Consider the following 72,089-nt stretch of genomic DNA (forward strand, 5'->3'; position numbering starts at 1 on the left):
CGTGCTCATGGATTGGAAGAATCAACATAGTTAAAATGGCCATATTACCCAAAGCAATATACAGATTCAATGCAATCCCCATCAAAATCCCAATGGCATATTTTAAAGAAATAGAACAAAAAATCAGATTTGTTTGGAACCACAAAAGACCCCAAATAGCCAAAGCAATCTTAAGAAAAAAGAACAATAATGGAGGTATCACACTTCCTGACTTTGGCTTGTACTACAGGGCCACAATAATCAAAACAGCATGGTATTGGCAGAAAAACAGACACATAGACCAATGGAATAGAATTGAGAACCCAGAAATAAAACCACATAAATATGGACAGATAATTTTTGACAAAGAAGCTAAAACATACAATGGAGCAAAGACAGCCTCTTCAATAAATGGTGCTGGGAGAATTGGATAGCCACGTGCAAAAGAATGAAACTGGACTGCTATTTGTCACCATGTACCAAAGTTAATTCAAAATGGATCAAAGACTTAAGCATAAGACCTGACACAATAAACTGCATAGAAGAAAACATAGGTACTAAACTTATGGACCTTGGGTTCAAAGAGCATTTTATGAACTTGACTCCAAAGGCAATGGAAGTAAAAGCTAAAATAAACGAATGGGACTATATGAAACTTAAAAGCTTCTGCACAGCAAAAGAAACCATTGACAAAATAAAGAGGCCACCAACTGAATGGGAGAAGATTTTTGCAAACAGTGCCTCCGATAAGGGGCTAGTATCCAGAATATACAAGGAACTCATGCAACTCAACAACCAAAAAAATAAACAACCCAATTGAAAAATGGGCAGAGGACCTGAAGAGACATTTCTCCAAAGAGGACATACAAATGGCAAATAGACATATGAAACAATGCTCAACATCACTAATCATCAGAGAAATGCAAATCAAAACCACAATGAGGTATCACCTCACCCCAGTCAGAATGGCTATCATCAACAAGACAAATAGTAACAAATGTTGGAGAGGCTGTGGAGAAAAAGGAACCCTCATACACTGTTGGTGGGAATGCAGACTGGTGCAGCCGTTATGGAAGGCAGTGTGGAGGTTCCTCAAAGAATTACGAATAGAATTGCCATATGACCCAGCAATCCCTCTCCTGGGTATCTACCCAAAAATCTGAAAACATTTAGAGATAAAGACACGTGTGCTCCAATGTTCATTGCAGCTTTGTTTACGGTGGCCAAGACATGGAAACAACCAAAATGTCCTTCGATAGATGAATGGATAAAGAAGTTGTGGTATATATACACAATGGAATACTATTCGCAGTGAGAAAAGATGATATAGGAACATTTGTGACAACATGGATGGATCTTGAGAGAGTAATGCTGAGCGAAACAAGTCAGACAGAAAAGCAGAGAACCATGTGATTTCACTGATATGTGGTATATAAACCAAAAACAACAAAAGAACAAGACAAACAAATGAGAAACAGAAACTCATAGACACGGACAATAGTTTAGTGGTTGCCAGAGGGTAAGGAGGGTGGGGGTGGAGATGAGGGTAAGTGGGATCGAATATATGGTGATGGAAGGAGAACTGACTCTGGGTGATGAACACACAATGGGATTTATAGATGATGTAATACAGAATTGTACACCTGAAATCTATGTAATTTTACTAACAATTGTCACCCCAATAAATTTAATTTAAAAAAAAAAAAAAAAGAAAGAAAAGTATGGGATAAATTGTTCTTTTCCTGCTTTAAATCCTACACAAAAAAAAGAGGTTTAGTCAAACCTAGAATGTGTTACTATAAGACATAAAAATCCAAAGTTGTATAGAAAGTACACATAAAACTACAGTATTTTTACTTTCTTCTGGGTCCCAGGATGGTATTTAGTTAGCAAACAAATATATATATATATATATATATATATATATATATATATATAGAGAGAGAGAGAGAGAGAGAGAGAGAGAGAGAGAGAGAATGAGATGTGACTTAGCACCAGTTTTATTGTACCAAAAAAAGAGCACATGCTGTTTTCGGCAATTCATTTTTTATGTCTGGTTACTGAGCAGCAAATTGTTTCCATGCTTAACATCTCTACAAAAAAAGATTGTCAAATGACAGAAGAAAATGACGTTTTTATTTCAAAACAAGTATAGCTGCTTTCATTACAAACCCATGATGTTCTTTGTTTCAATGGCATGAAACATAAAAAAATAAGGAGGCAGGGTCTCATTGGAAGAGAATGATACCTAGTTGCCTGAAAGTTGTCTGACAAATTACAAGCTCTTGGTAGTTTGCTGCTCTGGACAACAGTACTTTGAACATTGATAGCCACTGCTAGTCCTCAGAAGAGAAAAGGCACTTACCCCATGAGCAATTTTTCAGATTTGACAAGCCAAACTTAGTTTCCATGGCAGAGTCACTGGCTTGAAAGTGGAATTGAAGACAGGAGAGCCAAGAAATAATTTGTTGGTTATTATCTTATAAATAATAAACAATCTGCTACGTTACGTTCATTTCTTAACTTTTGCATGTACTAACATACCTCTACTAAATGTGATTAGAAGAGATCAATGAGACAATATGTGGTTCTCACTTTAGATAAATTAGATTTTTTAGCCTCTTCAGATAACAGGTTGCTCAAGAGGCTGGTTATGAGCATACATCATGCCTTTTCATTCTGGGCAACCACACTAGCTGGCATCCTACCTTGTCTGTACCAGCTGACTGGTACTTTTCTATCAAGTTAGGATTATTGGAAATGAATCATGTCACATGGAAATGTTGCCTTCCACTACTTCTGTGGATTAAAATCACCTTTTCCTACTGCAGGTAGTCTAATCCCATTAATGTCTTCAATTGCCAAGTCAGGTATAGCTTTGTTGGGGAAAAAAGTTCACCTACTGCCCCTGAGGTCAATATACAATATAAGGCAGAATTAATCAGCCAAGCTTTCAATAGAAGATGCACTGCATTAAGATGTAAGTGTTTATGAATCTATAAAATATCCCAGTTTAAAAACATATTCAATAAGTCCAAAACCAGTAGGTAAAAAGATAAATTGTTTATGTCAAGAGTTTACAAATTCTGCATACATATGACATTCCCCAGCTAGTAAACTATGGGTGTTGCCTTTGACTCTTCCTAACTCCACGGCATTATTGAGGATTGAGGAGGCACTTGTTAATGTTTAATAAAAGTTAGTTTGGGGATAGTCAGTGGCTTTTCATAAACTAATGTCACCCAACCCTGAGTGAAAGGATTACATAACCTGAAATGGAATACTGTCATGTCCTCTCTTGCCAAGTGCCATTATTGGTGCCCCAGTATCTCTCAATATTTCCTTTTGCAAATCCCACTGGTTGCATCACTTCATTCCTGTTGCTTTTCTAGGCTGGAATGACATGGGGTTCTTCAAAAACAACTCTGCTAATGGTCCACTGTGTGTTTAAGCCTTGATAATCTGAGCCCCTTCTAGATTCTTCTTCCAAGACTTTGTTTCTAAAAGGACAACTCTTTGAGTACTATGAACATATTAATAAGATTAATTTCCTTCTGATGGGTGCTCATGAAACCTTCAAAAGTCATGAAGAAGTCTATTATATGTTCTAGCTGTTGTCTCTTTTTTTATCTATAGGTATTTCCAGATGAAAATTTAGGAAAGTTTGTTGTACCTGGTGTTCTGAGCAAATCAAAGAACATGTAAAAAGATCCTTATCTATTCATTGTTGTCCACTTTGAAGATAAATTACACTAAATGACGAACTTATGACAGCTAAAGGGCCAAAGAGGGCTATCTCAACACCTCTCGATGTTAATTTGCTCCTTTGTTGTGCCAAATTAAAGTTGCAGTTGAACTATAGAAACACCTGTCCTTGGATCAAGAAGTTTTGCGATTACATTGTTTTACCAAGCTTCAGAAAGTGGATGTTTTATATTTCCAAAGCTCGCCAACACACCTGCAGTGATTTTGACCTATGCTTTATACTTTGGCAAGAGAAACAAGGTTTTTTATTTGACTTTGCTCAAGCTTTTAAATGTTGATCTCTTGCTCTTGTCACTGTTAACGACATAGCTGTATTTGGCTTTAAATGCTTTTTTTTTTTTATTAAATTTATTGGGGTGAAAAAGGAACCCTCATACACTGTTGGTGGGAATGCAGACTGGTGCAGCCGTTATGGAAGGCAGTGTGGAGGTTCCTCAAAAAATTACGAATAGAATTGCCATATGACCCAGCAATCCCTCTCCTGGGTATCTACCCAAAAAATCTGAAAACATTTAGAGATAAAGACACGTGTGCTCCAATGTTCATTGCAGCTTTGTTTAAATGCTATTTTTGAAAATTGTTTATTGTAAATAAGGATGTTACTGATCTAAGAGAACTTCAAAACATTTAAAAATGTAAAGAAGTAGTGTAGCTCTGTCCTAAATAGCTTCCATAGTCAGTGAGCTCCTGACTGTTATGTGTAATACAATTATCAGAAGTCAGCATGAAATCTGTAGAATCCTCACGTCTTTTAAGCCTTCTTGCATCCTGATTATATTCTGACTTCCACAGAGTCTCTCTTCTTTGGGGAAAATGCCCCAAATAGAAAGCATTAGCACATCTTGATGATGTTATTGGCATATGAGAGGACCTATAGTTCACTTTCTGGTCAAATATATTATCACTAATCCTCCTCCTCTTTCTTGTGATATGGTCTAATACGTCATTAGAACTGGATTTGTGGTAGTAGCCTTCATCAAACAAGTATTTGGGGGCTAGCATTTCCCTCTTTTTTCTGTTCCTCTTCTCATCTCTCACGGAATTTTTACCTTTAAGCCATGAACATCTCAAATCATACTTGGACCTCTTTCCTGGTTTCCTAAGCTGGTATTTAGAATATTTCTCCTTCCTATCATGTTTCCACTTTGAATACAAGTTCTGCTGACTTGACCTAATTTCTTGATTGCAAATGATGATTTCATCAGCATCAAGAGATCCTTTTTCTGGGGAGCTTTCGTATGGGGCCATAGATTTCTCTTTCTCCTCTTGGTTTATGCTAAGGGTTTCACTGAAGCATTCTGAATCACTACTAATGTCCTCTAAAAAATCTGTCAACTCCAAATCTAAGCCTGCTGACCTGTTGGGTGAGGAAACTTGGCTCTGACTTCTGGATTTGGAATCTTTGACCTGGTAAGCATGGGTCTTTTCCAACAGATAGCCCTTTCCAGGAGTTGGGGTCAGCTGATCACCAGCTTCATTGGCTGTGCCCTTGCAATGATATTTAAACTCCTTCATACATTCTTTGGTATAAGTCACTTTTCCTCTCTTTTGTGATCTATGCACAGGATGCTGAGTACAAATCTTTGCCCAGTAATCATCTTCTTGAACTTGTTCTCTCCTTTCCAGGTTTTGCATTTGGCTCAACCTGGTTGAGTGACACTTACGCTTTCTCAAATTGATTTGAAATCCATTTCCCTTGGCATGGACAGACCTCTGCCACTGACATGTGCTTCTTGTGTGACTTGGTTCTAGGCAGACAGAGGCATATTTTGGAGTCTTATAGTAGTAATAGTTTAATAGGTAGTCAATAAATTCATCTGTTTCATAGATCTTCTGTTTCCTGCCATAGTCTCTCTCAGATAATTTGGAAGGATAGGATTTATTAGAACTGAGATCATCCTTTTTCTCAAGAAGCTGACCTTGAATTAATGTAATTAGCAAGGAATCCTGGTCAGAGACAAAACTGTGACTATATCCATCAGTTAATAATTTTCTAGTTTTCTCTTTTCTAGCTGAATATCTTTTTTGTTTTTGCTGATGGTAGTTGGGAGGTTTACATAAGTGAGCCCTACTTCGTTTCTTCATTTTTTGTTTTTGTTTATTGTCTGAATTGACAACCTGATGTTTTGGCATTTCCTCCTGATTTTGAAGATACTGAGTATTTAACTCTTTTTTCTTCAGAGTTTCCAATGTGTTCCCCAGATCATGATTAGCTTCAGGGCCTGCAACATCTACCTCCTGTGTGGATTCCTTCAAAGAAAAAGGTTAAAATTTTTACATGAAAAACCAAACAGATTAAAAATTTCAAAGAAAATTTGGATTTATGACACTGCTGTGAAGAGGTTTCTAATAACACCTAGAATAGATGCAAATTAGGAACAACATTGCACTGAGGAAACAGGAGGTATAAAATTAAATGTGTCAGTCTAATATGAGCTGCTTTTACTATGTCTATGCCCATCCTTATGTTTGAAGGCACCACAGTTTATACACCTTCAAAGCACATGACCCTTTTTTCATTTGTTCAGAAACTGGGGATATGAATAGGAATAAAAAATGCTCTAAAGCCCTCCCAGAACATACTACAACAAGGAAAGACTGGTGGGTGAAATGTGTGTCTACAAGAGAGTCAACTGGCTTAAAAGATAACCTGCCTTTCTGTTTTCATTCCAGCTTCTGTGGATTGCAGGTGAGAGTGTCTCTGCTTGCCCTCTGTCAGAAGCAACACGTTAAGTAGAAAATGTGGCCATGACAACGGTTCTATATGTGGTGCTATCTGCTTTGCACAACCATGGGGCAGGTGAAAGGTGCTGCCTACAGTCCCACTCTGCTCAGAGAGTTTGTATGCCACTGACAACTGGCATAAATCAGAGTACAGTGTTTACTCATTACCTGGGATTAGGATGTGGGGACTGCATAATCAGTATAAGGTATCAACGGGACCAAGAATTAGGCATCACACACATTTAAAGAGATAAATTCTTTAAAAGGAATCACCCTCGGTGGTCATTAAAGTAAACTAAAAATGATCCAGCTAGCCTTATTGTAGGTGGAAATGTGATGCTTTTCTGATCCTCATTTCACTATATTTATTTGTCTACACTAATGAGAAAATGACTGAGACTACAAATAAACATTAAGTCAGCTCTATGTAATACTCATACCATTTATTCTTTGTATTAAAAAATACTGAATACGGATTTGTATATGAATAGTTTGAGAGCCTTTCTGACCTTCACTCCAGGACATCTGCTGAGTCTGGTTATCTTTAGAAGGTCAGTAAGTGTGTGGGGGGGACTTCTAAAACTGGAACTTTCCAAACACCTACACCATCCATTTCCCCCCTGGCATTTTCTGTTACATGCATTAGGAACTTAGAAAAGTAGATACACTAGCTAAACTGCCCTGGATAAAACCGTCATGAAGTTTAGCAACACCAAGTGTACACTAGATGGCAAGGGTGAGAGAAAACTCAAGAGAATTTGGGTACCCCTTTTGTGAACCCATAATTGGGGTTATTGGAGATTAGCCTATTGAATATAAACCCTAATGAATGTGTCTTCCATGGAGTTGATTTTATATAGGCGACTACTTAAATTGAAGGCTTTTATCTCAGAAAGGTCAGTACCTACCAAAACTGAAAAATGAACAAATGGGAAAGAGCCTTACTGTAATTTTCCTCAGGAGCACCTGTAGCAACCGAAAGGCCTCCACACGCCTCTGAACCAGCAGGAACTTTCTCTCCGCCCACTCCTCCGAAGAGTTGGGCTCCTGAGGCGCCTCTACTTTGGCTCTGTCCAGCCTCCTTCGTCGGTGTCTGTCCCTTTCCTTCAGGGCTCGCCTCCTGACCCTGGCCTTCCTTCTCTTTTCCTGGGTTTTCCTCTCCTCTTTCCTTTTTCTGGACAATGATTAAAGGTGAACCTTTCAGAAGGTATTTATTAGGCATTTGTTCTTCTCCCCACTCTTTAACCACTGCCAGGCAGAGGGGGAGGGGCAGGGGTATGACATGGACAAACAACGGATCATTTAGGTTTCCATGACTGTCACTGCTAACCCCAGGGCCTGACAGAGACAACTGATGATAAAAGAAATTGTGCCACATCCATCAAAGGGGAAAGACACATAACTGAGTTGGTCAATTAGAAGCATGTACAGGAGACCTTATACAGAGAGTATGAAAAAAAGACTACAGAATTCAAAGGAGGAGGCCTCTAGCCCTCACTTTCTCAAATCACAAGCAGGGACTACTGGATCAACTTTCACGGTGATGATTTCATTTTTCTTGAGATCAAAACCTTCCATGAGTTGGTTTCACATAGACAAATAAAGGTAAGTCAAGGCACTAGAAAATTTTAAGGGTGAAAACTAGTTCTTGGTACATATTACTTAACACAGTACACTATCATACTCGCTTAGAAGAATAGGGGCTTTTTTTAACCAGTTTGCTGAAAATCCAAACTGTTTTGGTTAGGCCCTTGTAGAAACATGGGGAAGGGAGAAAACAGGACAATTACCTGAGTGAGGACTTAGCCAAAAGCTGGAGGATTACCTAAACTGCATGTTCAGTCTAGAAATGTGGGGGAAATAGTTACATTGACTGGGCTCAACTTCTGGCCAAGTTTCACAAGCGTAACCTCAAGTTACTCCTATCACCTTGCCAGCCAAAAAAGTGAGAGGCACAGGAAGGGAACTCTTTATCTCCCTTTTTGAATGGCTATAATTTACATGAAAGACTGTAAGAATAAACATACAAGGGGAAGGTCCAGGAGGTAAAATGGTTTTCAGAGCCCTGTAGTTCTGGCCCATTTGTACCCTCGTGGAAAACCTTTGACAATCCAATAGCCTTTCCTAGTCTCAAGCACCTAAATTGGGAAACAATGATAAGCTCAAAGACATAAACGTGGACACTCTCTAAATTCAAAAAAAGAACTTAGGCCAATGAGAAAAATAGTCCCAACTAATCCATGCCTTCTTGCCTGTGGGTTGGTTTGAATATTAACCATTCTATGGAAGAAAGCCTTTTCCAGACCTGAAATGATTTAATTTTACATTTCAGATTGGCAGGCTAGGTGACATTTGGTAAATTTTAAGTAAATTGGTATTTTTTTAATTTAGTAAGCCAGAATTTTCACTATAAAAGTTTCTGGTCCTTTTTTTATATTATTATTCATTTCTTCCCACATAGCTTAATCTGGCTAGTCCCATTATTTCTCATTACTTATTCTCCCTCACAAGAACACTTTCTTTTAAAGTCTCTTGCTTCCAACTGCTTTTGTCATTTTGGTTTTGTAACAGCACAGCTGAAAGACTGGAAGCTTCTATGGAGTTCTCCAATCTGAACTAATTCCTGCCCCCTCCCCACCTCAATGTTTTCTGTCAAGTTTAGCCATTCACCCAAATGGATAAATCCATAAATCAAAAGTAAAAAGCCTCTTCGTTAAAGTTGGACTCCTTACCTTTCAGCCTCTTCCTCTTCTCTCTTCTTTTCTTTTTTCCTTTCTTCTTCCAGCTCTTGTAATTTTAGCCTTTCTTGATCTCTCCTCTTTATAGCTCCTTCACTGAAGTGTTTGGTTGTATCAAACATAACCTGCCCGCAAACAATTCAAAGTTTCATTAGAAAAGTTTGCCAGCTGGCTGGGTATGTCCCAGGCCAGAGAGATAAAACTAATATGGACATATAAATTCAAAACCAAAAGAATTAAAAATGTTCTCTCTGTGTCCTAGTACCCATACTGTACTACTGCTTCTCACTAACCTTCCAAACAGTTCTGTGGGCTCCAGAATTTTCTTTGGCAGAACCTTGAGGAGCTCACTTTATAGTCATAGGTGACATCACAAAGCCATGATGGGCACAGGCTCTTATGGGCACAAGCTGGGCAGTGGTATATGGGTCGTCATTATAGTATTTGTTATATCTCTTGTCTGACTCAATAGCTCATAATTTTAAAATGTCCATTTTAACATAAGTAGCTTCCCACGTAACATATACACATACACAATCATACACAGGAAGCTACTTAAACTGAAAGTCCAAATTCATGCTAAAGACTGATTTAGAGTAAAAGGAGGATTTAGCAGTATCTTTTCCTCTGCTGGATTAAGACTTCAAGAAGGAGATGACTAAGCATTCAGATATCAATGAGGTGACATGACTGGACAGCCAGGCTGATTTTGAAAACAGAGGATCCAAGTTTGTTGGGATTATGTTTTAGCAATTTACCTGACAAACATCCTGAAAATACAAGTTGTGATTCCAATAATAAAGAGGGAATAAACTGTTCTCCTTGCAATTTCAAACTGTATGTATTCTTCTCTCTCTCAGCAACTTCCCAAGTACAAAAGCATCTAAGATACTTTCACAAGGGCCGTGAAGCATCCTTTAATACCCTCAAGAAGTTAGGGCTGAGCCCCAGATTATAACAACCATCACTTTAAAACCACACCTGGCATCATGCCTGATTGCAGAAGAATGCCAAAGTCAGGATTATTTTTCTTCCTAAACATCCATTTATTAATGACAACACAAATATTTACATTAGCTATTGATCAGAGCCTAGTGGAGTCTATGGAAATTTATTCTAGGTGCTTCCTTCTAGCTTTTACTTAGGACGACCTGAACAGTGGGAAATAAAAGAAACTCTCACTACTTCTTACCTTAATATTACATGCTAGAGCTTTCCCATCCTCCCCTTTAAGCATCAGCTTCATCCCTCGAAGGGACTCCATGGCTTTTATGAAGTCAGTTGACTCCTGGTACTGTATAAAAGCCTCAAATGTCTGCAAGCCGAAGCTAAAACCCCCAAAGCTCCCACCAGTCATCGCCTCTCTGTAGGGGTCAAGCATAGGGATATCTACATTCTTGATCTTCCCAAAACATTCAAAAACCACCCGAAGAATCTCTTCACATGGCTTCTCCCCACTGGAACCTTTAGGTGCAAACCACTTGCAAGGCAAGCCTTCAAAATATATGGAATCCAGGCTCTTATCATGGTCCTGCTCATCAGCCCCATCACTTGATGGGGTCTCCTGTTCCTTGGAGAAGTGCTCCCACTCTCCTTGGGCATCTGAAGCCATTACTTTTAAGTCTGTTTTCAAACCATTCAGCTTGATGATCTTTCCATGTAACTTTGCCTTCAGGATCTGAATCAAACTTCGCGTTTCAGCCTCCCCCTCAAATCGGATGAAGTCCTTCGTACTCTTGGAAAGCCGAACTGTGGTGAACTGATCAGGGCAAATCAGGTTCTTCAGCTGGTCAAGAACTTCCCAGTTGGAGAAAGGCCTCATAGGTTCTGTACTCTCTGGGAGTAATACACTGATCATCAGTTTTGCTATGGGCTTCAGGTAGAGGTGTTGAGCTGCACAGAGCTCTGTTGCCTCAGAGTTATCATACACCACGGTTACCATCATTGTATCCTCAGGAAACCTTGGAGTGCAAAAGAGAACATTTTCATACAAATGGAGCAAAACATAGATATTGATTTTGAATGGCACTAGCATTTGCTGGACTTAGGTCAAATTGAGAGGGGAAAGGATACTACAGGGAGAATTAAGACAATAGCTTATATTTGTTTAATGTGTTTTAGGTTTCAAAGTTTCCATACACTGTGTCTCAGTTTCTTTAACTGTAAAATAGAAATAGTAGGGTTTCAGGGAGGATGAAATGAGTCAGTACATGTAAAATCCTTAGAATAGTGCCTGGCACACAGGAATTTCTCAATAAACATAGCCTATAATTATTATTTATACCAATTTATCTCATTTGATTCATGAAGCAACCTGTGAGTAGGTATTTTCATGCTTATTTTATTGATGGGGAAATTCAGATGGATTCAGGAAAATTAAACAAGTTGCCACATATTGGGACCCCAAGATTCCAAATCTCCAATCTATTGTATAACTGATCTCAAATACAAAGTCCCATAAAAACCTGCTGGGGGTGGCACAGAAACAGGGCAAGGGTAAAATACATGTAGCACATTTGTGAACATGCTCCCATCTGATAGTTCTAACCCATGCACCTGATTTAGCATCCTTTTGAACAAAGGTTGGTTTCTAAGTCTTACATGGACATATTTACTCTTATTCATCTAGTGTATTGACTTTAACTAAATTGAACTTTAAGTCCAAGTGAAGAGGAGACAATCTCTTCTAAAAGAGACAAAGTGAATTTGTACTCTACTTTTGGACTAGAAAAACCCCAAAACATGAGTGTTTCCTGGCATTTCATATTAACAAACTCTTTTAAGTTGTCCTAAGGTGAGTGAGATCACTAATACTTGGAATTAGGGATTTCTGCTCCTATTTGCTGACTTGAAGTAGCACTTCCCAATAAAAGAGTTTACTTTTTCTAAAAGTGAATGTATTCAGAATCTACATCACCTGAATTTCACATTAATGTCAACATAGGGGAGATTTATGCCCAAATATATATGGCCAGATAATGGAAATTCTAACACAATATTTACTATTAAATCTTGGTTAACATTATAGGTATATATTTCTTTAATAACTGTCCCTGAAGGACAACCCAAGTCCTTTAGGAGAAAAAGTTTGTATAAACTTTTTTAAAAGGCCACCAAAAGCAGAATCTAAGATATTAGGTTCTAGAAATCCTTAAGATAGCAACACTGAACTGAGATGACATGAGCATATGTTTTCTTTCTCCAAAAACATTATCTAAATAGCAAAATGGAGAAAAAAAATCCAGTAAGTTTGCTGCAATTTGCAACATAAGTAAGACTCAACACTAAGCTCCTTTAGGAGAAAAATTCATTTGAAATTCAATTAAGATATATTGAACCCCAAAATTTATCTATAGTCAAGAGGTATTTATTTATACAACCTAATTTAAAGCAATGATTTTAAAAAATATTACAGAAAAAGTACACACAAAATAATTAATCACTTCAAAGTAATCAGGTTTATCATGCTCTCCATTAATTCCAGTGATACTGCCTTTGTTTTAAACATTTTAGAATGCTTCTCCTGGATAGATTTCAAAGTCTGGGTTACATTCTTTTAAATAACCTTGATGAAGGCCAGTTTCAAAATTCTTTAATCCTGAATTTGATATTTAGAAATCATCTAGGATGAAGAATATTGGATAAAATAGATGACTACAAAGACTAAATCTCTTAATTGACTTAGTATAACCTCTCATAGGAGGATATTCCAAGAAAGGCTCTAATTATTTTTTTTCTTTTTATTAGTTTCAGGTATACAAAGCCGACATAATAGTTAGACATTTATACCCCTCACAAAGTGATAACCCCCGTCTAATTAATTTTTTTTAATTTTTATTTTATTAAATTTATTGGGGTGACAATTGTTAGTAAAATTACATAGATTTCAGGTGTACAATTCTGTATTACATCATTTATAAATCCCATTGTGTGTTCATCACCCAGAGTCAGTTCTCCTTCCATCACCATATATTCGATCCCCCTTACCTTCATCTCCCACCCCCCACCCCCCACCCCCCTTACCCTCTGGCAACCACTAAACTATTGTCTGTGTCTATGAGTTTCTGTTTCTCATTTGTTTGTCTTGTTCTTTTGCTGTTTTTGGTTTATATACCATATATCAGTGAAATCACATGGTTCTCTGCTTTTTCTGTCTGACTTATTTCGCTCAGCATTAATGCTAATTAATTTTTTAATCAGTGGGTACATTGTTGGAATGGGTACAGAGCTTTGAAAGATGACAACTTGAAGGCAACATTCATTTCAATGTTATGGTACAACAGTTGCAAAAATGATCCCAATTTTCCACTCCTCCCTGTACCTACAGCCTTTGTAATGTGACTTTCAGTTATCTCTGTCAAGAGATACAATATATTTATTCCCCAGTCCTGAATGTGAGCTGGTTGGTTGGTTTTTTCATTTTTGCCAACAGAAGGTGACAGCAGTGACCAAATGCCAAATCAAAGCCTAGGTATCAAGTGGCCCTTACTCTCCTGCAATCCTGCCATGCCATGGGGACAAACCTGGGTTAGCCTGTTGGAGGCTGAGAGGCCACATGAAGAGCCCACTTGTGACAGATGGCCATCCCAGACCAGCCAGCCCCCAGCGAACAAATCGTGTCACCAGTGACACATGAGCAAGCCAAGTCAAGATCAGCTGGAGCCCTCACAGATCAGGAGAATAGTCCTGAGAACCTACAGATTTCTGACAACAAATAAATGCTTATTGCTTAAGTCACTAAGTTTGGGGATGGTTTGTCATACAACAATAGCTAACTGATGATACAAACATCTAAATGTTAATTCGTTTCAAGATATATAATTCAGGTACTTGAGATCAAAATGGCGGCGTGAGATGAGCCTCAGATAATCTCCCCTGGAATTTACAATAAATCAAACAACTGTAACTCCACAAAGGACTCCCTGAACAGCAGACAGGCAAGACGAAGAGTCTCACTACTGAATTCACCTAAAGGTGGGCAAATTGCATGAGGAGGGGAGGAGGGAAGGGAGAAGTGTGGAGACAGAGACGCGTGGCGCAGGATGCAGACCTAGCTCAGTGCTCCGAGCTCAATGCATTCCGGAATTACCACAGCTGCAGGAGAGGGAAGAACTCAGACTGCTAGGACTCTGCTTATGGCTCACAGGACTGAGGGGACAGCATGTAACAGAGATGAACCCAACGCTCACGGCAGAGACCTCGGAGAAAAGACTGAAGGAAGAAGGCTGAAAACGGTGGTTTAAGCCCTCACTGCCACAGAGAACCAAAGTCTTAAGCACTGAGACTAGCCACCGCCTCCCTACGCTCCCAGAGCTCACCCCACCTCCACTTGTTCAGTGCTAGAAGTGGAGCAATAGCAGTGTCAGATCAAAAGAACAGAATATTTGTACTTCTGAGAATGGTAGTCCGCAGACGCATATTCACAGCCCAACTAATTCCGGCAAAGGGGAGGGAGCAGGACTGGCAGTGGTGGTGGTTGCTGCCATTGCTCTGGGCCACCGCTCACAACCCAACCCGCCCCTGTGCCCACCTATCTGGGCGGATCCCTGCAGGAGTAAACAGAACTGCTGAAACGCATGGACTCTGAATCTCGTGCAGGAAGAGCGAGCTTTGGAACTTCAAAAGATCTCCACATACACACACAGATGCGGCGCCCCATGACCAAGGCAAACTGTTAACAGAGGAGAAACCCATCTTCCAGGGAATACCCCCACTGTGAGAGAAGCTGGAATAGTGCAGAGAAAACATAACACTACAGTGTGAGAGAGAAAAAAGGGCTGCAGTCGGAGAGAAAATAAAACATTCTACCAACAAGTACTGGAAAACAAAAGAAAGACCTCTTCCTATCAACCAGTTGCAGAACCCACTCCTACAGATGTCTAGGAATAGAAATCATAAATCAGTAATTGCCATGAATAACCAAGCCGACAAGACAGCTCAGAGAAAATGAAAAGTGTCTAGAAAATGAACTTTAAGATATGAAACTATGCGACATTGAAGATAGAAACCTGGAAATGACACAAATTGAAGAAGAAAGAGACTTGAGACTTAAAAGAAATGAAAGAACTCTACAAGAACTTTCTGACTCCATCAGAAAGAGCAATATAAGAATAATGGCCATACCAGAAGGAGAAGACAGAGAGAAGGGAACAGAGAATATATTCAAACAAATTGTCGATGAGAACTTCCCAAATTTGTGGACAGAACTGGACCCTCGAATCCAAGAAGCAAATAGAACACCTAGTTACCTCAATCCCAACAGGCCTTCTCCAAGGCACATTGTATTGAAGCTGTCTAAAATCAACGACAAAGAAAGAATCCTCAAGGCAGCCAGGGAAAAGAAGACGGTAACTTACAAAGGAAAGCCCATTAGATTATCATCAGATTTTTCAGCAGAAACTCTATAAGCCAGGAGGGAGTGGAACCAAATATTCAAACTATTGAAAGAGAGAAATCATGAGCCAAGAATAATATATCCAGCAAAGATATCCTTTAGATATGAAGGAGGAATAAAGACCTTTCCAGACATACAGAAGCTGAGGGAATTTTCTAATACACGACCTGCACTACAAGAAATACTAAAGGAGGCTATTCGACCACCATCAACAGGGACAATTTGTGGCAACCAAAACTCAAAAAGGGGAGAGTAAAGGCCTGAACCGAATATGGGAATGGAGAAAGTAAGCGTGCTGAAGAAAATGGAATACTCTAAATATCAAACTTTCTTTTACATAAACTTAAGGGTAACCACTCAAAATAAATCCAGAATTGAAATACATACTGAAATAAAAAAAGAAACAGAGGGAAACATCATAGAATACCACCACACAGAAATAATAGACAACAACAAAAAGGCAAAGAAACAATGGAGACACAACCTTACCAGAAAACTAAGGATAGAATGACAGGAAATCCTCACATATCAATAATCACCCTAAATGTAAATGGACTAAACTCACCAATAAAAGGCACAGAGTAGCAGATTGGATCAAAAAACTAAACCCAACCATATGCTGTCTCCAAGAGACACATCTCAGCTACAAGGACAAGCATAGACTCAAAGTGAAAGGGTGGAAATTGACACTCCAAGCAAATGGTACCCAGAGAAAATCAGGTGTAGCCATAATGATATCAGATGAAACAGACTTCAAGGTGAAAAAGATAACAAGAGACAAAGATGGACATTTCATAATGGTGAAGGAGACTGTACAACAAGAAGACATAACAGTCATCAATATTTATGCCCCCAATCAGGGAGCACCAAATACACCAAGCAACTACTAACAGAACTAAAGGGAGAAATTGACCAAAACACAATTATACTAGGGGACTTAAATACATCATTGACAGCTATGGATAGATCATCCAAACAGAAAATAAATAACGAAATAGTAGCCCTAAATGACACATTAGATGAAATGGACATGATTGACATATATAGAGCACTTCATCCTAAAACATGAGACTATACATTCTTTTCTAGTGTACATGGAACATTCTCAAGGATAGACCATATATTGGGACATAAAATCAGTCTCAACAAAATTAAGAAGATTGAAATCATACCATGCATATTCTCTGATCACAGGGCTTGAAATTGGATATCAACTGTAAAAAGACAGCGGGGGAAAAACACAAATACATGGAGACTAAACAACATACTTTTAAAGAAGGACTGGGTCAAAGAAGAAATTAGAGGAGAGACCAAAAGATACATAGAAACAAATGACAATGAAAATACATCCTACCAAAATTTTTGGGATGCAGCGAAAGCAGTTTTAAGAGGGAAATTTATCTAATTACAGGCCTATCTCAAGAAACAAGAAAACTCCCAAATAAATAACCTCATGTTACACCTTAAAGAACTAGGAAAAGAAGAACAAGTAAAACCCAAGGTCAGCAGAAGAAAGGAAATAACAAAAATTAGAGCAGAACTAAATGAAATAGAGAACAAAAAGACAATAGAAAAATTACTGTGACAAAGAGCTGGTTCTTTGAAAAGATTAACAAAATTGACAAACCCTTGGCTAGACTTACTAAGATAAAAGAGAGAAGACACTGATTAACAAAATCAGAAACGTAAAAGGGAAGTTATCACGGACACCACAGAAATACAAAGGATCATCCAAGAATACTATGAAGGACTATATGCCACCAAATTCAACAACCTAGAAGAAATGGACAAGTTCTTAGAAACATATAGCCTTCCAAGGCTGAACCATGAAGAACTGGAAAATCTAAACAGACCGATCACCAGTAACTAAATTGAATCAGTCATCCAAAACCTTCCCAAAAGCAAAAGTCCGGGACCAGATGGCTTCACTAGTGAATTCTACCAAACCTTCAAAGAGGATCTAATACCAATTCTGCACAAACTCTTCCAAAATATTGAAGAAGAGACAGTACTCCCTAACTCATTTTATGAGGCCAACATTACCCTGATACCAAAACCTGGTAAGGACAGCACAAAAAAGAGAACTACAGACCAATATCTCTAATGAATACCGATGCAAAAATCCTAAATAAAATTCTAGCAAATCGAATACAACAATGCATTAAAAAGATTATTCATCACAACCAAGTGGAGCTCATCCCGGGGCACAAGGATGGTTCAACATACGCAAATCCATCAATGTGATACATCACATAAACAAAATAAAGGACAAAAATCATATGATTACATCAATTGATGCAGAAAAAGCATTTGACAAGATACAACATCCATTTATGATTAAAACACTTAATAAAATGGGTATAGAAGGAAAATACCTTAACATAATAAAGGCCATATATGACAAGCCCTCTGCTAATCTCATAATTAATGGAGAAAAACTGAAGCCCTTTGCTCTACGTTCAGGAACACGACAGGATGTCCCCTATCACCTCTGCTTTTCAACATAGTGTTAAAGTCCTTGCCAGAGCAATCAGGCAAGAGAAAGAAATAAAAGGCATCCAAATTGGGAATGAAGAAGTTAAATTATCACTCTTGCAGATGACATGATGCTATATATAGAAAACCCTAAAGACTCCACCAAAAAGCTATTAGAAACAATCAACTAATACAGTAAAGTTGCCGGCTACAAAATCAACGCACAAAAGTCCATTGCCTTCCTATATACTAACAATGAAATCTCAGAAAAAGAAATACAAAAAACAATTCCTTTTGCAATTGCAGCAAAAAGAATAAAATACCTAGGAATAAACTTAACCAAGGATGTGAAAGACCTATATGCTGAAAAGTATAAGACATTTTTGAAAGAAATTGAAGAAGACACAAAGAAATGGAAAGACATTCCGTGCTCATGGATTGGAAGAATCAACATAGTTAAAATGGCCATATTACCCAAAGCAATATACAGATTCAATGCAATCCCCATCAAAATCCCAATGGCATATTTTAAAGAAATAGAACAAAAATCATCAGATTTGTTTGGAACCACAAAAGACCCTGAATAGCCAAAGCAATCTTAAGAAAAAGAACAATAATGGAGGTATCACACTTCCTGACTTTGGCTTGTACTACAGGGCTACAATAATCAAAACAGCATGGTATTGGCAGAAAACAGACACATAGACCAATGGAATAGAATTGAGAACCCAGAAATAAAACCACATAAATATGGACAGATAATTTTGACAAAGAAGCTAAAACATACAATGGAGCAAAGACAGCCTCTTCAATAAATGGTGCTGGGAGAATTGGATAGCCACGTGCAAAAGAATGAAACTGGACTGCTATTTGTCACCATGTACCAAAGTTAATTCAAAATGGATCAAAGACTTAAGCATAAGACCTGACACAATAAACTGCATAGAAGAAAACATAGGTACTAAACTTATGGACCTTGGGTTCAAAGAGCATTTTATGAACTTGACTCCAAAGGCAATGGAAGTAAAAGCTAAAATAAACGAATGGGACTATATGAAACTTAAAAGCTTCTGCACAGCAAAAGAAACCATTGACAAAATAAAGAGGCCACCAACTGAATGGGAGAAGATTTTTGCAAACAGCGCCTCCGATAAGGGGCTAGTATCCAGAATATACAAGGAACTCATGCAACTCAACAACAAAAAAACAAACAACCCAATTGAAAAATGGGCAGAGGACTTGAAGAGACATTTCTCCAAAGAGGACATACAAATGGCAAATAGACATATGAAAAAGTGCTCAACATCACTAATCATCAGAGAAATGCAAATCAAAACCACAATGAGATATCACCTCACCCCAGTCAGAATGGCTATCATCAACAAGACAAATAGTAACAAATGTTGGAGAGGCTGTGGAGAAAAAGGAACCCTCATACACTGTTGGTGGGAATGCAGACTGGTGCAGCCGTTATGGAAGGCAGTGTGGAGGTTTCTCAAAGAATTACGAATAGAATTGCCATATGACCCAGCAATCCTCTTCTGGGTATCTACCCAAAAATCTGAAAACATTTAGAGATAAAGACACGTGCTCCAATGTTCATTGCAGCTTTGTTTACGGTGGCCAAGACATGGAAACAACCAAAATGTCCTTCGATAGATGAATGGATAAAGAAGTTGTGGTATATATACACAATGGAATACTATTCGGCAGTAAGAAAAGATGATATAGGAACATTTGTGACAACATGGATGGATCTTGAGAGAGTAATGCTGAGCGAAACAAGTCAGACAGAAAAGCAGAGAACCATGTGATTTCACTGATATGTGGTATATAAACCAAAACAACAAAAGAACAAGACAAACAAATGAGAAACAGAAACTCATAGACACAGACAATAGTTTAGTGGTTGCCAGAGGGTAACGGGGGCGGGGGGTGGGGGGTGGGAGGTGAGGGTAAGGGGGATCGAATATATGGTGATGGAAGGAGAACTGAATCTGGGTGGTGAACACACAATGGGATTTATAGATGATGTAATACAGAATTGTACACCTGAAATCTATGTAATTTTACTAACAATTGACACCCCAATAAATTTAATTTAAAAAAAAAAAAGATATGAAACTATGCGAGTTAAACGACAGAGAATTCAAGATTGCAGTTCTGAAAAAACACAATGAGATGCAAGAAAACACAGAAAGACAGCTTAATGAACTCAAAAACACAATCAAAGAACAAAATGAACATTTTACTAAAGACATTGAAATTTTTAAAAAGAAACAAATGGAATTTCTGGAGATTAAGAACTCAATAGAAGAAATCAAGAATGAAATAACCAGCTTAGGTAGTAGAGTTGACCAGATGGAGGAAAGACTCAGTGACATCGAAGACAGAAACCTGGAAATGACACGAATGGAAGAAGAAAGAGACTTGAGACTTAAAAGAACTGAAAGAATTCTACAAGAACTTTCTGACTCCATCAGAAAGAGCAATATAAGAATAATGAGCATACCAGAAGGGGAAGAAAGGGAGATGGGAACAGAGAGTATATGCAAACATATAGTCGATGAGAACGTTCCAAACTTGTGGAAAGAACTGGAAGCTCGAATCCAAGAAACAAATAGAACACCTGATTACCTCAACCCCAACAGGCCTTCTCCAAGGCACATTGTATTGAAGCTCTCAAAAATCAATGACAAAGAAAGAATCCTCAAGGCAGCCAGGGAAAAGAAGATGGTAACTTACAAAGGAAAGCCCATTAGATTATAATCAGATTTTTCAGCAGAAACTCTACAAGCCAGGAGGGAGTGGAAACAAATATTCAAACTATTGAAAGAGAGAAATCATGAGCCAAGAATAATATATCCAGCAAAGATATCCTTTAGATATGAAGGAGGAATAAAGACCTTTCCAGACATACAGAAGCTGAGGGAATTTTCTAATACACGACCTGCACTACAAGAAATACTAAAGGAGGCTATTCGACCACCATCAACAGGGACAATTTGTGGCAACCAAAACTCAAAAAGGGGGAGAGTAAAGGCCTGAACCGGAATATGGGAATGGAGAAAGTAAGGTGCTGAAGAAAATAGAATACACTAAATGTAAAATTTTCTTTCACATAAACTTAATGGTAACCCCACAAAAAAAAAAATCGAGACCTGAAATGTATACTGTTATTAAAGAAGAAGCACAGGGAAAAATCATAGAATACCACCACACAGAAATAATAGACAACAACAAACAGGCAAAGAAACAATGGAGACACAGCCTTACCAGAAAACTAAAGATAGAATGACAGGAAATCCTCACGTATCAAAAATCATCCTAAAGGTAAATGGACTGAACACACCAATAAAAAGGCACAGAGTAGAAAACTGGATCAAAAAACTAAACCCAACCATATGCTGTCTCCAACAGACACATCTCAGCCACAAGGACAAGTATAGACCCAAGGTGAAAGGGTGGAAATTGACACTCCAAGCAAACGGTATCCAGAGAAAATCAGGTGTAGCCATAATGATATCAGATGAAACAGATTTCAGGGTTAAAAAGGTAACAAGAGACAAAGTTAGACATTTCATAATGGTAAAGGGGAATATACAAGAAGAAGACGTAACAGTCATCAATATTTATGCCCCCAAACAGGGAGCACCGAAATATACCAAGCAACTACTAACAGAACTAAAGGGAGAAATTGACCAAAACACAATTATACTAGTGGACTGAAATACATCATTGACAGCTACGGATAGATCATCCAAACAGAAAATAAATAATGAAATAGCAGCCCTAAATGACACATTAGATGAAATGGCCATAATTGACATTTATAGAGCACTTCAACCTAATATATCAGACTATACATTTTTTCCAGTGTACATGGAACATTCTAAAGTATAGACCATGTATTAAAATATAAAACTTGCCTCAGCAAATTTAATAACATTGAAATCATACCAAGCATTTACTCTGATCACAGGCTTTGAAATTTGATATCTACTGCAAAAAGAAAGCAGGAAAAAACACAAATATTTGGAGATTGAACAACATACTCTTAAACAACGACTAGGTCAAAGAAGAAAGTAGAGGAGAGATCAAAAGATACATAGAAACAAATGAGAATGAAAATACATCCTACCAAAATTTTTAAGATGCAGCTAAAGCAGTTTTAAGAGGGAAATTTACATCATTAGAGGCCTATCTCAAGAAACAAGAAAAATCCCAGATAAATAACCTCACATTACACTTTCAAGAACTAGAAAAATAAGAACAAATAAAACCCAAGGTCAGCAGAAGAAAGGGAATAACAAAAATTAGAGCAGAACTAAATGAAATAGAGAACAAAAGACAATAGAAAAAATTAATGTGACAAAGAGCTGGTAATTTGAAAAGATTAACAAAGTTGACAAACCATTGGCTAGGCTCACTAAGATAAAAAGAGAGAAGACATTAATAAACAAAATCAGAAATGAAAAAGGGGAAGTTATAACGGATGCCACAGAAATATAAAGCATCATCCAAGAATACTATGAAGGACTATATGCCACCAAATTCAATAACCTAGAAGAAATGGACCAGTTCTACAAAACATATACCCTTCCTAGGCTGAATCATGAAGAACTGGAAAATCTAAAGAGGGATCACCAGTAAGGAGATTGAATCGGTCATCCAAAACCTTCCCAAAAGCAAAAGTCTGGGACCAGATGGCTTCACTAGTGAATTCTACCAAACCTTCAAAGATGACCTAATACCAATCCTGCTCAAACTCTTCCAAAAATTGAAGAACATACAGTACTCCTTAACTTGTTTTATGAAGCCAACATTACTTTGATACCAAAACCTGGTAAGGACAACACAAGAAAAGAGAACTACAGACCAATATCTCTGATGAATACAGATGCAAAAATCCTAACCAAAATTCTAGCAAATCGAATGCAACAATGCATTAAAAAGATTATTCATCACGACCAAATGGGGTTCATCCCAGGGGCACAAGGATGGTTCAACATACGCAAATCCATCAATGTGATACATCACATAAAAAATAGAGGACAAAAATCACATAATTAGATCAATTGATACAGAAAATACATTTGACAAGATACAACATCCATTTATTTATTTATTTATTTATTTATTTATTTATTCATTTATTATTTTTAATTTATTGGGGTGACAATTGTTAGTAAAATTACGCAGATTTCATGCGTACAATTCTGTCTTACATCACCTATAAATCCCACTGTCAGTTCACCACCCAGAGTCAGTTCTCCTTCCATCACCACATATTTGATCCCCCTTACCCTCATCTCCCACCCCCCAACCCCCTTAACATCTGGTAACCACTAAACTATAGTCTGTGTCTATGAGTTTTTGTTTCTCATTTCCTTGTTTTGTTCTTTTGTTGTTTTTGGTTTATATACAACATATCAGTGAAATATGGTTCTCTGCTTTTTCTGTCTGACTTATTTCACTTAGCTTTATAATCTCAAGATCCATCCATGTTGTCACAAATGTTCCTATATCATCTTTTCTTACCGCAGAATAGTATTCCATTGTGTAAATATACCACAACTTCTTTATCCATGCATCTATCAAAGGACATTTTGGTTGTTTCCATGTCTTGGCCACTGTAAACAAAGCTGCAATGAACATTGGAGCACACGTGTCTTTATGTATAAATGGTTTCAGATATGTTGGGTAAATATCCAGGAGAGGGATTGCTGGGTCATATAGTAATTCTATTCGTAATTTTCTGAGGAACCGCCACACTGCCTTCCATAACGGCTGCACCAGTCTGCATTCCCACCAACAGTGTATGAGGGTTCCTTTATCTCCACAGCCTCTCCAACACTTGTTACTATTTGTCTTGTTGATGATAGCCATTCTGACTGGGGTGGGGTGGTATCTCATTGTGGTTTTTATTTGCATTTCTCTGATGATTAGTGATGTTGGGCATTTTTTCATATGTCTGTTTACTATTTGTGTGACCTCTTTGGAGAAATGTCCTTCAGGTCATCTGCCCATTTTTCAATTGCGTTGTTTGTTTTTTTGTTGTTAAGTTTCATGAGTTCTTTGCATATTTTGGATATTAGTCCCTTATCGGAGGACCTGTTTGCAAAATTTCTTTCCCATTCACTTGGTTGTCTCTCTATTTTGTCGATGGTTTCTTTTGCTGTGCAGAAGCTTTTAACTTTCGTATACTCCCATTTGTTTATTTTAGATTTTACTTCCCTTGCCTTTGGTGTCAAATTCATAAAGTGCTCTTTGAATCCAAGGTCCATAAGTTTAGTACCTATGTTTTCTTCTATGCAGTTTATTGTTTCCTGTCTTATGCTTAAGTCTATGATCCATTTTGAATTAATTTTGTACATGGTTACAGATAGCAGTCCAGTTTCATTCTTTTGCACATGGCTATCCAATTCTCCCAGCACCATTTATTGAAGAGGCTGTCTTTTCTCCATTGTATGTTTTCTGCTTCTTTGTCAAAAATTACCTGTCCATATTTATGTGGTTTTATTTCTGGGTTCTCAATTCTATTCCATTGGTCTATGTGTCTGTTTTTCTTCCAACACCATGGTGTTTTGATTATTGTAGCCCTGTAGTACAAGCCAAAGTCAGGGAGTGTGATATCTCCAGCATTGTTCTTTTTTCTTAAGATTGCTTTGGCTATTCGGGTTCTTTTGTGGTTCCAAACAAATCTGATGTTTTTTCATTCTATTTCTTTCAAAATTGCCATTGGGATTTTGATGGGGATTGCATTAAATCTGTATATTGCTTTGGGTAATATGGCCATTTTAACAATGTGATTCTTCCAATCCATGAGCATGGAATATCTTTCCATTTCTTTGTGTCTCCTTCAATTTCTTTTTATTTTTTTTAAATATTTTTTTCAATTTCTTTTTAAAATGTCTTATAGTTTTCAGCATATAGGTGTCTCATATCGTTGGTTAAGTTTATTCCTAGGTATTTTATTCTTTTTGCTGCAATTGCAAAAGGAATTGTTTTTTGTATTTCTATTTCTGAGATTTCATTGTTAGTATATAGGAATGCAATGGACTTTAGTACGTTGATTTTGTAGCTGGCAACTTTACTGTATTCGTTGATTGTTTCTAATAGCTTTTTGGTGGAGTCTTTAGGGTTTTCGATGTATAGCATCATGTCATCTGCAAAGAGTAACATTTTAACTTCTTTATTCCCAATTTGGATGCCTTTTATTCTTTTTTCTTGCCTGATTGCTCTGGCGAGGCCTTCCAACACTATGTTTAAAAGCAGAGGTGATAGGGGACAGCCCTGTCGTGTTCCTGAGCTCAGAGCTAAAGGCTTCAGTTTTTCACCATTACTTATGAGATTAGCTGAGGGTTTGTCATATATGGTCTTTATTATGTTAAGGTATTTTCCTTCTATACCTATTTTATTAAGTGTTTCAATCATAAATGGATGTTGTATCTTGTCCAATGCTTTTTCTGCATCAATTGATATAATCCTATGGTTTTTGTCCTTTACTTTGTTTATGTGATGTATCACATTGATAGATATGCAGATTTGAACCATCCTTGTGCCCCGGGGATGAACCCTACTTGGTTGTTATGAACAATCATTTTGATGAATTGTTGTATTCGATTTGCTAGAATTTTGTTTAGGATTTTTGCATCTGTATTCATCCGAGATATTGGTCTGCAGTTTTTGTGTGTGTGTGTTTTCCTTACCAAGTTTCGGTATCAGGGTAATGTTGGCCTCATAAAATGAGTTAGGGAGTACTATCACTTCTTCAATTTTTTGGAAGAGTTTGAGCAGGATTGGTATTAGATCCTCTTTGAAGGTTTGGTAGAATTCACTAGTGAAGCCATCTGGTCCCGGACTTTTGTTTTTGGGAAGGTTTTGGATGACTGATTCAATTTCGTTTCTGGTGATCGGTATGTTTAGATTTTCCAGTTCTTCATAGTTCCGCCTAGGAAGGCTATATGTTTCTAAGATCTTGTCCATTTCTTCTAGGTTATTGAATTTGGTGGCATATAGTCCTTCATGGTATTCTTGGATGATCCTTTGTATTTCTGTGATGTCCATGATAACTTCCCCTATTTCATTTCTGATTTTGTTAATCAGTGTCATCTCTTATTTTATCTTAGTGAGTCTAATCAAGGGTTCGTCAATTTTGGTAGGAAGTTGTCGGCTAGTCTCAGTGCCTAAGGCTTCCGTTCTCTGCTTGGCAGTGAGGTCTTAAACCACCATTTTCAGCCTTCTTCCCTCTGTCTTTTCTCCGAGTTCTCTGCCCTGAGCGTTCAGTTCAGCTGTGTTATATGCTGTCCCCTAAGCCCTATGGGCATAAAAGGAGCCCTAGCAGTCGGAGTTCTTCCCTCTCCCGCAGCAGCAGTAGTTCCTGGATGCAGCGAGCTTGGACCACTGAGCGGGGTCTGTGTCCTGCACCCATGCGGCTCTGTCTCTGCACTTCTCCCTTCCCTCCTCTCACGCTCTCGTGATTCGCCCACCTTTAGGTGAATTCAGTAGTGGGCCTCTTTGTCTTGCCTGTCTGCTGTGCAGGGAGTCCTTTGTGGAGTTATAGTTGTTCGATTAGTTGTAAATGACATGGGATATTTACAGAGGCTCACCTCACACCGCCATTTTGATGACGTCTCTCTCACAACATCCATTTATGATTTAAACACTTAACAAAATAAGTATAGAAGGAAAATACCATAACATAATAAAGGCCATATATGACAAAACCTCAGCTAATCTCATAATTAACGGTGCAAAACTGAAGCCCTTTGCTCTATGTTCAGGAACACGACAGGCCTGTCCCCTATCACATCTGCTTTTCAACATTGTATTGGAAGTCCTCGCCAGAGAAATCAGGCAACAGAAAGAAATAAAAGGCATCCAAATTGGGAATGAAGAAGTTAAATTGTCACTCTTTGCAGATGACATGATGCTGTATATAGAAAACCCTAAAGACTCCACCAAAAAGTTATTAGAAACAATCAACGAATACAGTAAAGTTGCTGGCTACAAAATCAATGTACAAAAGTCCAATGCATTCCTATATACTAACAATGAAGTCTCAGAAAAAGGAACTAAAAAAAATTCCTTTTGCAATTGCAGCAAAATGAATAAAATGCCTAGGCATAAAATTAACCAAGGATGTGAGAGACCTATATGCTGAAAACTATAAGACATTTTTAAAAGAAATTCAAATAGACACAGAAATGGAAAGACATTCCGTTCTCATGGATTGGAGGAATCAACATTGTTAAAATGGCTATATTACCCAAAGCAATATACAGATTTAATGCAATCCAAATCAAAATCCCAATAACATTTTTAAAGAAATAGAAAATAAAATCCAACAAAAATTGATTTGTTTGGAACTACAAAAGACCCTGAATAGCCCAAGCAATCTTAAGAGAAAAGAACAATGCTGGAGGTATCACACTCCCTGACTTTAGTTTTTACTACAAGGCAACAGTAATCAAAACAGCATGGTTTTGGCAGGAAAACAGATGGATAGACCAATGGAATAGAATTAAAAACCCAGAAATAAAACCACATAAATATGGACAGATAATTTTTGACAAAGAGCAGAAAACATACGATGGAGAAAACACAGCCTCTTCCAATAAATGGTGTTCACAGAATTCGAAAGCCACGTGCAAAGAATGAAACTGGACTGCTATCTGTCACCATGTCCCAAAATTAATTCAAAATGGATCAAAGACTTAAGCATAAGACCTGACACAATAACCTGCATAGAAAAAAACATAGGTATTAAACATATGGACCTTGGGTTCAAAGAGAATTTTATGAATTTGACTCCAAAGGCAAGGGAATTAAAAGCTGAAATAAATGAATGGGACTATATGAAACTTAAAAGCTTCTGCACAGCAAAAGAAACCATCGACAAAATAAAGAGGCAACCAACTGAATGGGAGAAGATTTTTGCAAACAGGTCCTCCGATAGGAGCTAATATCGAAAATATACAAGGAACTCATGGAGCTCAACAACAGAAAAAAAAAAAAAAAAAAACCCAGTTGAAAAATGGGCAGACGATCTGAAGAGACATTTCTCCAAAGAGGACATACAAATGGCAAATAGACATATGAAAAAATGCTCAACATCACTAATCATCAGAGAAAAGTAAATCAAAACCACAATGAGATATCACCTCACCCCAGTCAGAATGGCTATCATCAACAAGACAAATAGTAACAAGTGTTGGAGAGGTTGTGGAGAAAAAGGAACCCTCATACACTGTTGGTGGGAGTGCAAACTGGTGCAGCCACTATGGAAGGCAGTGTGGAGGTTCCTCAAAAAATTACAAATAGAATTACCATATGACCCAGCAATCCCTCTCCTGGGTATCTACCAAAAAAAATCTGAAAATATTTACACATAAAGACACGTGTGCGCCAATGTTCTTTGCAGCTTTATTTATGGTGGCCAAGACATGGAAACAACCAAAATGTCCTTCGATAGATGAATGGATAAAGGAGTTGTGGTATATATACACAGTTGAATACTATACGGCAGTAAGAAAAGGTGAAATAGGACCATTTGTGACAATATGGATGGATCTTGAGATTATAATGCTAAGCGAAATAAGTCAGACAGAAAAAGCAGAGAACCATATGATTTCACTGATAGGTAGTATATGAACCAAAAACAACAAAAGAACAAGAGAGACAGATGAGAAACAAAAACTCATAGATACAGACAATATTTTAATGGTTACCAGAGGGTAAGGGCGAAGGGGGGTGGTAGATGTGGGTAAAGGGGATCAAATATATGGTGACGGAAGGAGAACTGACTCTGGGTGGTGAATACACAATGTGATTTATAGATGATGTAATACAGAATTGTACACCTGGAATCTATGTAACTTTACTAACAATTGTCATCCCAATAAACTTTAATTTAAAAAAAAGATATACAATTTCATTTGATAGTTTTTACACAAATCAAAATGATAAAATCCTATTCCTGATCAAATATATGGTGATGGAAGGAGAACTAACTCTGAGTGGTGAACACACAATGTGATATGTAGATGATGTATTGCAGAATTGTGCACCTGAAACTTTACTAATAATTGTCACCCCAATAAACTTTAATTTAAAAAAACAGTCCTGGAAAAGTTTTGAGAAGAAGAAAAAACAGGCACCTTCATATCTTACTAGAGGTAATGTGAATTAGTTACATCTTTTTCTAGAATAATTCAATGAAACGTACCAAGAATCATAAAAATTCTTACCCCCTTTCATCCAGTAACGTTCTCTAGAAACTTATCTAGGGAAATAATTTAAAATAAAAAAGAGCATATGCAAAGCTATGTATTGCAGTGTCATTTTAGATACATTTTTGTCAAAACTATGTATACATAGGAATAAAGTTCATAAATTGGGTTATGATATTTTGCAAAGTAATTTTAATAAAACTTTTTGCTGATTTAATCAATGCAATGGCAACTCTCTTCCCCCATCAGAGATACCCCTCTATCTGCCTTAACTGTAAATGCTGGTTGGTATCTGAACCCATAACCAAATTTGTGTGAGTCATCACTGAAGCTTGGGAGATCAGAACTTTGAATAACGAAGAAGCAGTTGGCCAATTCCATACTAGCTATGCCATAGGCTGCAGAAGTTATTTTCAAAAATTGCTTTATTGAAACGTGATATACGACACGTTTCACGCATTTGACATGTTTCGTAAAATAAGGTGCACATGTATCAAAAGTGTACATTTTGATGAATTTTGACATATGTATACACATCTATGAAACTATCACCACAGTCAAGACAGTGAAAATGCACATCATCCTGAAAAGTTTTCTTCGTGCCCCTTTGTAATCCTTCCTCCGTCCCAAGCAACTACTGATCTGGCTGCAGAATGTTTAAGTCACAGCTGATTTGTCTTGTATTATAAACAGACAGATGTTTCTGGAAAATACTCAGGAATATCCAATACTCAACTTTAACAGATGCTTTTGTCTAAATCAGGATACTTTCTCAACTCCAAGCTTCCATGTGCCAATCCTTGAGTCCTTGAATGTAGTTAAAGCTACATAGGGCCCTACTTTGCTCTTGAAAATAGGTTTAAAAAGGTTTGTGCTCTTCTCCCCATACAGTCCCTGTTTTTAATCTTATTTAAACCAAATAAGCATATTGTTTAATAATCTATTTCATTTTTTATTTCATTTTTTTCTTAGAGTTAATATTATATACTGAAAATAATTAAGATTATTACTTCATTGTATAATATGGTGGTGAGCTTTTTGAGATTATTATACTCAGAACTTAATTGTACATATATATAAATGTATTTTATTTATTTATTTTATAAGTTTCAGGTGTACAAAGAAATGTGATAGCTAGACATTTACACCCCTCACAAAGTGATAACCCCCCAGTCTACTACCTCTCTGACATCCTATATAGCAGTTACAATACCATTGACTATATTCCCTATGCTGTACTTTACATCCTGTTATATATATATATATATATATATATATATATATATATATATATATATATATATATAATACTATAGTTGTCATTCAATAATATTTTGTATTAGTTTCTGGTGTACAGCACAGTGGTCAGGCATTCATATAATCTATGAAGTGATCCCCATAATAAGTCCAGTACCCATCTCACACCCTACATAGTCTTTACAACATTATTAATTATATTCCCCATACTGTATTTCACATCTCCTTGACTGTTTTGTACTTCCTAATCCCTTCACCTTTCTCATGCATCTCCCTCCCCCCTCCCATCTAGCATCTATCAGTTTGTTCTCTGTATTTATGAGTCTAGTTCTATTTTGTTTTCTTGTTTATTGTGTTCCTTAGATTCCACACATAAGTGAGATCATATGGTATTTGTCTTTCTCAGTCTGACTTATTTCACTTAGGATAATATCCTCTAGGTCCACCCCTGTTGTTGCAATTGGTAAGATTTCATTCTTTTTTATGGCAGAGTAATACTCCATTGTATAAATGTACCACAATTTCTTTATCTAATCGTCTATTGATGGGCGTTTCAGTTGGTTCCACATCTTGAATTAGTGCTTTGGATTTCTTTGTATAAATAACTGATAAAAGCGAACTGGCACTTTGAGAAAACTGACCCAGGTGCTGGGAGGTCTGTGGATGGAGCTGGGCTTCCTGTTACTCTCTAGTCCTGACTTCCTGTTAAAACTTTATGGTTCTAACTTCCTGCGGTAGGGGGAGGGAATATATATAGCGGCCATCTTGGGAGAGGGGTGGAACATTGCATTTGGGCAGCTGACCAGAGATGCTGGTTCTCACACTGCTGCAGTAGTTTTGCTTTTTCCTTTTCCTGAATAAATCCTTTTTGGCAGACTACCTGGAAAATTATTTTGTCCAGTAAACAATACCCAGGAGTGGAATTGCTGGGTCATAAGGTAGGTCTATTTTTAATTTTTTCAGGAACTGCCATACTGTTTTCCATAGTGGCTGCTAAATAATCTATTTTAAATTAGATATATTATTTAGTACATATAGTCATGCATTTTATGTATTTTATATATATTAATAAAAACATATCTACCAAAACAGGTGGAATTACTGAGATCAAGTTATTAGACTACAACTTAAAATTGATTATTTAGAGCAACCTAATTTGGCCTCTAAATTCCCTTTTAATATATATGTGCTTCAGTTGACAGCAATGGTAGAATTCATTAACAATGTTCCCATCATTTTCACCAACTGCTGTCATATGCGTAGATTACTTTATTCAACAAAGGTTTAAGAGCCTAGTATAAACCAAGCCCTGATGGCAAGGAAAACCATAGTTATAACCTTCATAAATTATCAAAAAGCAAAATTTAGTAAAGATTTTTAACTATTCCTATGTTCTATTATGCTCTGCCATGACCTTCCCAGTCCCCCCCACCATATACACACATCTTTCTTCTCATCTGATTAAAAGCAACACTACTGAAATCACTTCTCTGTTTAATACCTTTGCAGAGTTGAATAAGAGCTCCTCTAACCTAAAAAAATTAGTTATTCAATAACATTTACACAGTGTGAATTCCAGCAGTATCGTGCGCACATAGCTTTACCAAAACATTTCACTCAACATGCTTCCCATGCCAGAACATTTCTAGTGGACTCAAGAGAACATGGCTGCTCTCTCCAGTCATCTGTCCACCTCATCTTCCTTGCCTCTGTACCTAGTATCAAAGCTGACTGAATAACAGTAGAATAAGAGAAGAGAGAAAAGGAAACAGTCTTGAGATGTTCTTCCAAACTTAAAATGATTGTTTTAACCTGCAGTGAAAATTCAATACATTCTGTAGGGTCTGCAATTCAGTCACTCCAATACTTCCTTTCATTTCAGAAGACACTAGAGAGATTTCTACTACATCTCCAGTTCTGTTTTTGTTTTATCATAAATATAACTTTAAAACTTTAAAAGCACTTGAGTTATTAGCAAAGTATCCATCATTCATTCTGTTTCACTTTTCCTCACTCACATAAATATTTGTTGTCAAGGACATTTGAATGAGGCACTTTTTTTAAAAATAGTGAAAAAAATAGGACCATTTATACAACTCAATATCGTCTTTCAAAGTAGTTACTTGCTGCCTTTCTTTTTTTCTCCAGGCTTTTGAACTTTAAAGTTAGTCATTTTGAAAGTATCTAAAATTATACCAACATATTTATAGTCAGTTACCAGGGCAGCCAAGATGTATTTGGTTTAAATGAACCTAGCCAATTGCCAATTTCCTGGCTAGTGCAGAAGCCCAGTAAGTCTTGACCAAATAGAATTATTTCCTGGCTCTTCACTCAAGAAGTCATGGATGAACATTCATGTGTGTTAACACATCACTAACCTACACAATTTTGAAACTGAGGCTGACCATATGATCTTGAAAAATTTTTAAATCACATCATTAAAATGAGCAACCCTCAGTGTTGCAATAGGAATATAGCCAATACAGGACCTACCAGATGACTAAATTCTCAAATTGAGATGGTCCTAAAGGGTGCAGACCACTGGGAGCTTTGAGGACAGAAAGGAAGGGACTTTTGGAGATCACAGCCATTCAGCAATGATAAATTTGTTACCAGGAAATACGAGTGTCCTACTGAAAGAGAATCTCTTCTACCACCGCTCAAAGAAAATCTGATCTAAGGGAGAATTTCGCATGGGAACTGTTGATCTTGAAATGAAAAAAACCGAATTCATGTTGATTCATCTCCTTTGGCAACTTAATTTCCTGTTTTTACTTCCCTATTTTAAAAGATCATATTTCCTTTATGTGATAATGTTTGTGAAAGCAAAGTGTTTCTAAGGCTAATAGAATAAATTAACCTAAGGAAAGATTTGTGTTAGGCCTTTCTGTGCTAATGCATTTACGTAACTCAGTGAGCATGGAAGTCATTCCATGATGGCAAGGGAGGGAGCAATTTTTTAAAATAAGCACAGGGCAGTCGCAGACCCATATGACCAGTCTTTTGGTCTTTTGCCCCTTCTTTAGCACCAGGAAAGTTTTTGTTATAGAACACGACTCCCCAGACATTTCCTGCCAGGAATACTGCTTTAAACCTTGGATTAATTTACTATAATGCTACTAAAGTAGACTCATTGCTTTCTCTTCTTCATATTTAAAAAAAATGCTATCAGGGATTTGAAGGAATGTGGCTGAGTATCTTACATACTTTAGCCTCACTCACCAAATAGAGTATTATTTGTGGGAAATGCATATCATGAAGTCCCCAGTGTTTTACTTCTCTGTTTTATCTTCCCAATCTGAAAATTACCAGCAAACTTCCTGCCCACGAGTCGCCACCTACAGGGCAAAAGCAGTCTTTACATGGGACCGTGCTAGGAGCTACTAGTAAGTAGTTTCTGAAAGCAGCAGTATTTTCCCAACCTTTTTAAAATCCCAAGGTAAACTTATTTGAATACAGATCCTGCAGAATAGGATACTACTCAATACCTTATGGCGAAAATGTGATCAAGGGTGGAAAGGCTTGAGAAGCCACCATTCACGTGAACTCTTCATGGTGGACTACTGTGTTGTAGCATCCTGACCAGGGAACACTGCCAGAGTGAAAGAGGTGTGAAGTCAAAAGTGGATGAAATGGTTAAAAAACTAAGACAACTGTATATTTACAATTTTCTGCATGAATAACATGTGAGATTTACACGGTTGTAGTTAGAGACCATCATGATTTGGGTTTTGCACCTATTTAATAACAATCTCAGATACTAATATGATCAATACATTCCTCACTTTTCATGCCTATAGCAAACTTCTGTAAAAATTCTATATATAAAGCAGAAATTCTACAGAAACTCTACAGAGTTCCTACATATTTGGTTAGATATTCCCCCTTCATGGAGATTTGCATTTTCCAATTAGTTTTTACACCTGAAGCTGAAGTAGAATAATATTGAATGTCAACTATATGTATAGTTACAGGATGTGGAGTACAGCATAGGGAATATAGTCAATGGAACTCTAACAGCTATATAGGATGTCAGAGAGGCAGTAGATTGGGGGTTATCACTTTGTGAGGGGTGTAAATGTCTAGTACATTGCTCTGTACACCTAAAACTAATAAAAAAGAAAAAAGAAAAAAAAAGAGCACTACTCTTTCCAAAAGAGCATCACTACTACTCTATACTACTAGTATGACAAAGGGCACCACAATGAAAATCATTGTCCAAATCTTTTTTAAATGATTTCCTCAAAATATATTACATCAAAGGATAGGAATAAGTTCATATGGCTCATTACATATTGTCAAATTGTTCTCCTGAAGGATTAAGTCAACTTATCATGCCATCACAGTATTAACATGCTTAATTCCCATGCACCCCGTGCAGCCCTGCTTACATTGGAATATTAACATTTTTATTTCTGCTACATTTATCAGTTTATAATGGCAACTTAAAGTAGCTTTAATTTGCATTTAATTTTTATGTAGGCTAAAGCTCCAGCCAACCTTCACATTGACGTTCAACTGCCTATTCAATGTGTCCAACTTGAATGTTTCATTAGCATCTCAACCTGACAAGTACAATAGAACTCTTGGGAGTCACCCAGTGATTCCCATCTCCCTAACAGAGCCACCCTCCACCCAGGAGCTCAAGTTCCTCCCTTCCACTTAGATTCAACCCTTCAGGAAGTCATTTTGACTCCATCTTTACCACACATTCCAAATCCATCCAGCCAAAATGCTTTAAAAAAAAAAAAAAAAAAAAAACTTTAAGTAAGATCCTGTTACTCCTTTGTTCAAAATCCTCCAGTGGCTTCCCACCATGCTTTGAACAAAATCCAAACAGCTTATCCCCAAAATATAGCCGCTACCAATCTCTTTCAACTCATTTTGTCCCTTTGTGCCCTACTGCCCTTGTTCTCTCCATGACTGTCACACTGGCCTTTTTACTGCTCCTTAAATGCATCAAGTTCACTCCTCAGAGCCTTTGCACTTGTGGTTCCCTCCAGCTGAAGTGCTCTCTTCCTCAAGATTTTCTCATGGTTGGCTCCTTCTCATTATTCAGAAGCCTTCCCTGAACACTAGCTTTAACAGCGCTGCTCCCACCCCTGTCATGTTGTAGCATATCAACCCATTTTAGTTTCATGGTAACACTGAAATGATCAAATAATCATGTGCATTTGTTAACGTGTGTTTTTTTTATCTACACCGACCCCCACCCCCTACTCTGCAAGTTTCGTAACGGCAGGGACTGCATGTGTCTGGTTCACCATTTTATCTTCAGAGCCTAGAAGGAAGGGTGCCTGGCACAGAGCATGAACTTGATAATTCTAAATTTTACCTAAACAAGAGAATTTGCTTATCAATTATATTTAAAAGGTGTTGCTTCCATAGTGAAAATACTAATAATAGCACCTAGAGACGAATTGTGAAATGCTAATGCAGACTTGCTTATTCTTTCAGGCTCCTAGAGCTATCAACATTAATCAGTGAACTTGGAGATCAATCAAGTGTACACCAAGCATCTACTCAGTATAAAACACTTTGGGGGATACAATGAGTCACTCTCAAAAAACTGAGTCTAGAAAGAGAAAGAAATTAAAACAATTAACTGGAATATGAGGAAGTAAATGGTGAATGCCATGGGAACCATAGGATACTTTGGGCTACAGAAAAGTGATAATGGTTTTAATGCTCTTTCACATGAAATAAGTATTGGCATTTCCAGGAATATGCCTCAGTGGTTTTCAAATGTGCTAGTACTGTTCCCTTCAAGAGTCTTGGGACATGCACAGGAACAGTTGGTTTTAGTTGTCACGATAACTGGTGTAGGGAAGGGCACTGCTGCCACTTCGTGAGCAGGGGGACAGATATGCTAAATGACCTGCACTGTAGGATAGACCTACACAAGGAAGAACTCTCCACCCCAAAGGACAATACAGAAATGGCTTATCCCTGTCCATCTAGAACATATGGAGAGTCTTCAGGGACTTCTAAAGTAAACTTTCTAAGATGATACTTTTTTCGTAGTCATTTCTAAGTTGTTTTCTTCCCCTGAACTCTTTTCATCGTTTTGATGCACAAACTGTACACACCAACTATTCAGCAGAAAGAAAACCTGAGTTCAAGTGAAGGATAAAGAACAATAAGGCCCACCAGAATGTTTCTTTGGGGCCCTAGCATAGCGGGCTTCGAAATCCCAGCCCAAAGCAAAGGTACCACCTATGAATAATGCTCAGTCCCTCGCCATCAGCCTTTCCCCAATGATGTCCACAGCATCACTGTGTGTTAAGATTATTCACATTTCACAGAGTTGGCTCTATTGCATGTCCAACACTTCCCTAATTACACAATAAGACAAGAAGGTAATCCTAAATTAGAATCTTCCTGAGTAGAGGCCCTTTTCTCTAGAGTAGGGGTCTGGGACCTTCAGGGTCAGGTAGGTCCCAGGACTGGGTTTGGGGCTGTGGAGCACTCAGACCCCAGCTAAAGGGGTCAGCACTACACAGCTCTGCCTTCCACAGGTAAAACACAGCCCAGGCCTTCTGGTGTTTTGGGAGAAGATGGAAATCCTGACTTTTAAAAAAAAAATTTCAGAAAATGGCGGCGTGAGGTGAGCCTCTGTAAAGCTCCCCTGGAATTTACAAAGAATCGAACATGAAAACTCCACAAAAGACTCCCTGCACAGCAGACAAGCAGGACGAAGAGGCCCACTACCGACTGAAATCACCTACAGGTGGGAGATTCACGCGAGTGGAGGGAGGAGGAAAGGGAGAAGTGCGCGGAGATGGAGCCGCGCGGGCACAGGACACAAACCTAGCTCAGTGCTCCGAGCTCGCTGCTTCCCGGAACTACCGCAGCTGCAGGAGAGGGAAGAACTCGGACTGCTAGGGCTCCGCCAGGGCTCCACAGGGCTGAGGGGACAGCATATAACACGGCTGAACCCAACGCACACGGCAGAGACCTCGGAGAAAAGACTGAGGGAAAAAGGCTGAAAACGATGGTTTAAGCCCGCACTGTCGAGCAGAGAACAAAGCCTTAGGCACTGAGACTAGCTGCCCCCTCCCTACCCTCCCAGAGCTCGCCCTGCCCCCACATGCCCGATGCTAGAAGCGAAACAGTAGTAGTGTCAGATCAAAACAACAGAAAATTTGCTATTTTGAGAACTGTGGACCACAGACACAAATTCACAGCCAAACTAGTTCCGGCAAAGGGGAGGGAGCTGTGGAAGCAGGACTGGCTGTGGTGGTGGTCGCCGCCATTGCTCTGGGCCACCTCTCACAACTCACCCCGCCCCTGACCCCACCTATCTGGGCGGATCCCTGCAGGAGTAAACAGAACTGCTGAAACATACGAGCTTTGAATCAGGAGCTCGAAGAGCTTTGGAACATCAAAAGCTCTCCACATACCCACCGGGACACTGCGCCCTGTGACCTAGACGAACTATTAACAGAGGAGAAGCCCGTCTCCCAGGGAATCCCCCCATTGTGTGAGAAGCAGGAATAGTGCAGAGAAAACATAGCACTACCTTGTGAGAGAGGAAAAAAAAAAAAAAACGCCTGCAGTCGGAGAAAAAGTAAAACATTCTACCAACAAGTACTGGAAAACAAAAGAAAGACCTCTTCCTATCAACCTGTTGCAGAAGTCACTCCTGTAGATGTCTAGGAAGAGAAATAGTAAACCAGTAATCGCCATGAATAACCAAGGCAACAAGATAGCTCAGAAAGAAAGTGAAAAATCTCCAGAGAAGGCACTTAAAGATACAGAAATATGTGACTTAAATGACAGAGAATTCAAGATTGCAGTTCTGAAAAACTCAACGAGATACAAGAAAACACAGATAGGCAGTTAAATGAACTCAGAAACTCAATCAAAGAACAGCATGAGCATTTTACGAAAGAGATTGAAATCTTAAAAAGAACCAAATAGAATTTCTGGAGATTAAGAACTCAATAGAAGAAATTAAGAATGAAATAACCAGCTTAGGTAGTAGAGTTGACCAGATGGAGGAAAGAATCAGTGACATCGAAGATAGAAACCTGGAAATGACACAGATAGAAGAAGAAAGAGACTTGAGACTTAAAAGAAATGAAAGAACTCTACAAGAACTTTCTGACTCCATCAGAAAGAGCAATATAAGAATAATGGGCATACCAGAAGGAGAAGAAAGAGAGAAGGGAACAGAGAATATATTCAAACAAATTGTCGATGAGAACTTCCCAAATTTGTGGACAGAACTGGACCCTCGAATCCAAGAAGCAAATAGAACACCTAGTTACCTCAATCCCAACAGGCCTTCTCCAAGGCACATCGTATTGAAGCTGTCTAAAATCAACGACAAAGAAAGAATCCTCAAGGCAGCCAGGGAAAAGAAGACGGTAACTTACAAAGGAAAGCCCATTAGATTATCATCAGATTTTTCAGCAGAAACTCTACAAGCCAGGAGGGAGTGGAACCAAATATTCAAACTATTGAAAGAGAGAAATCATGAGCCAAGAATAATATATCCAGCAAAGATATCCTTTAGATATGAAGAAGGAATAAAGACCTTTCCAGACATACAGAAGCTGAGGGAATTTTCTAATACATGACCTGCACTACAAGAAATACTAAAGGAGGCTATTCGACCACCATCAACAGGGACAATTTGTGGCAACCACAACTCAAAAAGGGGGAGAGTAAAGGCCTGAACCGGAATATGGAATGGAGAAAGTAAGCGTGCTGAAGAAAATGGAATACTCTAAATATCAAACTTTCTTTTACATAAACTTAAGGGTAACCACTCAAAAAAAATCCAGAACTGAAATATATACTGAAATAAAAGAAGAAACAGAGGGAAACATCATAGAATACCACCACACAGAAATAATAGACAACAAAAAGGCAAAGAAACAATGGAGATACAGCCTTACCAGAAAACTAAAGATAGAATGACAGGAAATCCTCACATATCAATAATCACCCTAAATGTAAATGGACTGAACTCACCAATAAAAAGGCACAGAGTAGCAGATTGGATCAAAAAACTAAACCCAACCATATGCTGTCTCCAAGAGACACATCTCAGCTACAAGGACAAGCATAGACTCAAAGTGAAAGGGTGGAAATTGACACTCCAAGCAAATGGTACCCAGAGAAAATCAGGTGTAGCCATAATGATATCAGATGAAACAGACTTCAAGGTGAAAAAGATAACAAGAGACAAAGATGGACATTTCATAATGGTGAAGGGACTGTACAACAAGAAGACATAACAGTCATCAATATTTATGCCCCCAATCAGGGAGCACCAAATACACCAAGCAACTACTAACAGAACTAAAGGGAGAAATTGACCAAAACACAATTATACTAGGGGACTTAAATACATCATTGACAGCTATGGATAGATCATCCAAACAGAAAATAAATAACGAAATAGTAGCCCTAAATGACACATTAGATGAAATGGACATAATTGACATTTATAGAGCACTTCATCCTAAAACATCAGACTATACATTCTTTTCTAGTGTACATGGAACATTCTCAAGGATAGACCATATATTGGGACATAAAATCAGTCTCAACAAATTTAAGAAGATTGAAATCATACCATGCATATTCTCTGATCACAAGGCTTTGAAATTGATATCAACTGTAAAAAGAAAGCGGAAAAACACAAATACATGGAGATTAAACAACATACTTTTAAAGAAGGACTGGGTCAAAGAAGAAATTAGAGGAGAGATCAAAAGATACATAGAAACAAATGACAATGAAAATACATCCTACCAAAATTTTTGGGATGCAGCGAAAGCAGTTTTAAGAGGGAAATTTATCTCATTACAGGCCTATCTCAAGAAACAAGAAAACTCCCAAATAAATAACCTCATGTTACACCTTAAAGAACTAGAAAAAGAAGAACAAGTAAAACCCAAGGTCAGCAGAAGAAAGGAAATAACAAAAATTAGAGCAGAACTAAATGAAATAGAGAACAAAAAGACAATAGAAAAAATTAATGTGACAAAGAGCTGGTTCTTTGAAAAGATTAACAAAATTGACAAACCCTTGGCTAGACTTACTAAGATAAAAAGAGAGAAGACACTGATTAACAAAATCAGAAACGTAAAAGGGGAAGTTATCACGGACACCACAGAAATACAAAGGATCATCCAAGAATACTATGAAGGACTATATGCCACCAAATTCAACAACCTAGAAGAAATGGACAAGTTCTTAGAAACATATAGCCTTCCAAGGCTGAACCATGAAGAACTGGAAAATCTAAACAGACCGATCACCAGTAACGAAATTGAATCAGTCATCCAAAACCTTCCCAAAAGCAAAAGTCCGGGACCAGATGGCTTCACTAGTGAATTCTACCAAACCTTCAAAGAGGATCTAATACCAATTCTGCACAAACTCTTCCAAAAATTGAAGAAGAGACAGTACTCCCTAACTCATTTTATGAGGCCAACATTACCCTGATACCAAAACCTGGTAAGGACAGCACAATAAAAGAAAACTACAGACCAATATCTCTAATGAATACCGATGCAAAAATCCTAAATAAAATTCTAGCAAATCGAATACAACAATGCATTAAAAAGATTATTCATCACGACCAAGTGGGGTTCATCCCCGGGTACAAGGATGGTTCAACATCCGCAAATCCATCAATGTGATACATCACATAAACAAAATAAAGGACAAAAATCATATGATTATATCAATTGATGCAGAAAAAGCATTTGACAAGATACAACATCCATTTATGATTAAAACACTTAATAAAATGGGTATAGAAGGAAAATACCTTAACATAATAAAGGCCATATATGACAAGCCCTCTGCTAATCTCATAATTAATGGAGAAAAACTGAAGCCCTTTGCTCTACGTTCAGGAACACGACAGGGATGTCCCCTATCACCTCTGCTTTTCAACATAGTGTTGGAAGTCCTTGCCAGAGCAATCAGGCAAGAGAAAGAAATAAAAGGCATCCAAATTGGGAATGAAGAAGTTAAATTATCACTCTTTGCAGATGACATGATGCTATATATAGAAAACCCTAAAGACTCCACCAAAAAGCTATTAGAAACAATCAACGAATACAGTAAAGTTGCTGGCTACAAAATCAACGCACAAAAGTCCATTGCCTTCCTATATACTAACAATGAAATCTCAGAAAAAGAAATACAAAAAACAATTCCTTTTGCAATTGCAGCAAAAAGAATAAAATACCTAGGAATAAACTTAACCAAGGATGTGAAAGACCTATATGCTGAAAACTATAAGACATTTTTGAAAGAAATTGAAGAAGACACAAAGAAATGGAAAGACATTCCGTGCTCATGGATTGGAAGAATCAACATAGTTAAAATGGCCATATTACCCAAAGCAATATACAGATTCAATGCAATCCCCATCAAAATCCCAATGGCATATTTTAAAGAAATAGAACAAAAAAATCATCAGATTTGTTTGGAACCACAAAAGACCCCGAATAGCCAAAGCAATCTTAAGAAAAAGAACTATAATGGAGGTATCACACTTCCTGACTTTGGCTTGTACTACAGGGCTACAATAATCAAAACAGCATGGTATTGGCAGAAAAACAGACACATAGACCAATGGAATAGAATTGAGAACCCAGAAATAAAACCACATAAATATGGACAGATAATTTTTGACAAAGAAGCTAAAAACATACAATGGAGCAAAGACAGCCTCTTCAATAAATGGTGCTGGGAGAATTGGATAGCCACGTGCAAAAGAATGAAACTGGACTGCTATTTGTCACCATGTACCAAAGTTAATTCAAAATGGATCAAAGACTTAAGCATAAGACCTGACACAATAAACTGCATAGAAGAAAACATAGGTACTAAACTTATGGACCTTGGGTTCAAAGAGCATTTTATGAACTTGACTCCAAAGGCAATGGAAGTAAAAGCTAAAATAAGCGAATGGGACTATATGAAACTTAAAAGCTTCTGCACAGCAAAAGAAACCATTGACAAAATAAAGAGGCCACCAACTGAATGGGAGAAGATTTTTGCAAACAGTGCCTCCGATAAGGGGCTAGTATCCAGAATATACAAGGAACTCATGCAACTCAACAACAAAAAAACAAACAACCCAATTGAAAAATGGGCAGAGGACTTGAAGAGACATTTCTCCAAAGAGGACATACAAATGGCAAATAAACATATGAAAAAATGCTCAACATCACTAATCATCAGAGAAATGCAAATCAAAACCACAATGAGATATCACCTCACCCCAGTCAGAATGGCTATCATCAACAAGACAAATAGTAACAAATGTTGGAGAGGTTGTGGAGAAAAAGGAACCCTCATACACTGTTGGTGGGAATGCAGACTGGTGCAGCCGTTATGGAAGGCAGTGTGGAGGTTCCTCAAAGAATTACGAATAGAATTGCCGTATGACCCAGCAATCCCTCTCCTGGGTATCTACCCAAAAATCTGAAAACATTTAGAGATAAAGACACGTGTGCTCCAATGTTCATTGCAGCTTTGTTTACGGTGGCCAAGACATGGAAACAACCAAAATGTCCTTCGATAGATGAATGGATAAAGAAGTTGTGGTACATATACACAATGGAATACTATTCGCAGTGAGAAAAGATGATATAGGAACATTTGTGACAACATGGATGGATCTTGAGAGAGTAATGCTGAGCGAAACAAGTCAGACAGAAAAAGCAGAGAACCATGTGATTTCACTGATATGTGGTATATAAACCAAAAAAAACAAAAGAACAAGACAAACAAATGAGAAACAGAAACTCATAGACACGGACAATAGTTTAGTGGTTGCCAGAGGGTAAGGGGGGTGGGGGGGGGGGGGGGGAGGTGAGGGTAAGGGGGATCGAATATATGATGATGGAAGAACTGACTCTGGGTGATGAACATACAATGGGATTTATAGATGATGTAATACAGAATTGTACACCTGAAATCTATGTAATTTTACTAACAATTGTCACCCCAATAAATTTAATTAAAAAAAAAAAAAAAAAAAAAAGAAGTTGTGGTATATATACACAATGGAATACTATTCGGTGGTAAGAAAAGATGATATAGGAACATTTGTGACAACATGGATGGATCTTGAGAGAGTAATGCTGAGCGAAATAAGTCAGACAGAAAAAGCAGAGAACCATGTGATTTCACTGATATGTGGTATATAAACCAAAAACAACAAAAGAACAAGACAAACAAATGAGAAACAGAAACTCATAGACACAGACAATAGTTTAGTGGTTACCAGAGGGTAAGGGGGGTGGGGGGTGGGGGGTGGGAGATGAGGGTAAGGGGGATCAAATATATGGTGATGGAAGGAGAACTGACTCTGGGTAGTGAACACACAATGGGATTTATAGATGATATAATACAGAATTGTACACCTGAAATCTATGTAATTTTACTAACAATTGTCACCCCAATAAATTTAGTAAAATAAAATTTAAAACAAAAATTAAAAAAAAGAATTTTTTTTTCAGATGTTTTGGTTTTTCAATGTTGACCCCTAATCCAATGGCTTTTGAAAACATTGTATAAGCTGAAGCACACCCATCTAAGGCTGAACTTGACCCAATGGCCCCTCCCCTAGCTTGCTCCTTATGTACACCAAACCCAAGAATCTGTTTGGTTGCGTGCACCTGGTGCTCCCCAGGGTTCAAGAAATTCAAAACCAAGAGTTAAAACCGTGTGTCCCCGAAAATAAGACCTAGCCAGACCATCAGCTCTAATGCGTCTTTTGGAGTGAAAATTAATGTAAGACCGGGTCTATAATATAATATAATGTAATGTAATGTAATGTAATGTAATGTAATGTAATGTAATGTAATGTAATGTAATGTAATGTAATGTAATATAATATAATATAATATAATATAATATAATATAATATAATATAATATAATACCGGGTCTTATATTAATTTTTGCTCCAAAAGATGCATTAGAGCTGATGGTCCGGCTAGGTCTTATTTTAAGGAATACAGGGTATGATGACAATTGGGCAAGGTTCTCAAGAAAGAGTGAGACAGAGACAGGCTCAGGGACTCAGGTAGGGCACACCAAGTGATTGGTACTGGTCTTGCCATGCTTTTCCTTTCTCAAAAATTCTCGGGGCCGGGCTGGTGGCTCAGGAGGTTAGAGCTCCATGCTCCTAACTCCAAAGGCTGCCTGTTCAATTCCCACATGGGCCAGTGGGCTCTCAACCACAAGGTTGCCAGTTCAATTCCTCGAATCCCGCAAGGGATGGTGGGCTCCGCCCCCTGCAACTAAGATTGAACAGGGCATCTTGAGCTGAGCTGCAGCTGAGCTCCCAGATGGCTCAGTTGGTTGGAGCGCATCCTCTCAACCACAAGGTTGCCGGTTTGACTCCCACAAGGGATGGTGGGCTGCGCCCCCTGCAACTGGCAACTGGACCTGGAGCTGAGCTGCGCCCTCCACAACTAATACTGAAAGGACAACAACTTGAAGCTAAACGGCACCCTCCACAACTAAGATTGAAAGGACAACAACTTGACTTGGGGGGAAAAAAAAATCTTAACATCTCCTTATTTCTCACTGCATGAAATCACAAGTTCTTTTCAAGGTTCTCCAAAAGGTAACCCTTCCCCTCCCCCATCAGCCTTATATTACATCATGCCCCTGTGCCCATCCTGCAATCTAGCTAGGGCAGTCTTCCTTGAGTTCCTTCAAACATGTTGATCGCCTCAGCCAAATGTCCTCTATCCCTATGTAAGTCCCACCCACTCTTCAAAGCCTTGCTCACATCCCACCTCTTTTATGAAACCTCTGTGACAGTAAATAGTAAAATGCTTTCAAGCTCAAGAGCTGATGTCAAGCTGACCTACGTTCAAATCCAATCTCTGCCATTGACCAGCTGCGTGATTCATCTAACCTCTTTGAGCTTCAGAAGATGATAATGATAAGGGCCTACCTTACAGAATTTTTGAAGGATTAAGGGAAATGATGCAAGTAAAATATTTAATCCTCAATAAGTACTCAATTAATATGAGCTCCTGTTATTACTATGGCTGAATTTTCTCTCCTCCTGTAAGTGACCCAGCTTACACTGTCTCTTCTGAGTAAAGGACCACTGGGTTTCATGCAGTCTACCTTTGCTCAGACTGGGCCGCAGGCATTAGTCTACATCAGCCCCCAGCTTGGCTTTAAAGCTTCTTAAAGTTCCAGGAGCATGTTGGATATAACACAGTACTCATATAGATCCAAGTGGACACTAAATCAGAGAGTTGCACGTGCACCACCACCCTGGCTCTGAAACAATCAGCAGAAGTCCCTCTGCCTAGCAAAGGCAAGAATGCATGCTAGGAAGATAAACATGTAGCCAGTCTCCATGACAGACAGAGCTGCTTCAACATTTGAAGGATATCTCTCTCTCTCTCTCTCTCTCTCTCTCTCTCTCTCTCTCTCTCTCTCTCTCTCTCTCTCACACACACACACACACACACACACACACACACACACACACACACACACACATACACACACACCACCACCACCACCACCACTGCCACCACCATTACCTTCACATTCCCAAACCTCTGTGCCTCACCTTTTCTTCTGATGCTGGAGATGACAAATGAAGCCACTCAAAGGCCACTTTTCTCCACAAGTGTACGATGGGAAACCCAAACAAATTGGCCACACTACAGGTGTGATCTTTGGCTGGGACTTCATGGAAAGCACATGACCCACCAAGATGGCTTTGGCTCGCCCTGTCCCCCACCATGTTACCTCCACCTCAAGTCAGCCCCCCCCATCATCCTCTGATATGCATAGCTGGGATTGCCTGGGCACCAGTGCCAGCAGGACTATTCCCCTTGTCACTTTTCTCTGTGCTTAACAAGAGTCAAAATGAAAATACCCTTGTGCAAATTACTCCATGCTCTGAGTAACTCTCTCCCAAACAAACAAACAAAAAAAAAAACAGGGCACAGAAAAAAATGTGACTACTGGAATACCACACTCTTTAAAAAGCAAACAAAAAACAGAACTTGAGAGGTCCCAACTGTATTGTCCCAAAGAGTGGTTTTCTTAGCATGAAGACTGAGCCCTAACAATGGTGTTGCACAAGTTTACATTCTTTCAACAGCATGAAGTTCCAAAGTTAGATCAGAGGCAGGCAGGAAAACAATATAAATATGGGCATGATATTTGATACCTCATTCTCAACCTGGAAAGGACAGGGAAAATGAAAAGGCCCAACGGGTAATCAGTCCTCATGCTGGAACCCAGTATTCCAACACAAGTCACTCCTCAGAGTTGGCAGCATTGCAAAGTTCTCTGGTAGTGGTTAGCTTTAAATAAAATGGCAAAAAGCAGGAGGCCAAATATAAAGCAGACATGGTCCCGAGGACTCAGACCCCACAATTCCCCCGCGTTCAGGAATGGCATTTTCTCCTACAGCGTGGGTCTCTCCAACTTGCTTCTTCCCCTAGCCCCGCTGCCGCCCAACCCAGCTCAGGACCCCCTATCTCAGGCCTTGTGGGTGAGCCCTGCTCTCCCAGTCAGGAAACTGTCTGATTGTACCCGCGCTGGCACAAGCCGAGATTCTTGACACGTCCCTGAAGCCAAGGACCGGGTCATCAGTGGGGCAGGGGGAGGGCTGCTAATGATTAATTGGATGAGAGCAGCTGAAACAGGGGGAAAGACGAGCGTCCTGGCGCCTGACATGGGAGTCGAACAGGAGAGCGCACCTTCAGTTCCCACGAGCTGGATACCACTGCCAGCGGTACCCCAGGGGAGTGCCCCGAGTGACCTCGGCTGGAGCAGCGGCTGGAGCGCCCCCTAGTGCGGCGCCACAGCTGGAGGAGGTATGGCAAGATCCAGGATGAAGGGAGAGGACGAGGGGAAGAGCCTGGACACATCCCTGGAAAACCTGACCCTGCAGGGGTAGGTGGGGCGACCCAGATCTCCTGCGCATCTCCTTCCCAATCCCCACCGAAGGTCCAGAGTGGCCCTGTCTGCGAGGCCCCACAGACCCCGTAGGCCAGGGCGGCTGCCCGGCCAAGCTGCAGCCGGACGTGGACGCCTTCTCTGTGAGCAGAGCTGGGGGCATTTACCGGGATCCTGAGGATCCGCTGCGTCTCCGCTGGAGTAGCAGTCTGCTGCCTCCGCCTCTTTCTACCCGTCGCAGTCGCACCGGCAACGCTCCCAGTTGCTCCCTGCGATTGTGGCTGGCGTGGCCAGCTGTCGCAAGGCTCGCGTCTCGAGCGCACCGGGCGCAAAAGCGTCCCCGCCGCATCCAAGTCAGCGACACAAGCGCGTGCCTTGATGCCAACGCCCCGTGCGGCCCTCGCCGCAGCTTCTTACCACCTCCCGGCTACCGGCTGCGGGCTCCCAGGCTCACCCGCCTGCCCGCTCCCGTCAGTGAGCTCTCGCCTAGCTCTCCGCCCCCTCGCTGCCATTCCTCAACTTGCCGGCTGGACCAATGGCAACAGTGAACTAGTCCCGCCCCGTCGATTCCCGCGGGGCCAATTGCCTTCTCCTGAGGAGTCATTCAAGAAGCCCCTCCCCTCTCGTGCGGCAAAGCGGGAGCCAAAGTTTATCCCAATGCGAGGTTTCTCCTGGCGATGGCCAGGCTTTGCCCTGGCTCCCCAACCCCGCAAGAAGTTACGATGACTTAGAGGGTGCAACTTCCCTTGTCTGGCGACATCCAAGCGACTTATTTCCTTTGAACAAACGAGTATAAGGAAGCTAACGGAGAGGTACTGTTGTCCACCTCACCCCTGAGGAAGGACTTCTGAGAAATATACCCCCACTTGGCCAGAATTTGTATATCACAGGGCCAGTAAGAGCCTCAGAGGTCATCCGCTGTCTCTATCCACACTGGTTGCTTTGGGGTTTGGAGGTGTGTGTGTGTGTGTGTGTGTGTGTGTGTGTGTGTGTGTCCCTGCCCTCTAAGCTGGACAACTTCCAGTGACTCGCTGGCTCCTGGGACCCTGGCTTGGTTCTCTGCATCATACTTTGAGGCTGAGTGAAACTGGCCCCCCTGTGACTTCTGCCCCCTCAAGGCCACGCAAAGCCAGCTTTGCCCTTCTTCCCATGGTGGTCCAACAATTTGAAGACAAATCTTCTGGCCCCGTAGTTCTTCCATGCTTTGTTGCTCCAAAAACCTGGGTTCAAGGTTCTTCTTTGAGTTTAAGACAATTCCTTTATATCTTTTGAAAGTGTAAGGCGGAATATGAGTCTATCCTACCCCCCTCCCCATGCCTCCAACGCCGGACACAAACCCTTCTGCCCAGAGCAGACCAGGACTCTCATGTTCTCTCTTGACTGTCATATCACAGATTTACTGTCATCTCACGTCTGGGCTATTGTTCACTGCTGCTGCTATCACAAGGCTCTGTTTTCTACTTGATTAATGGGAAATCTTATTGAGTTTTGTTGGAGGGGGTGCTAATTTCATTCTCTCTGTCAAGGTGCTAGCTTTTGTCTTCTAGCACTATTTTTCCTGCTCATTCTTTCCTAAATAACATTCCATCCCTGCTTGTTACCATTGCCTTGCTCAGGTCCTCATCCTTTTTGCACAACTGCCAAAGGGCCTCCCAACAAGGTAACTTGCCTCCAGGCTTGCACCCTCCTGACTGACTTCCCAACACTCCTCTCCTCATCCATTTTACACTAGAAGCCAGAGTTGTCTCTAAAAGTCAACTATAATCATGTCACCACACTCCAACTTAAAAGCCCACCCCAGCTTCAAACCCATTTCTACTTCCTTTCTGCCCCCACCCCCTTGATTTTCTGCCCCCAAACCCACAGCATGGCATCTAAAACCCTTGGTGATCTAGCCTCCTGCCCAGCCTCATTTCTAGCTGTTGCACTTCCATCGCAGAGTACTCTATACTTCAGGTCAACTGAACTTCCTGTGGTTTCTCAAATGAGCCATGGTCTCTGACATTTCTAAGCTCTTGATACAAAATCTGGAATAACCGCCTCCCTGCCCTCCCAGTCCTGACCTAGAACACGCTGATGTATTTTATTCATTCATTGAACACATCTAATGTAAACACCTACTATGCATGAAGTACTAGAGGTAGAAAAATGTGATTTTAAAAATTTTGATCTGATCCTTAAGGGGCTCTTGAGTAGAGTGTAATGATTCTGCTTCCATTCACATTGCCACACAAACATCAGGCAGCCAAGTGGAATGGCTGGTTTGGACTTCAGATTCATCCAAATAACTGAAGGGTTGGGGGAAATTGACCCTGGAATTTTCTTCCTTGCTGAGTGAAAGAAAACAGAGTTTGCCACCCCAAAATATGCCTTTTTGGGACATTGATTATTTTAAGCTGGCTATTTTTAAGAAATAAAAGACTCACAGAGAGCCTTTCAACTTCCCCCTTTTCCCCCCCATGGGGCTGGCCCGGTGGCTCAGGTGGTTGGAGCTCTGTGCTCCTAAGGCGGAGGTAACGGGTTTGATTCCCACATGGGCCAGTGAGGTGCGCCCTCTACAGCTAAGATTGTGAACAACAACTCTCCCTGCAGCTAGGCTGCCGTGAGCAACCAGAGGTTGGCATGAGCTGCCACCAGCTGCCTAGAGCTGCCTAGAGTGGCCGGTGAGCTGCCACGCGCTGCTGTGAGCAACCCACCAAGGACTGGCAGCCCACTACCTGGTGGGGGGGGGATGCAGGGGAGTGTGCAAGGGTCATAATACCGGCATGGGCCAGGGCGCTGTGTCCTACACAACTAGACTGAGAAACTACACAACTAGACTGAGAAACAAAGGCTTGAACCAGAGTGGGGGGTGGAAGAAGGGGAAAAAAATACCTCCCCCTTACCTGCCCTAAAGGAATACAGATAGAAAAACCTACTTAAAAGAAGGGAACTATCACCTTTGCATAACATGAACTAAGTGTGGCAGACATTGGAGCCTAGCACTTTGTTTGTAGACTCCCCTCTGTGTCCCATTGTTTCTGAGTGGCCCAGAAAGAATTTATTTAACACATGTTTGCTCCTTTTCATCTACTTGTAAATTGCCTGCTTCCCCTTTGAAGTCCCAGACTCCTGCCTGCCTCTTCTTAGTCCAGAATGGCATATCAGCCTCAACTGCCCAATTTGTCCTGGGGTCCCATATTCTTAGGGAACCCACATATGTACATATATAGTAAATTTGGTTATTCTCTTCTGTTAATCTGTCTCACATTAATTTGATTATTAGACCAGCCAAACAAACTTAGAAAGGTAGAAGGAAAATTATTTTTTCCTCCTCCACACGAGTATATTGTTAAATAGTATTCAAACTCATTTCATTAATTTTGGCAATTGGAATGATTGGTTTGAAGGCCAGAGGTTATGGTCCTTTTCCTTCATGCTTAGTTTAATTTACAAAACCCCAACTTGTCAAAGTGTTCTGTGTATGTGTGTGTGTATGCTTATTGTGTGAGTATGTTGGGTTCTTTTTCCTTTTTATTTTTCTTTTTGAGGATCAGGATAAATCAAACCAATATATTATACACCTCAAATTTACACATAATGTTTCTGGATCTGAAGAGAAAGCACCTGAACAGAACTGTATGTTGTAAAATGAATCAATGAGAATCACACAATGACAGAACTTCAGTGTTAAAAGGGACTTCAAAGTCAATTTAATCAAACCCCACCCTAGATACTTAGAACTACTGTGTGGGCAGTTTTTCAGGTTCTTTACAAAGTTCTTAGCTCCCAGGCCTGTGAAAGCAGGCTTTGATCTTACTGTTAAGCTATATGGCTCTACACAGGCTAAGTGATTTGAGGGGCACCCAGAATGAGTCTTTGCCCAATTTTTTCCTCTAGGGTTAAATGTGTCTTTATGACCTCCTCTTTCAAAATGAAAATCCCAAAAAGATAGGCAGTAAACTCTTTGACATCTCTTAGCAAAAAGTTTTTTGGATGTCTCCTCAGGCAAGGGAAACAAAAGAAAAAATAAATGGGACTACATCAAACTGAAAAGTTTTTGCACAGTGAAGGAAATCATTAACAAAATGAAAAGACAACCAACTGAATGGGAGAAGATACTTGTCAGTGACATATCTGATAAGGGGTTAATATCCAAACTATAAAAGGAACTTATACAACTTAACATAAAAAAAAAAACACAATCAGGGGCAGACTGGTGGCTTGGTTGGTTAGGTTGGTTAGAGTGTAAGCTCTGGGTGGTGAGTCTGCTGGTTCCATTTCCACATGAGCCGGCAGGCTGAGCCCTCCACAAGTAGAATGAAGTCAATAAGGTGCCGCTCAGCTCCCGGGTGGCCGGATGGCTCAGTTGGTTGGGGCGTGGGCTCTCAACCACAAGGTTGCTGGTTCGACTCCTGCAGGGAATGGTGGGCCATGCTCCCCTGCAACTGGCAATGGCAACTGGACCTGGAGCTGGGCTGCGCCCTCCATGGCTGGAATTGAAAGGACAACAACTTGACTTGAAAAAAGCCCCGGAAGTACACACTGTTCCCCAGTGAAGTCCTGTTCCCCTGCCCCAATTAAAAAAAAAATTGGCAGAGGACCTGAATACACATTTCTCCAAAGCAGACATACAGATGGCCAACAGACATATAAAAAGATGCTCAATCATCAGGGAAATGCAAATTAAAACCACAGTGAGATATTGCCTCACACCTGTCAGAGCGGCCATTATCAATAAATCAACAAACAACAAGTATTAATGAGGATGTGGATAAAAGCAAGCCCTCAGGCACTGTTGGTGGGGTTGCAAATTGGCACAGCCACTATGGACAACAGTATGGAAGTTCCTCAAAAACTTTTTATGAAAACATCTACCATATGAGCCAGCAATTCACTTTTGGGTGTTTATCCAAAGAAATACAAAATACTAATTTGAAAAGATACATGCACTCTTATGTTCACTGAAGCACTATTTACAATAGCAAAGATATGGAAGCAACCTAAGTGTCCATTGACAGACGGATGAATAAAGAAGATGTGATACATATGTACAATGGAATATTACTCAGCCATAAAAAGAATGAAATCTTGCCATTTGTGACAAGATGGATGGACCTACAGGATATTATACTAAGTGAAATAAGTCAGAAAGAGAAAGACAAATAGTATATGATTTCACTTATACCGGTATGTGGAATCTAAAAAACAAAACAAATAAGCAAGCAAAACAGAAACAAACTCATAGATACAGAAAACAAACTGACGGTCACCAGATGGGAGGGGGATGAGGGAATGGGTGGAAAAGGAGAAAGGGATTAAGAAATACAAATTGCCAGTTATAAAAATAGTCATGGGAGAAGATGTGGTACATATATACAATGAAATATTAACCATAAGAAAGGATGAAATAGTGCCATTTGTGACAGCATGGGTGGATCTTGAGATTATCATGCTAAGCAAAATAAATCAGAGAGGAAAAGTCGAGAACTATATGACTTCACTCATATGTGGTATATAAAACTGAAGGAAACAAATGAACAAGACCAACAAAGAAACAAAACCTCATAGACACAGACAACAGTCTAGTGGTTACCAGAGGGTAAAGAGGGAGGGAGGATGGTAGAAGAGGGAAAAGGGGATCAAATATATGGTGATAGAAGGAGAACTGACTCTGGGTGGTGAACACACAATGCAATATATAGATGATGTTTTATAGAAATGTACACTTGAAACCTATATAATTTTACTAACCAATGCCACGCCAATAAATATAATAGATTTTAAAAAAACACTTAAAAATAGTCATGGGGATATAAAATACAGCATAAGGAATATAGTCAGTAATATTGTTGGGGCGGCTGGTTAGCTCAGTTGGTTACAGCACATGTTCTTAACAACAAGGTTGCCGGTTTGATTCCCGCCAGTGAGCTGCGTCCTCCACAACTAGATTGAAGACAACAACTTGAGCTAAGCTGCCGCTGAGCTTCCGGTGGCTCAGTTGGTTAGAGCGTGTGCCCTTAACAACAAGGTTACTGGTTCAATTTCCCCATGGGATGGTAGGCTGTGCCCCCTTGCAACTAGATTGAAAATGGTGATGGACTTGGAGCTGAGCTGCGCCCTCCACAACTAGCTTGAAGGACAATGACTTGACTTGGAGCTGATGGGTCCCGGAAAAAACACACTGTTAACCAATAAAATTCAAAGAAATTTTTTTAAGTAATAATATCGTAATTACTATGTATGGTGTCAGAAGGGTGATAGACTGACGGGGGTGATCACTTTGTAAGTTATATAAATGTCTAATCACTACGTTGTATACCTGAAACTAATATAATTTTGTATGTCAACTGTAACTGAAAAGTAAAATAAAAAAATGCAAATCCCACTTGGAAGAGCCACATGCTAACATTTACTAATTATTAACACTTGACATAATGAAAGCAGCATAGATTAATAAGAAAAAAAATTAAGGTACCCATACCAGATTGCAGTTTTCAAAGTGTTTTAACGTATTTTGTCATGTTTAATCCTCATAGTAACCTGAGTACATATCTTGATTTGAATTTTCCAGGGGAGAACGCTAAGACTCATCTAGGTTAAATCATTCTTCAGGGTATTTGAATTCCAGCTCTGTCATTAACCTTGGGCAAGTGACCATGCTGCTCTAGGCCTCAGCTTCACTGTCAATAAAATCAAAAGAGATGCTTTCCAAGGTTCCTTTCAGCTCTGTTTATAATGTTTCCACTCCTGCTGTCTGAGATCAGGGTACTGGGGGCCTGGGCATTTTCATGGTGGCAGGAAATAATTTTGGCACTAGAGGTGCTTTTTGGAAAGGACAAGCTCTGGTGGAATGCCAAAGCAGACAGCATGAGTGCAGTGAATAGTGGAAGGAAGAAAATCCAAAAAAGGAAAGACAATAAGCTCTGAACTCCAAACTTGCCACTTCCCTAGGTCTATAATACAACCACTTGAATTCAAATTTTGAACTAAAAATTACAACTTGTTTGCTTTAATGATTAAAGAACCTTCTATGCAAACCTTAATTAAAGTCTACTTTGGCAAAATATTTTATCATATTCAGACAATAATTACTATAGTAAATTACATAAAGAAATCTATTGTACATCCCACTTATTCCATACAGCAAAATGGAAGAAATTGCAGCCTGAGGAAGTCATTTGGAAGGAAAGCCAACAGGAAAATGGATGCATTCTAATATTTTATGCAAGTCCATGGGTGACACGCTCCCCACTCCCACTCATTCATTTGCTGAAGGAGCACTGAGAGGCAGCTAATGTAATGACTCTGTATTTGCTTAATTTTACTAAACAAATACAGGCTTTATGCCTAATGTAAAAGGAATTTAAGATGCCAATTGAGAAGTGGTGAACTTTAGACTGGTTGCCAAGAAACTGAAAGCTAATTCCTAAGATGATAAGCCCATTTATTAATCTGTTCTTTTTGGAGAGATTAAAAACATGTTTAATTGCAGTAGGATCATTTTGGCTTATAGATATCTAATCACTTTTTTCAGTAAATGGCTTTAAAGTCAGAATAAATAACACTGACCTACTTCACTGAGTTATTACAAGGATTAATTAATTGATTTTAAAGCGTTTCAGAAATTTTATAAAATAGTGGCCTAAGAATCAGGAAACCTACATTTAGTCCAGACCCAGTCTTCAGAAGCTGCATGGCCTATAATGATTTATTTTACTTCTCCGGGCTCGGTTTCTCCATCTGTAAAATTAAGGGCAGTTGGGCTAGATAATTTCTATACTTTGGGTTTAAGATTCTAATACTCTGCTCAACATTATTATATCTTTTTTTTAGTAGCTTAAAACAGCAATAAATTACTTTTGGTTTTCCTAAAATTGGATTCCTGGAAAATTTTCCAAAAAATCCTGCTGTTCCCCAGACACACTTAAACATACTGACCCCTACAAAGCTGTCTAAATATGAATAGGGCAAAATATAACACAGATACAGAAAGAAGGAAAAAATACAATTTAGATTTTCACAGTCATGAACAAGTAAATGGAAGCCATTTCTTAGTAATTGCAGACCCATACTTTCCTCTTCCCATCTTTTTTTCCATGTTTTTCTTTTCCAAGGATTTTATTACTCTGCGTCTTCTCTAAAATGAATCTGGGTTTATTTCTAAAAGGTGTTGAGAAGAGATGTTTTAAAAGGAAAATGATATTATATGGAGAGGCAGAAAAACAGAATACAAAACTGTATGTACAATATAATCTTGACTAGGCTAGAAAATAGTGTATATACTAAAGACTGGATGGCCTACCAAAAGGTTAAAAGGCTGTTCTTTAGCTGGCAGGATTTTCCCCTTCACTTTAGCTTTTTTTTTTTTTTTTTTTTTTTTTACATTTCATGAGCATATGTTATGTTTATAATAAGAACATACATGTTTATCTTTAACAAAAAGAAGAGGAGTGACTCCTTTTTACAGAAAGCAGAGTAGTTATTAAAATGGTGGGATTTAGAGTCAGACTGCCTGAGTTTGACTCAAGGAGGACTTACCATTTGTGACCTTGGTCAAGTTGCTTAACCCCTCTGAGACTCAGTTTCTCATCTGTAAGATGGCAATAATGCTAATAAAGGACCGATTCACAGAGTTGTTTTCCAGATTAAATGAGCTACTCCATTTAAGTGTTTAAAACAATGTATGGCACGTGGTAAACACTCAATAGTAGCCATTATTTAAAATGTTAAACATTTATTGTAAATATAATGTATGCACGTTGCTTTTCAAAAAAGTACAGAAGACTTTAAAATAAAAATTGAAATAAAAAAGAATGAGTAGTTTCCCCCCCTCTTTAACCCCCGCCTTATTCCTAGAAGTAACCACTGTTAATAGCTTCTTATGTATCCTTCCAGAATTTCATAGGCAAATGCAAACATGTATCTTTTAAACATACACACTGCATTCACACACAGAATCATAGTAAACACAGTTTTCCACCTTATTTTTTCACACAACAATCTCTCTTGAAGATCTTTCCCTAGCAGAACATACAGATTTACTCTTTTTTTTTACTGTGGTAAAAACACGACATAAAATTTACCATTTTAGCTCTTTTTAAGTGTACAGTTCAATAGTGTTAAGTATATTCACATTACTGGGAAACAGATCTCCAGAACTTTTTTGTCTTGCAAATTTGAAACTCCATACTACCTCTTTAGCAACTTCCTTTTTCCCTCTACCCCCAACCTCTGGTACCAACACTCTGCTTTCTGTGAATTTCACTAGTCTAGATATCTCATGTAAGTGGAATCATACAGTATTTGCCTTTCTGTGACTGGCTTATTTCACTTAGCATATGTCCTCAAGTTTTATCCATGTTATAGCATGTGACAGGATTTCCTTCCTTTTTAAGTATAAATAATATTTCATTAGATGTACATATCACATTTTGTTTATTCATTCATCCCTTAGTGGACATTTGGGTTTTTCCCACCTCCTGGCTACTGTGAATAGTGCGGCAATGAACATGGGTGTACAAATATCTCTTTGAGATTCTGCTTTCAATTCTTTTGGATATGTGCCCAGAAGTAGGATTGCTAGATCAGATGGTAGTTCTATTTTTAATTGTTTTAAAGGAACCTCTATACTGTTTTCCACAACAGCTGCACCACTTTACATTCCCACCAGCAGCGTACAAGTGTTCCAATTTCTCCACATCCTGGCCAACACTTGTTATTTTGCTGTTGTTGTTTTATAGTAGCCACCCTAATGAATATGAGGTGATTTACTCCTCATTTTTAACAGCTACATAGGGTTTCATGGTATGGGGAAAAACCTCTACCAATGGACAGTTTGTTGGAGCTTGGTCTTCAGCTATTTCAAATAATGTTGCAATTAACATCCATGTTTGAATATCTTTAAATACATGCAGAGTACTTTTTAGCAGAGGAATTGCCAGGACAAAGGGTATTCATTTCACCCACTTTCCACAAATGTTAATTTGATTTATCATTTCCTTTCAATATACCTTTCATGACTATGGCATTCTTTTCATTTTTTAAATTATCATTCTTAATTTGAAGCAATCATAAATTTACAGTAAAACTGGAAGTACAATACTGAATGTCCTGGGTTTTTCTTTCTGAACCATTTAAGAGTAAGTTACTAACCTGATGTCCCATTATCCCTGAATAATTTAGTGTTGGGTTGTTTTTGTTTTTGGTTTTTTGCCAACAAGGCTATGTTTCTAACTATGATATAGCCGTCAAAATCAGAAAATTAACATTAATAGATTACTAACATCTAATCCTCAGGTCCCATTCAACTTTCATCAATTGTCCCCAAATGATTCATTATAGCAAAAGGATCCAGTTCAGAACCATATAATACTTTTAGGTCTCACATCTCTTTCGTCTCCTTCAGTCTGAAATATTTCCTTGGTCTTTCATTGACTTTCAAGACCTTGGTGCTTTTGAAGGCCAGTTATTGTGGAGAATGTCCCTAGATTTGGGTTTGTCTAATATTTCCTCGTGATAAGATTCAGGTTACACATCTTCAGAGGGACTATCACAGAAGTGACACTCCACTCTGCATTCTGTCAGGCGTAGCACAATTTCAGTGTGTCCTGTTACTGATTATGTTCACTTTAATCACTTGATGAAAGTGGTATGTGCTAGGCCTCTCCACTGTGAAGTTATTCTTTGTAATTAATCAATATTTTATGGTTAAATGATTTGAAACTGTGTAAATCTATTTCTCATCAAACTTTCAATTTGTTCATTTGTTTATTTACAATGGTGTAGATTTATGGTTTCCTATTTTATTCGATGGGTTACAAGCCATCACTATCATTGTTTACTTTGATGTTCAAGTTGTCCTAGATTTGGCCACTGGGGGCCCCTTCAGGTTGGCTTCTGCATCTCTTTGATGTGTCCTCATCATTCTTTGAGCACATCCATACTTTCTGGAACATACTTTCTATTTTGTTCTCTGGATTCCATATATAGCTAAGATAATATGGTATTTGTCTTTCTCAGTCTAACTTGTTTCACTTAGCATAATTCCCTTTAGGTCCATCCAAGTTGCTGAAAATGGTAAGATTTCATTCTTTTTTATGGCTGAGTATTCCATTGTATATATGTACCACATCTTCTTTATCCAAATGTCTATTGATGTGTACACGAGTTGCTTCCATATCTTGGCTATTGTAAATAGTGCTGCAATGAACATAGGGGTGCATATATCTTTTCAGCTTAGTGTTTTGGATTTATTTGGATAAATACCCAGGAGTGGAATTGCTGGATCATCAGGTAGTTCTATTTTTAATTTCTTGGGTAAACTGCATACTGTATTCCATACCAGCTGTACCACTGTACATTTCCATCAACAGTGAACAAGAGTTCCAATTTCTCCACATCTTTGCCAACACTTGTTATCTGTTGCCTTTTTTGATGATAGCCATCCTAACAGATGTGAGGTGATTTTGATTTGCATTTCCCTTATGATTAGTGATGTTGAACACTTTTTCATATGCCCATTGGCCATTTATATGTCTTCTTTGAAGAAATGTCAATTCAAGTCCTTTGCTCATTTTTCAAATCAGGTAGGTTTTTTGCTATTGAGTTGTAGGAGTTCCTTGTATATTTTGAATATTAACACCTAATCAGATATTTGGTTTGCAAATACTTCTCCCCTTCTGTAGGTTGCCTTTTCACTCTGTTAATTGTACCCATTGCTGTGCAGAAGATTTTTTGTTTGATGTAACCTCACACATCTATTTTTGCTTTTGTTGTCTGTGTTTTTGGTGTCATAGCCATGACCAATGTCATGAAGCCTTTCCCCTATATTTTCTTCTATGAGCTCTACAATTTCTGGTCTTACGTTGAAATCTTTAATCCATTTTGAGTGTATTTTTGTGTATTGCATAAGATAAGAATCCCATTTTGACTTCCAGTACCACACTGTCACCATGAAGCTCTACCCTTTGGTGACCTCCTGGACCACAGCAAAAACCTCAAATGCCACTTCAATGCCCCCTTGCACATGTGGTCCCCACTCTCCAAGGAGCTCTGGCAGAAGTACAATGTCCATTCCATTCCCATCCGCAAGGACAATGAGGTCCAAGTTGTTCGAGGACATTACAAAGGTCAGCAAATCGGCAAGGTAGTCCAGGTGTACAGAAAGAAGTACGTCATTTATATCGAGCATGTGCAGCATGAGAAGACTAACAGCACAACTGTCCACATGGGCATGTACCCGAGCAAGGCTAAAACTGGACAAAGATTAGGAAAAAATTATTGGTTGCAAAGCCAAATCTCCACAAGTTGGAAAAGAGAAAAGCAGATACAAGGACGAACTTATTGAGAAAATGCAGGAATGAATATAATCTGTTGTGTAACTTTGGTTTAACTGTAGGTTTTTAGCCTGGTGTGTATTCTTTGGAAACTTTTAAAGGTATTTCTGGAATATTTCATTTCTTTCCTATTTTGTTATTTATGTAGGCTCTGTAAATCTACTTTTGCGGTTTTGATTAATTTTATGAATAAAAATTGGATATGTTTTCTAATTCCAAAAAAAAGTCCAATTTCATTCTTTTCCATGTGGATATCTATTTTTCCTAGCACCATTAGTTGAAGAGACTATCCTATCCTCATGGTGTACTCTTGGCATCCTGGTGGACTGTACATGTGGTTGTTTCTGGGTTCTCTAGTCTGTTCCATTAAGTCTACATGTCTGTTTTTATGCCAATATCATATTGTTGTAATTATTGTCACATTGTAATATATTTTAAAATCAGGAAGTGTGATACCTCCAGCTTTTTTCTTCTTTCTCAGAATTCCTTTGGCAATTCGGCATCTTTTTTGGTTCCATATGAATTTTAGGATTATTTTTTCTATTTCTGTATAAAAAAATTTCTTAGGATTTTGATAGGGATTGCACTGAACCTATAAATCACTTTGGATAGTGTGGACATTTTTTCTAAGATAGTCCTCAATGATCTCTATCTAGTGGTATTCATCCATTTGTGTAAATCACCTTTCTTTGAGTGTGAGCTGGATCTAGTGAATCACCTCTAATGATAGAATTTGGCAAAAGTTACAGGATGTCATTTCTAAGATTAGGTTACAAGAAGACTCTGGCTTCTGCCTAATTCTCTCTCTCTCTCTCTCTCTCTCTCTCTCTCTCTCTCTCTCAAAGAAGCTAGATGCCCTATGGAGAAGCCCACATTGAAAGGAGCTGATGAATGCTTCTGGCCAACAGCCATAGAGAAATTGAGGCCCTCTGTCAACAGCCTGTGAGAAACTAAATCATGCTAGCAAGCACATGAATGTGCTTGGAAGCAGGTCCTCTCTCAGCTGTGCTTTCAGATTGTAGCTTTGTGAGAGCCTCTGAGCCAAAGGCATCCAGCTAGGCTGTGTCCAGATTCCTGACACACAAAAACTGAGATAATAAATGTATGCTGTTCTAAGCCACTGAGTTTTGGGGTAAGTTGTTACACAGAAATAGATAACTAATACAGTAACCAATCTTCCATTTCCATTGACATCCCTCCCTGACACTATGCCAGTTCTCCCTGATTGAGGCCACTCATTCCCCATCACCAGCTGTCCTCCAACATAGATTCTCTCCTCATCCTGCTCAGACTCTGACACCCCAATCTGGGCCCCCCACACTCCCCACCATGGATGCCTACCTTTCTCTGCCTTGCTTAATGGATTTGGACTGAAATATTTTAGGAAGTTGAGTCAGAAGGGCAGGGTATGTACATTTTAATGTTCAAGATATATGTTGCCAAATTACCCTCCAAAAATCTTAAACCAATTTATACTCTAGTCTCTCTCCCTCACCCTCTCCTTTCCTTATCTCATATGCTGCTGGTTGGTTTTTCTTTCCTAGTTCTGTTTCTAGGTCTCATCCCAGTGAAATGTCAAATGGTCTAATTCTTTTTAAAAACATCAACTGGGTTCCTCTGTAGTACTGGCATATTTAAATAGAGAGCATTTCTTCCTTAAAATGCAAACCCTCTCTTTCTCTCTGACTGACCAAGGCTTATAATCTTGGTCACTGGATTGTAATATAGAGACTTATGAAGGGGTAAAACATTTATTTATCAAGAATAGCAGTATGTTTTCCAACAGTTTATGACAAGGATGGACATTTAAACTGTAGATTTACAGGAATTTTTTCAAAAAGAGTTACAGTGGCCTTTGTTAAGTTCTGAATTCATATATATCTAGTCAAGGAAGGGTAGTTCTTTCTCAGCCAAACTTTTACCTTTTGAGTTGCAATTTATGTACATACAAGGTATGATCAAACAATACAGTGCTTAAATTCTAAAAAATTAGGCCGGCCCTGTGGCTCAGGTGGTTGGAGCACCATGCTCCTAACACCTAGGTCGCAGGTTCAATTTCCACATGGGCAAGTGAGCTGCGCCCTCTACAGCTAAGATTGTGAGCAACAGCCCTTCCTGGAGCTGGGCTGCAATGAGCAGCCCTCACTGAGGTCCGCGTGAGATGCTGCAGGCTACTATGTGCTGCCATCAGCAGCTGGCAGCCGAGAGAGCTGCTGCGAGCGGTCGACTGACCACCGGCAACTGACTGCCCCAGCCCGGGGGAGCGCAAGGCTCATAACACCATCATGGGCCAGGGAGCTGTCTCCTACACAACTAGACTGAGAAACAACGGCTTGAACCAGAGTGTGGGGGTCGAGGTGGAAGAAGGGTGAAAATTTTTATTTATTTATTACAGTAAAAGACACATTGCTATTAATCCCCCTCAAAATACTCCTCCTCGTTTAGAACACACTTATCCCATCATTCTTGCCACTTTCTGAAGCAGTTCTGGAAGTCCTCTTTCATGAGTGTCTTTAGTTGCGCTGTCTCAATGTCCTGAATCATTTTGACTTTGGGGAAAAGCCAGAAGTCGCACAGTGCCAGATCCGGTGAATACGGTGGATGAGGACACACCATAATGTTTTTATTTGATAGAAATTGCCGTATAACAGAAGCGATGTGGGACATGGAGCATTGTCATGATGGAGGATAATTTACGGCACACTTTAAAACATACCTTCTTCCAACTGTAGCTCACACCCGACTGACTGCACTGAACAAGTTGAAACTTGTCACACACTGTTACTAAGGTTCGACATGCCACTTACCAAATTGAAGATCCCTGCCTTTCCCTAGTTTGCTCCCAGCAGCAGCATTCACTGTATTTTGTGATCACAACGGAAAGGCTCTGTGTCACACATAGCTTCTGGTATGGCAGTTTACGTCAAATAAAAACATTATGGTATGTCCTCATCCATCTTATTCACCGGACCTGGCACCATGAAACTTCTGGCTCTTCCCCAAAGTCAAAATGACTGTGAAAGTTAAATGTTTTGAATCAATTCAGAACATCGAGGCAGCCATGACAGCGCAACCAAAGACACTCACAAAAGAGGATTTCCAGAACTGCTTCAGAAAGTGGCAAGAATGATGGGATAAGTGTGTTTGAAGCAAGTGTGTTCATTTTGAGAGGGATTAATAGCAATGTGTCTTTTAGTGTAATTTGTTTTTCATTTATACATTCACCATATCTTTTGATCATACCTCTTATGTGTATTTAATCTACCTGGAGCTCTGGCTAGTCTGGTTTTATGACTGTTTCTTAGGGTAATACTTATAATTAACATTTATAAAGTACTTTATGAAATGCTGTTAATTCATCTAGGTCTTACAACAGTATTTTGAGTGTGATGTTTCTGCCCCTATTTAAAGTCATGAGGAAAAACTGAAACTCTAAGGGTGCAACTTACCCAAAGTCACAAAGCTAGTTAGTGACAAAACTGGGGCTTGACTTCAAGTCTTCAAGTCCAGACCCTAAAATCTTTACATTCCATTGTACTGCCTCTTTGAAGTGCTCTTGAAGCCTTGATCTCCCCTTCCAATCTGGAGCCTGAATATGTAGCAACTTCTGCCCAGCCTGGCAGACTCTATCCCACCAGGCCAACCCAGCTCTTTAGAAGTGATTTGTACTTGGATTTACCTGCAGCTCTTTATTAAAATACAGTTTTAAAAATGTCTTGGGAACACTGAGATTATTACTGCTACTGAAAAATATAAATAAAAATACACTGGTATGTTAAGCAAAAAAAAAAAAAGAAATCTAAAACCTTCATCAGTAACATTATGTTGGGGGCTTGTTTTGTTGTTTGGTGGTGAATTTAATTTAACAAGATAGGCTTTTGAAACCAATTTAATGTCTGTCAAAGGTGATTGGTTAACTAAATTACAGTACAAGGAAATACTATATAGATGTTAAACAAGAATAGGGCAAATCACTATAAGGACTGATTTCCAAGGTATGTTGTTAAATGAAAACAAATTTTAAAAAAGCAGTGTGAATAGTATCTTATCATTTGCAAGATTACACACACACATACATACATACACACACACACACACACACACACACACACACACACACACACACATTTGTATATGCATAGCATAACAGAATATCTCCAGGGGATACACCAAAAATTGGAATAGTGGATGCTTCTGGGAAGGACAAATGGGTGACAAGGATGGGAAGGAGACCTACTTTTCACTGACTATATCTTTACACCATTTCTTTAAACCATCTGAATTTTTACTATCTGCTTATATTGCCTGTTAAAATATTTTATTTATAGTGCTTTACAGTTTTTAAACTATTTTTACATGTATGGTTTTATTTAACATGCATGCAACCCAAGGTAGCGAGTCTTACACCTTTAGAGACCTTCAAACTGCCGCCAACCTACTTTTCAGCTTCTCCTCTCTCTACTTCCTGCATGCTCCAGCCACACCTTAGAAAGGATCGACCTATACTTTTTCTGTCTCTTGCCAGCAAGGCCTCCAGCTCCACTCTCTCACTCCCTTCTAATTAACGTAACTAAGCATTATGTTCCATAATTAGAGGGTTTGTCAGTGAAATCAATAGTTGCCTCCCTTGTGATAATGACATTTTAGCTCCATCAATCTCTCCAGAGCCCAGCAGCTTCTCTGAGCAAACAAAATTCCCAAGATTATTAAGATGTCCCTTTGCTCTCACTCATTTTCATGTATGCAAGTAAATGAGCGGATTCTCAATTCACACGATTTCATACACCATATCCATAATTACTTGGAGATAAAATGACATTAAACATATGTTTTTTAAGGCTTAGTCAAGGTATACTTTATATATTACAAAATCCAGCATATGGTTCTGTAATTTTTAGTAAATGCATACAGTTCTGCAGCCTCAAATGTATTTTTTAATGATAACCTTAAGAATCTAACTTAAACTATCCTAGATGATAGTAGATTTCCCATAAGACTCAGTTTCTCTCTTCTGACCTCAACTACTAACTCTGTTCCCTACCCTACTCCTTAATGGAAGACTTTTTATTCCATTGTTCCCTAAAACCATTGCATATCAGAATTAAAAGGGTCCTTAGAAATCAAATAGACAAGGAAAACGAAGGTCCATAGAGGGCACATGATTTTCCTAAAGTCATATAACAGATAAATAGCAGAGTCAGGACTAAAATCCAGAATTCTTTTTTTTTTCTTTTTTTTTTTAATCCAGAATTCTTGTTGCTAGCCCAGTAAACTTCCCATTACAGCACAGAGCCTCTTCTCTTAAGCATTGCTAATGTCCTTGAAATCAATAAATCAACCATCATCAATCAATTAGTCGATCTAAAGATTTGATGATAGAGAAAGGATTTGGGTTGAGAGTGGGTCCAGAGAACAGATAGAAAATAAAAACTCTTTCTTCCATGATCCTTATGGGTGAATTTCTTTCTTAGTGTTTGGCACAATTAACGAAGAAGATAAGTTATTTTCTATCCGAAGAAGGGCCTTATGGTTACCAGTCAACAATATGTATTATTATTATTGTTATTATTATTATTATTATATTTTCTCCAGCATGTTAGCAAGATGCAGTATGAAACAGTAGCAAATGAAACCATGTAGGCACTGCTTCCTGCTTTTGCCAAAAATTATGCTAAAATTAGCTTCTGTTTCCCCATGGATTTGAGCCAGGGAAAGCAATTTAGCTTCTCCTCTTGTTTTTCTAGAAATCAGCCTGTAACAATTAAACAACTGGTGATAAAATGAGAAGTACAATTTATATTTTTGTGTAACCAAAACTGAAATTGTTTTCTATCACCAATAATAGTGAAACTTGCTGTCACCACAGTAGGATGGACCAAGCCAACCATAGTTTTCAGGTATTGAATATGACATTCATTGAGAAAACTCTAAAATGTTCAGATTGATACAGAACCACTGTCAACTATTTTCCTATGTTTATTCAAAATCATACTTCTCCCTTAAAAAAATCACATATTTTCCCCCAGTAATTCCCATTAAGAATGTATACTGATTTCTTTGTCTTGTTCTTGTGTTGTTTTTGGTTTATATACCACATATCAGTGAAATCACATGGTTCTCTGCTTTTTCTGTCTGATTTATTTCACTCAGCATTACACTCTCAAGATCCATCCATGTTGTCACAAATGTTCCTATATCATCTTTTCTTACCGCCGAATAGTATTCCATTGTGTATATATACCACAACTTCTTTATCCATTCATCTATCGAAGGACATTTTGGCTGTTTCCATGTCTTGGCCACTGTAAACAAAGCTGCAATGAACATTGGAGCACACGTGTCTTTATGCATAAATGTTTTCAGATTTTTGGGGTAGATACCCAGGATAGGGATTGCTAGGTCATATGGCAATTCTATTCGTAATTTTTTGAGGAACATCCACACTGCCTTCCATAATGGCTGCACTACAAACAAATGAGAAACAGAAACTCATAGACACAGACAATAGTCTAGTGGTCACCAGAGGGTAAGGGGGGTGGGGGGTGGGAGATGAGGGTAAGGGGGAACAAACATATGGTGATGGAAGGAGAATTGACTCTGGGTGGTGAACACACAATGGGATTTATAGATGATGTAATACAGAATTGTACACCTGAAATCTATGTAATTTTACTAACAATTGTCACCCCAATAAATTTAAGAAATAAATAAAAGAATGTATACTGAGAGATCTCATCAAATGGCGGCATGAGGTGAGCCTCTAGATATCTCCCCTAGAATTTACAACAAATCTAACAACTGTAACCCCACAAAGGACGCCCTGCACAGCAGACAGGCAAGACGAAGAGACCAACTACCGAATTCACCTAAAGGTGGGAGAATCACATGAACGGGGGAGGAGGGAAGGGCGAAGTGCGGAGACGGAGCCGTGAGGGCGCAGGACGCAGACCTAGCTCAGTGCTCTGAGCTCGCTGCATCCAGGAACTACTGCAGCTGAGGGAGAGGGAAGAACTCGGAAAGATAGGGATCCGCTTATGGCCCACAGGACTGAGGGGACAGCATATAACACGGCTGAACTAAACACTCACAGCAGAGACCTTGGAGAAAATACTGAGGGAAGAAGGCTGAAAACGGGGGTTTAAGCCCTCACTGCCAAACAGAGAATGGAAGCCTTTGGCGCTGAGACTAGCTGACCCTTCCCTACCCTCCCAAGCACGACCCTCCCCCACCTTCCCAGTGCTAGAAACAGAACAGTAGCAGTGTCAGATCAAAATAATAGAATATTTGCTGTTCTGAGATCTGTGGACCGCAGACACAAATTCACAGCCCAACTAGTTCTGGCAAAGGGGAGGGACCTGAGGAAGCAGGACCAGCTGTGGTGGTGGTCGCCGCCATTGCTCTGGGCCACCTCTCACAACTCAAACTGCCCATGTCCCCACATATCTGGGCGGATCCCTGCAGGAGTAAACAGAACTGCTGAAAAACACGGGCACTGAATCTGGTGCAGGAAGAGCTTTGGAACTTCAAAAGCTCTCCGCATCCCCACACAGATGTGGCTCCGTATGACCTAGGCGAAATGTTAACAGAGGAGAAGCCCATATCCCAGGATATCCCCCCATTGTGTGAGAAGCTGGAATAGTGCAGAGAAAACATAGCACTGCAGTATGAGAGAGAAAGAAATGCTGCAGTCGGAGAGAAAATAAAACATTCCACCAACAAGTACTGGAAAACGAAAGACCATTTTGTATCAACCTGTTGCAGAACCCACTCCTGTAGATGTCTAGGAAGAAAAATAATAAATCAGTAATTGCCATGACTAACCAAGGCAACAAGACAGCTCAGAAAGAAAGTGAAAAGTCTCCAGAAAAGGAACTTAAACATATGGAAATATGTGACTACAATGACAGAGAATTCAAGATTGAAATTCTGAAAAAACTCAATGAGAAGCAAGAAACCACAGAAAGACAGTTGAAGAAACTCAGAAACACAATTAAAGAACAACATGAGCATTTTACAAAAGAGATTGATATTTTAAGAAAGAACCAAATAGAATTGCTGGAGATTAAGAACTCAATAGAAGAAATTAAGAATGAAATAACCAGCTTAGGTAGTAGAGTTGACCAGATGGAGAAAAGAATCAGAGACATCAAATACAGAAACCTGGAAATGACACAGATGGAAGAAGAAAGAGACTTGAGACTTCAAAGAAATGAAAGAACTCTACAAGAACTTTCTGACTCCATCAGAAAGAGCAATATAAGAATAATGGGCATACCAGAAGGAGAAGAAAGAGAGAAGGGAACAGAGAATACATTCAAACAAATTGTTAATGAGAACTTCCCAAATTTGTGGACAGAACTGGACCCTCGAATCCAAGAAGCAAATAGAACACCTAATTCCCTCAATCCCAACAGGCCTTCTCCAAGGCACATTGTATTGAAGCTGTCTAAAATCAACGACAAAGAAAGAATCCTCAAGGCAGCCAGGGAAAAGAAGACGGTAACTTACAAAGGAAAGCCCATTAGATTATCATCCGATCTTTCAGCAGAAACTCTACAAGCCAGGAGGGAGTGGAACCAAATATTCAAACTATTGAAAGAGAGAAATTATGAGCCAAGAATAATATATCCAGCAAAGATATCCTTTAGATATGAAGGAGGAATAAAGACCTTTCCAGACATACAGAAGCTGAGGGAATTTTCTAATACACGACCTGCACTACAAGAAATACTAAAGGAGGCTATTCGACCACCATCAACAGGGACAATTTGTGGCAACCAAAACTCAAAAAGGGGGAGAGTAAAGGCCTGAACCGGAATATGGGAATGGAGAAAGTAAGCGTGCTGAAGAAAATGGAATACTCTAAATATCAAACTTTCTTTACATAAACTTAAGGGTAACCACTCAAAAAAAATCCAGAACTGAAATATATACTGAAATAAAAGAAGAAACAGAGGGAAACATCATAGAATACCACCACACAGAAATAATAGACAACAACAAAAAGGCAAAGAAACAATGGAGACACAGCCTTACCAGAAAACTAAAGATAGAATGACAGGAAATCCTCACATATCAATAATCACCCTAAATGTAAATGGACTGAACTCACCAATAAAAAGGCACAGAGTAGCAGATTGGATCAAAAAACTAAACCCAACCATATGCTGTCTCCAAGAGACACATCTCAGCTACAAGGACAAGCATAGACTCAAAGTGAAAGGGTGGAAATTGACACTCCAAGCAAATGGTACCCAGAGAAAATCAGGTGGAGCCATAATGATATCAGATGAAACAGACTTCAAGGTGAAAAAGATAACAAGAGACAAAGATGGACATTTCATAATGGTGAAGGGGACTGTACAACAAGAAGACATAACAGTCATCAATATTTATGCCCCCAATCAGGGAGCAACAAAATATACCAAGCAACTACTAACAGAACTAAAGGGAGAAATTGACCAAAACACAATTATACTAGGGGACTTAAATACATCATTGACAGCTATGGATAGATCATCCAAACAGAAAATAAATAACGAAATAGTAGCCCTAAATGACACATTAGATGAAATGGACATAATTGACATTTATAGAGCACTTCATCCTAAAACATCAGACTATACATTCTTTTCTAGTGTACATGGAACATTCTCAAGGATAGACCATATATTGGGACATAAAATCAGTCTCAACAAATTTAAGAAGATTGAAATCATACCAAGCATATTCTCTGATCACAAGGCTTTGAAATTGATATCAACTGTAAAAAGAAAGCGGAAAAACACAAATACATGGAGATTAAACAACATACTTTTAAAGAAGGACTGGGTCAAAGAAGAAATTAGAGGAGAGATCAAAAGATACATAGAAACAAATGACAATGAAAATACATCCTACCAAAATTTTTGGGATGCAGCGAAAGCAGTTTTAAGAGGGAAATTTATCTCATTACAGGCCTATCTCAAAAAACAAGAAAACTCCCAAATAAATAACCTCATGTTACACCTTAAAGAACTAGAAAAAGAAGAACAAGTAAAACCCAAGGTCAGCAGAAGAAAGGAAATACCAAAATTAGAGCAGAACTAAATGAAATAGAGAACAAAAAGACAATAGAAAAAATTAATGTGACAAAGAGCTGGTTCTTTGAAAAGATTAACAAAATTGACAAACCCTTGGCTAGACTTACTAAGATAAAAAGAGAGAAGACACTGATTAACAAAATCAGAAACGAAAAAGGGGAAGTTATCACGGACACCACAGAAATACAAAGGATCATCCAAGAATACTATGAAGGACTATATGCCACCAAATTCAACAACCTAGAAGAAATGGATAAGTTCTTAGAAACATATAGCCTTCCAAGGCTGAACCATGAAGAACTGGAAAATCTAAACAGACCGATCACCAGTAACGAAATTGAATCAGTCATCCAAAACCTTCCCAAAAGCAAAAGTCCGGGACCAGATGGCTTCACTAGTGAATTCTACCAAACCTTCAAAGAGGATCTAATACCAATCCTGCTCAAACTCTTCCAAAAAATTGAAGAAGAGACAGTACTCCCTAACTCATTTTATGAGGCCAACATTACCCTGATACCAAAACCTGGTAAGGACAGCACCAAAAAAGAAAACTACAGACCAATATCTCTGATGAATACCGATGCAAAAATCCTAAATAAAATTCTAGCAAATCGAATACAACAATGCATTAAAAAGATTATTCATCACGACCAAGTGGGGTTCATCCTGGGCACAAGGATGGTTCAACATCCGAAATCCATCAATGTGAAATCACGAATAAACACAAATACATGGAGATTAAACAACATACTTTTAAAGAAGGACTGGGTCAAAGAAGAAATTAGAGGAGAGATCACAAGATACATAGAAACAAATGACAATGAAAATACATCCTACCAAAATTTTTTGGATGCAGCGAAAGCAGTTTTAAGAGGGAACTTTATCTCATTACAGGCCTATCTCAAGAAACAAGAAAACTCCCAAATAAATAACCTCATGTTACACCTTAAAGAACTAGAAAAAGAAGAACAAGTAAAACCCAAGGTCAGCAGAAGAAAGGAAATAACAAAAATTAGAGCAGAACTAAATGAAATAGAGAACAAAAAGACAATAGAAAAAATTAATGTGACAAAGAGCTGGTTCTTTGAAAAGATTAACAAAATTGACAAACCCTTGGCTAGACTCACTAAGAGAAATCTCAGAAAAGAAATACAAGAAACAATTCCTTTTGCAATTACAGCAAAAAGAATAAAATACCTAGGAATAAACTTAACCAAGGATGTGAAAGACCTATATGCTGAAAACTATAAGACATTTTTGAAAGAAATTGAAGAAGACACAAAGAAATGGAAAGACATTCTGTGCTCATGGATTGGAAGAATCAACATAGTTAAAATGGCCATATTACCCAAAGCAATATAGAGATTCAATGCAATCCCCATCAAAATCCCAATGGCATATTTTAAAGAAATAGAACAAAAAATCATCAGATTTGTTTGGAACCACAAAAGACCCCGAAGCCAAAGCAATCTTAAGAAAAAAGAACAATAATGGAGGTATCACACTTCCTGACTTTGGCTTGTACTACAGGGCTACAATAATCAAAACAGCATGGTATTGGCAGAAAACAGACACATAGACCAATGGAATAGAATTGAGAACCCAGAAAAAAACCACATAAATATGGACAGATAATTTTTGACAAAGAAGCTAAAAACATACCATGGAGGAAGGGCAGCCTCTTCAATAAATGGTGCTGGGAGAATTGGATAGCCATCTGCAAAAGACTGAAACTGGACTGCTATCTGTCACCATGTACCAAAATTAATTCAAAATGGATCAAAGACTTAAGCATAAGACCTGACACAATAAACTGCATAGAAGAAAACATAGGTACTAAACTTATGGACCTTGGGTTCAAAGAGCACTTTATGAATTTGACTCCAAAGGCAATGGAAGTAAAAGCTAAAATAAATGAATGGGACTATATGAAACTTAAAAGCTTCTGCACAGCAAAAGAAACCATCGACAAAATAAAGAGGCAACCAACTGAATGGGAGAAGATTTTTGCAAACAGTGCCTCCGATAAGGGGCTAATATCCAAAATATACAAGGAACTCATGCAACTCAACAACAAAAAACAAACAACCCAATTGAAAATGGGCAGAGGACCTGAAGAGACATTTCTCCAAAGAGGACATACAAATGGCAAATAGACATATGAAAAAATGCTCAACATCACTAATCATCAGA

General features: G+C 38.8%; 1 protein-coding gene and 1 pseudogene across 2 annotated transcripts; one reads left to right on the top strand and one right to left on the bottom strand.

Moving 5' to 3' along the window:
• Positions 1-1,939: 1,939 nt before the first annotated feature.
• On the bottom strand, positions 1,940-47,999 carry LOC109437661 (A-kinase anchor protein 17B). 2 transcript variants are annotated; one of them, XM_019717023.2, is made up of 5 exons: positions 47,665-47,999; positions 10,399-11,167; positions 9,201-9,331; positions 7,414-7,642; positions 1,940-5,994 (listed from the first exon to the last, which is right to left on the bottom strand). In XM_019717023.2, exons 1-5 carry the CDS (start codon positions 47,844-47,846, stop codon positions 4,372-4,374), a joined length of 2,934 nt encoding a protein of 977 aa, XP_019572582.2. In that variant the 5' UTR covers positions 47,847-47,999; the 3' UTR covers positions 1,940-4,371. The 2 variants fall into 2 exon arrangements, with proteins under 2 accessions (XP_019572582.2, XP_074179838.1); XM_074323737.1 differs by lacking the exon at positions 47,665-47,999 and adding an exon at positions 46,155-46,282.
• An 11,431-nt stretch (positions 48,000-59,430) lies between these two features.
• LOC109437665 (ribosomal protein uL24-like) lies at positions 59,431-59,841 on the top strand (annotated as a pseudogene).
• The last annotated feature ends 12,248 nt before the right edge of the window (positions 59,842-72,089 follow it).

Source organism: Rhinolophus sinicus, chromosome X, assembly GCF_036562045.2.
Source record: "Rhinolophus sinicus isolate RSC01 chromosome X, ASM3656204v1, whole genome shotgun sequence".
NCBI classification, from domain to species: Eukaryota; Metazoa; Chordata; class Mammalia; order Chiroptera; family Rhinolophidae; genus Rhinolophus; species Rhinolophus sinicus.

Excerpts from the sequence above, each read along its gene's own strand:
- LOC109437661 (XM_019717023.2), bottom strand. The coding sequence starts at position 47,846 with ATGCGGCGGGGACGCTTTTGCGCCCGGTGCGCTCGAGACGCGAGCCTT. Across the intron at positions 11,168-47,664 it reads AGCGGATCCTCAGGATCCCG|GTTTCCTGAGGATACAATGA; the intron begins GTAAATGCCCCC and ends TTGCACTCCAAG. Across the intron at positions 9,332-10,398 it reads CTCTAGCATGTAATATTAAG|GTTATGTTTGATACAACCAA; the intron begins GTAAGAAGTAGT and ends GTTTGCGGGCAG.